Consider the following 72,089-nt stretch of genomic DNA (forward strand, 5'->3'; position numbering starts at 1 on the left):
GGCTGGCCAGATGTTGAAGCGTGATTCATCACTCCAGAGAATGTGTTTCCACTGCTCCAGTGGTAGCGAGCTTTACACCACTCCAGCCAACGCTCGGCATTGGTGATCTTAAGCTTGTGTGCGGCTGCTCGGCCACGCAAACCCATTTCATGCAGCTCCCGACCAACAGTTATTGTGCTGACGTGGCTTCCAGAGGTTGTTTGGAACTCGGTAGTGAGTGTCGCAACCCAGGACATTTTTACGAGCTTCAGCACTCGGCAGTCCCGTTCTGTGAGCTTGTCCTAACGCTTCACAGCTGAACTGTTGTTTCTCCTAGATGTTTCTACTTCACAATAACAGCACTTACATTTGACTCTAGAAGGGCAGAATTTTGATGAACTGACTTGTTAGTGAGCTCTTCAGCACCGGCCGTTCTACTGCCAATGTTTGTCTATGGAGATTGCATGACTGTGTGCTAGAATTTGTACACTTGTCAGCAACAGGTATGGCTGAAATAGCCAAATCCGCTATTTTGAAGGTGTAGTGTATATCGGTAATGATTACTACAACTTTAGATACAACTTTAGATACCTGACTAGACTAACTTAAACAATAAATAAAACATCCTAGCTGAAGTGGCTAATTGAGTGATTGCTGAATTTCGAAATTGCACCTTGGGTATTCTACTATTGTAACTCTGAACAGTGAGTTGAGACCTCGACTGAGTTGCCCCGGAAATGTAAATCATTATTTGGTCGGGGGTCTGTCATGCCAGATAATGTCCCCGTCCTAAAAGTGTCCCCCTCTGCATCACAATGGGATTCGATAAACTATCATTGTGTCCATTTCTATATCAACAGTGTGATGACATAATGATAATAAGTTTGGAGATCATTACAGCCTAAATCACAGTCTTTTCATCATCGCTATGCGAACAAGGTTGACAATTTCACTGTTTAAGTTCCCTGTGTGTAATGGTGTCTGGTTCTTAACAACACAATTCACTCTGTACCGGTACCCCCTGTATATAGCCTCCACATTGACTCTGTACCGGTACCCCCTGTATATAGCCTCCACATTGACTCTGTACTGATACCCCCTGTATATAGCCTCCACACTGACTCTGTACCGTAACACCCTGTATATAGCCACCACATTGACTCTGTACCAGTACCCCCTGTATATAGCCTCCACATTGACTCTGTACCAGTACACCCTGTATATAGCCTCCACATTGACTCTGTATCGGTACCCCCTGTATATAGCCACCACATTGACTCTGTAGCAGTACACCCTGTATATAGCCTCCACATTGACTCTGTATCGGTACCCCCTGTATATAGCCTCCACATTGACTCTGTACCAGTACCCCCTGTATATAGCCTCCACATTGACTCTGTACCCCCTGTATATAGCCTCCACATTGACTCTGTACCCCTGTATATAGCCTCCACATTGACTCTGTACCCCCTGTATATAGCCTCCACATTGACTCTGTACCGGTAACCCCTGTATATAGCCTCCACATTGACTCTGTACCGTAACACCCTGTATATAGCCAACACATTGACTCTGTACCCCCTGTATATAGCCTCCACATTGACTCTGTACCCCCTGTATATAGCCTCCACATTGACTCTGTACCGGTAAACCCTGTATATAGCCTCCACATTGACTCTGTACCGTAACACCCTGTATATAGCCTCCACATTGACTCTGTACCCCCTGTATATAGCCTCCATATTGACCCTGTACCATAACACGCTGTATATTACATTTACATTTAAGTCATTTAGCAGACGCTCTTATCCAGAGCGACTTACAAATTGGTGCATTCACCTTATGACCTCCAGTGGAACAGTAGTGCATCTAAATCTTTTCAGGGGGAGGGGGGGTGAGAGGGATTACTTTATCCTATCCTAGGTATTCCTTAAAGAGGTGGGGTTTCAGGTGTCTCCGGAAGGTGGTGATTGACTCCGCTGTCCTGGCGTCGTGAGGGAGTTTGTTCCACCATTGGGGGGCCAGAGCAGCGAACAGTTTTGACTGGGCTGAGCGGGAACTGTACTTCCTCAGTGGTAGGGAGGCGAGCAGGCCAGAGGTGGATGAACGCAGTGCCCTTGTTTGGGTGTAGGGCCTGATCAGAGCCTGGAGGTACTGAGGTGCCGTTCCCCTCACAGCTCCGTAGGCAAGCACCATGGTCTTGTAGCGGATGCGAGCTTCAACTGGAAGCCAGTGGAGGGAGCGGAGGAGCGGGGTGACGTGAGAGAACTTGGGAAGGTTGAACACCAGACGGGCTGCGGCGTTCTGGATGAGTTGTAGGGGTTTAATGGCACAGGCAGGGAGCCCAGCCAACAGCGAGTTGCAGTAATCCAGACGGGAGATGACAAGTGCCTGGATTAGGACCTGCGCCGCTTCCTGTGTGAGGCAGGGTCGTACTCTGCGGATGTTGTAGAGCATGAACCTACAGGAACGGGCCACCGCCTTGATGTTAGTTGAGAACGACAGGGTGTTGTCCAGGATCACGCCAAGGTTCTTAGCGCTCTGGGAGGAGGACACAATGGAGTTGTCAACCGTGATGGCGAGATCATGGAACGGGCAGTCCTTCCCCGGGAGGAAGAGCAGCTCCGTCTTGCCGAGGTTCAGCTTGAGGTGGTGATCCGTCATCCACACGGATATGTCTGCCAGACATGCAGAGATGCGATTCGCCACCTGGTCATCAGAAGGGGGAAAGGAGAAGATTAATTGTGTGTCGTCTGCATAGCAATGATAGGAGAGACCATGTGAGGTTATGACAGAGCCAAGTGACTTGGTGTATAGCGAGAATAGGAGAGGGCCTAGAACAGAGCCCTGGGGACACCAGTGGTGAGAGCACGTGGTGTGGAGACGGATTCTCGCCACGCCACCTGGTAGGAGCGACCTGTCAGGTAGGACGCAATCCAAGCGTGGGCCGCGCCGGAGATGCCCAACTCGGAGAGGGTGGAGAGGAGGATCTGATGGTTCACAGTATCGAAGGCAGCCGATAGGTCTAGAAGGATGAGAGCAGAGGAGAGAGAGTTAGCTTTAGCAGTGCGGAGCGCCTCCGTGATACAGAGAAGAGCAGTCTCAGTTGAATGACTAGTCTTGAAACCTGACTGATTTGGATCAAGAAGGTCATTCTGAGAGAGATAGCGGGAGAGCTGGCCAAGGACGGCACGTTCAAGAGTTTTGGAGAGAAAAGAAAGAAGGGATACTGGTCTGTAGTTGTTGACATCGGAGGGATCGAGTGTAGGTTTTTTCAGAAGGGGTGCAACTCTCGCTCTCTTGAAGACGGAAGGGACGTAGCCAGCGGTCAGGGATGAGTTGATGAGCGAGGTGAGGTAAGGGAGGAGGTCTCCGGAAATGGTCTGGAGAAGAGAGGAGGGGATAGGGTCAAGCGGGCAGGTTGTAGGGCGGCCGGCCGTCACAAGACGCGAGATTTCATCTGGAGAGAGAGGGGAGAAAGAGGTCAGAGCACAGGGTAGGGCAGTGTGAGCAGAACCAGCGGTGTCGTTTGACTTAGCAAACGAGGATCGGATGTCGTCGACCTTCTTTTCAAAATGGTTGACGAAGTCATCTGCAGAGAGGGAGGAGGGGGGGAGGGGGAGGAGGATTCAGGAGGGAGGAGAAGGTTGCAAAGAGCTTCCTAGGGTTAGAGGCAGATGCTTGGAATTTAGAGTGGTAGAAAGTGGCTTTAGCAGCAGAGAGAGAAGAGGAAAATGTAGAGAGGAGGGAGTGAAAGGATGTCAGGTCCGCAGGGAGGCGAAGTTTTCCTCCATTTCCGCTCGGCTGCCCGGAGCCCTGTTCTGTGAGCTCGCAATGAGTCGTCGAGCCACGGAGCGGGAGGGGAGGACCGAGCCGGCCTGGAGGATAGGGGACATAGAGAGTCAAAGGATGCAGAAAGGGAGGAGAGGAGGGTTGAGGAGGCAGAATCAGGAGATAGGTTGGAGAAGGTTTGAGCAGAGGGAAGAGATGATAGGATGGAAGAGGAGAGAGTAGCGGGGGAGAGAGAGCGAAGGTTGGGACGGCGCGATACCATCCGAGTAGGGGCAGTGTGGGAAGTGTTGGATGAGAGCGAGAGGGAAAAGGATACAAGGTAGTGGTCGGAGACTTGGAGGGGAGTTGCAACGAGGTTAGTGGAAGAACAGCATCTAGTAAAGATGAGGTCGAGCGTATTTCCTGCCTTGTGAGTAGGGGGAAGGTGAGAGGGTGAGGTCAAAAGAGGAGAGGAGTGGAAAGAAGGAGGCAGAGAGGAATGAGTCAAAGGTAGGCGTGGGGAGGTTAAAGTCGCCCAGAACTGTGAGAGGTGAGCCGTCCTCAGGAAAGGAGCTTATCAAGGCATCAAGCTCATTGATGAACTCTCCGAGGGAACCTGGAGGGCGATAAATGATAAGGATGTTAAGCTTGAAAGGGCTGGTAACTGTGACAGCATGGAATTCAAAGGAGGCGATAGACAGATGGGTAAGGGGAGAAAGAGAGAATGACCACTTGGGAGAGATGAGGATCCCGGTGCCACCACCCCGCTGACCAGAAGCTCTCGGGGTGTGCGAGAACACGTGGGCAGACGAAAGAGAGCAGTAGGAGTAGCAGTGTTGTCTGTGGTGATCCATGTTTCCGTCAGTGCCAAGAAGTCGAGGGACTGGAGGGAGACATAGGCGGAGATGAACTCTGCCTTGTTGGCCGCAGATCGGCAGTTCCAGAGGCTACCGGAGACCTGGAACTCCACGTGGGTCGTGCGCGCTGGGACCACCAGATTAGGGGGCCGCGGCCACGCGGTGTGGAGCGTTTGTATGGTCTGTGCAGAGAGGAGAGAACAGGGATAGACAGACACATAGTTGACAGGCTACACAAGAGGCTACGCTAATGCAAAGGAGATTGGAATGACAAGTGGACTACACGTCACGAGTGTTCAGAGAGTTAAGCTTACGTAGCAAGAATCTTATTGACTAAAATGATTAAAATGATACAGTACTGCTGAAGTAGGCTAGCTGGCAGAGGCTGCGTTGTTGACTAAGTAGGCTAGTTGGCATTGGCTGGGTTGTTGACACTACACTAATCAAGTCGTTCCGTTGAGTGTAATAGTTTCTACTGTGCTGCTATTCGGGGCTAGCTGGCTAGCTAGCAGTGTTGATTACGTTACGTTGCGTTAAAAGAACGACAATAGCTGGCTGGCTAACCTAGGAAATCGCTCTAGACTACACAATTATATTTGATACAAAGACGGCTATGTAGCTAGCTATGTAGCTAGCTACGATCAAACAAATCAAGCCGTTGTACTGTAATGAAATGAAATGAAAAATGTGATACTACCTGTGGAGCGAAGCGAAATGCGACCGGATTGTGCAGAAGTGCAGAAGTTCTGTTCGGTAGACGTTGGCTAGCTGTTGGCTAGCTAGCAGAGTCTCCTATGTTAAGGACGACATAAAACTGCGGACCGAGTGCAGATGCGACCGCTCGCTCCAACCCGGAAGTGTATATAGCCTCCACATTGACTCTGTACCGGTACCCCCTGTATATAGCCTCCACATTGACTCTGTACCCCCTGTATATAGCCTCCACATTGACTCTGTACCCCCTGTATATAGCCTCCACATTGACTCTGTACCGTAACACCCTGTATATAGCCTCCACATTGACTCTGTACCCCCTGTAAATAGCATCCACATTGACTCTGTACCGGTACCCCCTGTATGTAGCCTCCACATTGACTCTGTACCAGTACCCCCTGTATATAGCCTCCACATTGACTCTGTACCGGTACCCCCTGTATATAGCCTCCACGTTGACTCTGTACCGGTACCCCCTGTATATAGCCTCCACATTGACTCTGTACCCCCTGTATATAGCCTCCACATTGACTCTGTACCGTAACACCCTGTATATAGCCTCCACATTGACTCTGTACCCCCTGTATATAGCCTCCACATTGACTCTGTACCCCCTGTATATAGCCTCCACATTGACTCTGTACCGTAACACCCTGTATATAGCCTCCACATTGACTCTGTACCCCCTGTATATAGCCTCCACATTGACTCTGTACCCCCTGTATATAGCCTCCACATTGACTCGGTACCCCCTGTATATAGCCTCCACATTGACTCTGTACCCCCTGTATATAGCCTCCACATTGACTCTGTACCATAATACCCTGTATATAGCCTACACATTGACTCTGTACCGTAACACCCTGTATATAGCGTCCACATTGACTCTGTACCGTAACACCCTGTATATAGCCTCCACATTGACTCTGTACCGTAATACCCTGTATATAGCCTCCACATTGACTCTGTACCGTAACACCCTGTATATAGCGTCCACATTGACTCTGTACCGTAACACCCTGTATATAGCCTCCACAATGACTCTGTACTGTAACACCCTGTATATAGCCTCCACACTGACTCTGTACCGTAATACCCTGTATATAGCCTCCACATTGACTCTGTACTGTAACACCCTGTATATAGCCTCCACAATGACTCTGTACTGTAACACCCTGTATATAGCCTCCACAATGACTCTGTACTGTAACACCCTGTATATAGCCTCCACATTGACTCTGTACCGTAACACCCTGTATATAGCCTCCACATTGACTCTGTACCGTAACACCCTGTATATAGCCTCCACAATGACTCTGTACTGTAACACCCTGTATATAGCCTCCACACTGACTCTGTACCGTAATACCCTGTATATAGCCTCCACATTGACTCTGTACCGTAACACCCTGTATATAGCCTCCACAATGACTCTGTACTGTAACACCCTGTATATAGCCTCCACATTGACTCTGTACCGTAATACCCTGTATATAGCCTCCACATTGACTCTGTTCCGTAACACCCTGTATATAGCCTCCACATTGACTCTGTACTGTAACACCCTGTATATAGCCTCCACATTGACTCTGTACTGTAACACCCTGTATATAGCCTCCACAATGACTCTGTACTGTAACACCCTGTATATAGCCCCTCTATTGCTATTTACTGCTGCTCTTTAATTATATGTTATTCTTATCTCTTACCTTTTATTTGTTGTATTTTCTTAAAACTGTGTTGATGGCTAATCTAAGTAAGCATTTCATTGTAAGGTTTGGAATACCTGTTGTATTATGTGACAAATAACATTTTATTTGATTTTGAAGTATCATAGGTTGTAATCTGGCTTCCCAGTGATGTTCCACACTCACCGCTGCTGAGAGAGAGAGAGTCACGGTCGTCCTCCTCTTCATCTGAAGAGGAGAGGCGAGAAGGATCGGAGGACCAAAATACGGCGTGGTATGTGTTCATGATGAAATTTAATAAAGAAAACACTGAACACTGAAACACACTATACAAAACAATAAACGAAATAACGACCGTGAAGCTAATGAGAACTGTGATGACACTAGCAATCAACATAGACAATCACCCACAAACAAACAGTGCAACCCAGCCTACCTAAGTATGATTCAAATCCCCAAATCATAGAAAAACAAATATAGACTGCCCACCCCAACTCACGCCCTGACCATACTATAAAAATACAAAACAAAGGAAATAAAGGTCAGAACGTGACAGAGAGACCTGGAAAGTCTGCCCGGCCGGGAAATAATTCCCTATTTCTTTTACAATAAGTTAAAATTGAAAATAACTTTTTTTGTCTCCACGCCTTGTTAAATAATAACTTAAATTTGTAATTTTAATTTAGAAAATAAAGACAAATTACATGGATTTTTTTTTATTGGCACCCTGAAGCTAATTCCGCCTTTGGCCAAGCTAAGTGCAAATAAATGGTTCTTGTAGCCATCAATGAGAAGCACCTTTCTACTGGCAACTTGGGCAGCAAACTGCTGTAAATATGACATGTTTGAGGGTTGTTCTGTGCCCAACTGCTCTTTTCTGCCTCATGGTATTATTATTATTATCGGTTATGGATATGATTCACATCTGGACATTTCCCTGGCCACTCAAGGTGAGCAGCATCTCTTCTTGAACCAAGGTGCTTTTGATATGTGTTTGTGGTTGTTTGTCCTTTCAGCAGAGATAGAGACACAGATTTTGGACACTGGGTTGAACATTGTGGATCTATTTTTGTTTTCACTCTCCCGCGGCCCCGGGGGGGAGCTCTTAACATTCAGCCTTTTATCAGATGTTTTCACTCTCCCGCGGCCCCGGGAGGGAGCTCTTAACATTCAGCCTTTTATCAGATGTTTTCACTCTCCCGCGGCCCCGGGGGAGCTCTTAACATTCAGCCTTTTATCAGATGTTTTCACTCTCCCGCGGCCCCGGGAGGGAGCTCTTAACATTCAGCCTTTTATCAGATGTTTTCACTCTCCCGCGGCCCCGGGAGGGAGCTCTTAACATTCAGCCTTTTATCAGATGTTTTCACTCTCCCGCGGCCCCGGGGGAGCTCTTAACATTCAGCCTTTTATCAGATGTTTTCACTCTCCCGCGGCCCCGGGGAGCTCTTAACATTCAGCCTTTTATCAGATGTTTTCACTCTCCCGCGGCCCCTTGGGGAGCTCTTAACATTCAGCCTTTTATCAGATGTTTTCACTCTCCCGCGGCCCCGGGGGGGAGCTCTTAACATTCAGCCTTTTATCAGATGTTTTCACTCTCCCGCGGCCCCGGGAGGGCAGCTCTTAACATTCAGCCTTTTATCAGATCAGCCTTTTATCCCGCGGCCCCGGGAGGGGAGCTCTTAACATTCAGCCTTTTATCAGATGTTTTCACTCTCCCGCGGCCCCGGGGGAGCTCTTAACATTCAGCCTTTTATCAGATGTTTTCACTCTCCCGCGGCCCCGGGAGGGGAGCTCTTAACATTCAGCCTTTTATCAGATGTTTTCACTCTCCCGCGGCCCCGGGGGGAGCTCTTAACATTCAGCCTTTTATCAGATGTTTTCACTCTCCCGCGGCCCCGGGAGGGAGCTCTTAACATTCAGCCTTTTATCAGATGTTTTCACTCTCCCGCGGCCCCGGGAGGGAGCTCTTAACATTCAGCCTTTTATCAGATGTTTTTTCCCGCGGCCCCGGGAGGGGACTAACATTCAGCCTTTTATCAGATGTTTTCACTCTCCCGCGGCCCCGGGAGGGAGCTCTTAACATTCAGCCTTTTATCAGATGTTTTCACTCTAACCAGCCTTTTATCAGATGTTTTCACTCTCCCCGGCCCCGGGGGAGCTCTTAACATTCAGCCTTTTATCAGATGTTTTCACTCTCCCGCGGCCCCGGGAGGGGAGCTCTTAACATTCAGCCTTTTATCAGATGTTTTCACTCTCCCGCGGCCCCGGGAGGGAGCTCTTAACATTCAGCCTTTTATCAGATGTTTTCACTCTCCCGCGGCCCCGGAGGGAGCTCTTAACATTCAGCCTTTTATCAGATGTTTTCACTCTCCCGCGGCCCCGGGAGGGGAGATCTTAACATTCAGCCTTTTATCAGATGTTTTTTCATTCAGCCTTTTATCAGATGTTTCTTAACCCGCGGCCCCGGGAGGGGAGCTCTTAACATTCAGCCTTTTATCAGATGTTTTCACTCTCCCGCGGCCCCGGGAGGGGAGCTCTTAACATTCAGCCTTTTATCAGATGTTTTCACTCTCCCGCGGCCCCGGGGGAGCTCTTAACATTCAGCCTTTTATCAGATGTTTTCACTCTCCCACGGCCCCGGGAGGGAGCTCTTAACATTCAGCCTTTTATCAGATGTTTTCACTCTCCCACGGCCCCGGGAGGGGAGCTCTTAACATTCAGCCTTTTATCAGATGTTTTCACTCTCCCGCGGCCCCGGGAGGGGAGCTCTTAACATTCAGCCTTTTATCAGATGTTTTCAATACTATTGTGGATAATCATGCACCCTTCAAAAAATAGTTTAATTGAAAACCTGGGATACTCCAGAATGATCAGAAGCCATTCATAAAAGAGATGATGCTTGGGTCAAGGTCAGGAACACAGGCTTAGTCCCCGGACTGGCAAGCTTTTAAGCAACTGAGGAATCATTGTGTAAGACAAATGAGAAAAAGCTCAATCTGATTATTATGTAACATCTCTTTTGGATTGTAAAATGGGAACCCGGCTAAATTCTGGGAAACTGTCAAATCCCTGAAGGGTTCTACTTCCTCGTCTCTGCCACAACAAATTGATTCAGACACTGGCCTCATTACGGGGAGGGGGGGGGGGATGCCGTCATTGATGCATTTAATCACCATCTCTTTTAAATCACTTCTAAGCCTACTCACAGTGATATGAGGCTGGATGCTGATAGGTGGAAACTTAGTCAATGATCACAGAAATTATAGTCAAAACTTTTATTTTAGTATATATTGACAGAAAAAGTCCAGAATGCTTTGCTAGCAACATGAAATCCAAAAGGCGCCGACCAATTGGATCCCGGTCTGCTTAAGTCTGCGGCGCCCGTCATTGTTGGCTCAATAACAGACTTAAAAAAATAATAATTACAATTGTTATCAGGAAATATTCCAAAATGGTGGAAATCATCTCTTATGCTGCCACTTCATAAGGGACTGGGATAGTAGGGATCATAATCATAATAGCTCCATTTCAAGGCTTCTCGGTCTAGCTAAGATTCATCCTGTATCACAAGGTTGACTGGACTTCGATAAAGAATTGTAGACATCTACGTTACTCCCATTTTGTTTACAAGGGATCTACTTCATAAACTTCCGTCTCGTCTAACTTTGCTGTTGAAAGTATAGACACCTGAGTTGCCTAAACCGCTACCAGGATTGGTTAACTCTTGAGGTTCCTAGGGTCTACCCCGAGCTAGATAAATCTACTTTTAGATTGGTTAGATAGAGCAGTATGGAGGTGAGAGAGAGCAGTATGGAGGTGAGAGAGAGCAGTATGGAGGTGAGAGAGAGCAGTATGGAGGTGAGAGAGAGCAGTATGGAGGTGAGAGAGAGCAGTATGGAGGTGAGAGAGAGCAGGATAGAGCAGTATGGAGGCGGGATAGAGCCGTATGGAGGTGAGAGAGAGCAGTATGGAGGTGAGAGAGAGCAGTATGGAGAGAGAGCAGTATGGAGGTGAGAGAGAGCAGTATGGAGGCGAGAGAGAGCAGTATGGAGGTGAGAGAGAGCAGTATGGAGGTGAGAGAGAGCAGTATGGAGATAGAGCAGTATGGAGGTGGGGTAGAGCAGTATGGAGGTGGGATAGAGCCGTATGGAGGTGAGATAGAGCAGTATGGAGAGAGAGCAGTATGGAGGTGAGAAAGAGCAGTATGGAGGTGAGAGAGAGCAGTATGGAGGTGAGAGAGAGCAGTATGGAGGTGAGAGAGAGCAGGATAGAGCAGTATGGAGGCGGGATAGAGCCGTATGGAGGTGAGATAGAGCAGTATGGAGATAGAGCAGTATGGAGATAGAGCAGTATGGAGGTGGGGTAGAGCAGTATGGAGGTGGGATAGAGCCGTATGGAGGTGAGATAGAGCAGTATGGAGATAGAGCAGTATGGAGGTGGGATAGAGCAGTATGGAGATAGAGCAGTATGGAGGTGGGATAGAGCAGTATGGAGATGAGATAGAGCAGTATGGAGGTGAGATAGAGCAGTATGGAGGTGGGATAGAGCAGTATGGAGGTGGGATAGAGCAGTATGGAGGTGGGATAGAGCAGTATGGAGGTGGGATAGAGCAGTATGGAGGTGGGATAGAGCCGTATGGAGGTGAGATAGAGCAGTATGGAGGTGAGATAGAGCAGTATGGAGGTGGGATAGAGCAGTATGGAGGTGGGATAGAGCAGTATAGAGGTGAGATAGAGCAGTATGAAATGTAGTTGAGCCTCTTTTCCAGGTAGGGCAGAGCAGTATGAAGTGCAATCGAGATTGTGTTGTCCATGGATCTATTGGGGCGTTATGCAAGTTGGAGTGGATCCAGTGTATCTGGGATGATGGAGTTGATGTGGGCCATAACCAGTCTTTCCAGACACTTCAGGATGACAGATGTGAGTGCTGTCATGATGTGACTACCATTAATGTGATGACTGTTATTTTATCAAATCAATTAAGTATGTTTAGTTATTACGTGATTAAATTAATCATGTAACAATTAACTCATATGCAATCTTAGGGCACCACGGGAAAAGTTATTTAATGAGTTACTATCTCCCAATTTAATAAATTAACATCTCTTAAATCAATAAAAGTAACTGATTAATCATTACCTCATATCAGTCTCATTCTGAATGTTGTTGACTTCATAAATTTGCTCAAACTCTAGTCTAAATGACGATTCAGTGATACACAAATTGGCTTAATTATTTATTTACTAACTAACTAAATCATCTCACAGAAATGCCTTGAGCACACACAATTAGGTTGAATTGATTACTAATATAATCAATGAAAAGTCCCTAGTGCACCAACCCGATATGATGGCTTTGTACACCATGAAAAGTCCCTAGTGGACTATCCTGATATGACGGCTTGTTACACAATGAAAGGGGTGGGGAAAGAAAGAACGGGAGAAGGAGAGACAAAGAAATTCAACTGTCGTACATACAGTTGAATAATACGCTCACTGTAAATATTAATATTCAGTACCCTAACAACCTCTCTTTCGGGTTTAGAAATGCAACATATATTTACGTTTAGTTTTCCTTGTCTGTCGTCTCTCAAACCACTCAATCCGTCTGTTACGAATAATTAAAGAGAAAGTCTCTGGTTGTGTAAGTCTCTGGTTGTCCACCAGAGGTCTCAATGTTGTCCTCAGTTGTACGAGGCTTCTTTGTCTCTGAGTGTTCGTTAGACTGGATACATTAAACGTAGCACACAGTGTTGATAGGGAAAATGTTCTTCTTTACTTTTCTCATCTTCGGTTGAGTTTCCTAGACTATGTTACATGCAGAGCTGCAGGCGGTGCATGTCTTACTCTTGTCTTCTTCTTCTCTGTTGAGTTTCAGAGGATCACGCTGTCGGTCTGTATTTAACCATTTCAAAGTGTAGCCACCGCTCCACACATTTTGGTCTGGTAGATTCTGACCATTCGTGACGTCCGGCTCAACACTGTCCGCCTGCTTTGTCTAATGTAAATTTTGTTAGCAGTCCTTTTATGCACTCACCTTGGAGGGATGACGTGGGCGTGGTCACTGACTCAGCAAAAGCTAACATGAAAAACAATTCTCCTCTTGTAAGCTTGTTAGATATAATCAAATTTAATCTTCACACTAATAGTTTGATGTTTAATCATATACGTTTTAGAACATTTACATGTAAAGCTGATCACTGGGACAGATACATTTGTGGATTTACAGGAATTTAGTTATACTGTCCATAATTGAATGATATATCAAAACAATCTTTTGACAGGATTTATTGTTTGGATCCCCACCAACCATCTCCCACATTCATTATGTTAGGAAAATTGTTTCATTTTCCACTTTTGGATGTTGGAGTATTGTCGTCAGATTCTCTCTCTACACACACAGGTTTGCTTTCTTCTTCTGCATACTGCAGGTCCAGAGAGAGAGTTTACGGCAGGTCGTTAAAGTCATAAGACCGGCCTACTCCCCCCCCCTTCCTCTCTGGTGGGACGGAGGGGACTCTCTTTTATCCATGACAGTGCTACAGGACAATAATCATTTAAACTGGTTGCCTTTGATTTATTTGTAATAGGAACAATGGTGGTCAGCTTGTAACATGTTGGGATTACACCCTGGGACAAGGAGATGTTGAATATGTCTGTGAAGACCCTTGCCAGATGGTCTGCTCATGCTCTGCGGACATGACTGGGGATTCCGTCTGGTCCTGCGGCTTTGCGAGTATTAACCCCTTTTAAAAGACTTACCGGTACTCACATCAGCCATGGAGAATGAGATCCCACAGTCATCCGGAACAGCTGGTTGCCAGTATCACACGCAGCAGAGAGAGGGAGAGAGAGAGAGCGAGGGAAAGAGGGAGAGAGAGAGAGAGAGAGAGAGAGAGAGAGAGAGAGAGAGATAGCAGGATATTGTACTAAACCGCAAAAAAACTGCAAGAAGACAGTGCAAAGATTTTTGACTGGAGAAAAGTATGTATGAGTCTCTATGGATGTGTGTGGCGTAGAGTAGAGTATCTCTGTTACCATCTGGTAAGCCATCAGGTTCCGAGACGGCTTCTTCCACCAGCCCATCAGACTGCTGAACATCTAACCCTAGCTGTCTCCCTACACAGACCTGCACCTCCGAGACGGCTTCTTCCACCAGCCCATCAGACTGCTGAACATCTAACCCTAGCTGTCTCCCTACACAGACCTGCACCTCCGAGACGGCTTCTTCCACCAGCCCATCAGACTGCTGAACATCTAACCCTAGCTGTCTCCCTACACAAACCTGCACCTTAGTGACTATTTGCACACCAAGCTCTAACAGTCTGACGTCAGAATTAAAACGTTCATCCATGTTCATCGAAGTTGTGCCAAACGTGAAATTTCTAAGTGCTTTAAGGTTGAGAGGGTCACCTGACCAACGGGCGTTGTGGTCGCTAGTCACTAGAGCTCTGCAAACCCAATACCTCTTTCTCATATTGCATTACAATATTTTGATATTTTGACGCTGACTACTCTAGGAGGTAAGAAAAACGTTGCTTCTCCGACTTCTTCGTCTATAGTTAAGCGTCACGAGACAGCCCTCAGCACTTAAATAGCTGCTGGGATTTCTGAGGCATTAGCCAAGCAACAGAACTCTCTCGAAGCTATGCTACAACTGGTGTTAGCTGAGGCGGTGAAACCACTCAACAGAAAACACTGAGAGAATTTGGTGGCTGTTGAAGCTCTTACAGTCAACGTTGACAGGTGGATGAAAGTGATGGACAATCTCTCTACTAAAGTGGCAAGGTGAAAATATGGGACAGCAAACGAAAACCAACTGAAAGCAAACTAAAACCAACTGAAAGCAAACGAAAACCAACTGAAAGCAAATGGAAAACCAACTGAAAGCAAACGGAAAACCAACTGAAAGCAAATGGAAAACCAACTGAAAGCAAATGGAAAACCAACTGAAAGCAAACAGAAAACCAACTGAAAGCAAACTAAAACCAACTGAAAGCAAATGGAAAACCAACTGAAAGCCAACGGAAAACCAACTGAAAGCAAATGGAAAACCAACTGAAAGCAAATGGAAAACCAACTGAAAGCAAATGGAAAACCAACTGAAAGCAAATGGAAAACCAACTGAAAGCAAACGGAAAACCAACTGAAAGCAAATGGAAAACCAACTGAAAGCAAATAGAAAACCAACTGAAAGCAAATGGAAAACCAACTGAAAGCAAACGGAAAACCAACTGAAAGCAAATGGAAAACCAACTGAAAGCAAATAGAAAACCAACTGAAAGCAAATGGAAAACCAACTGAAAGCAAACGGAAAACCAACTGAAAGCAAACGGAAAACCAATGACTGTCGTGCGCAATTGCAGAAGACGCAGCTGAAGATGGCTGAAATGGACGACCGTTCACGTCAGTCAAATGTACGATTCATTTCTTTAAAAGAAGGAGACGATCCCCTCAAATTCCTACAGAGAATGATCCCTAAATGGATTCCATCCGTATCTCACAAGGTTGAGATAGAAAGAGCCCATCACATCTACTCAGGACCTGGGACTAGTAATGCTTCAGATAGACCCGAGAATGCTGATCTTCAAGGTCCTCCGGTACAATGACCGCCAAGCCATTCTACAAGGAGCCAGAGCAGCAGAGCTCATTCACCAAATCAAATCCAATCAAATCTAATGACCATACACATATTTAGCAGAGGTTAGTGTGGGTGTAACGAAATGCTGTGTTCCTAACTCCAACAGTCTGGTAGTATCTAAAAACGATTCACAAAAATCCACACAAATCTGAAAGAAAAAGCATGGAATTGAATTGAATTGAATTAAGAAAAAAAATATATAACATTGAGTAATGTCAGAGTGGCATTGACTAAAATACAATAGAATACATTATATACATATGAGATGAGTAAAGCAGTATGTGAACGTCATTAAACTGACTAGTGTTCCATTAATAAAGTGTCCAGTGAATCAAGTCTATGTATATAGGGCAGAGGTGCAGAGTTGAGTGAAAGCCGGGTAGTGATGGCTATTTAACTGTCTGATGGCCTTATGATAGAAGCTGTTTTCCAGTCAGTTGTGTTGTGACAAGGTAGGGGTGGTATACAGAAGATAGTCCTATTTGGTAAAAGACCAAGTCCATATTACGTCAAGAACAGCTCAAATAAGCAAAGATAAATGACAGTCCATCATTACTTTAAGACGTGAAGGTCAGCCAATGCGAAAAATGTCAAGATCTTTGAAAGTTTCTTCAAGTGCAGTCACAAAAACCATCAAGCACTATAATGGAAGTGGCTCTCATGAGGACCTCAACAGGAAAGGAAGACCCAGAGTCACCTCTGCTGCAGAGGATAAGTTCATTAGAGTTACCAGCCTCAGAAATTGCAGCCCAAATAAATGCTTCACAGAGTTCAAATAACAGACACATCTCAACATCGACTGTTCAGAGGAGACTGTGTCAATCAGGCCTTCAGGGTCGAATTGCTGCAAAGAAACCACTACTAAAGGACACCAATAAGAAGACGAGACTTACTTAGGCCAAGAAACATGAGCAATGGACATTAGACCGGTAGATATATATGTATTTTGGTCTGATGAGTCCAAATTTGAGGTTTTTGGTTCCAACCACCGTTATTTCATAGTTTGAATGTCTTCACTATTATTCTACAATGTAGAAAATAGTAAAATTAAAGAAAAACCCTTGAATGAGTAGGTGTTCTAAAATTATTGACCGATAGTGTAAATCGACAAAAAAGACAATGAACATGTACCTGGGCAAAAGAGAAGCTTTGATAGAGTAGCAGAGAAACAGAAGGTCTTATCTGATGACATGGAGTCTGAGCTTGATAACCATATCAGGAATTTCATGGGTTTACCAGTTTCATGGGTTTACCAGTTTCATGGGTTTACCAGTTTCATGGGATTAGAAGTTTTCTTGGGCTTACCAGTGTCATGGGCTTAATGGTTTCAAAGGTTTAGTAGTTTTATGGGTTTAGTAATTTCATGGGTTTAGTAATTTCATGGGTTTAGTAGTTGTATGGGTTTAGTCATTTCATGGGTTCAGTAGTTTCATGTGTTTAGTAATTTCATGGGTTTAGTAGTTTCAAGGGTTTAGTAGTTTCATGGGTTTAGTAGTTGTATTGGTTTAGTAATTTCATGGGTTTAGTAGTTGTATGGGTTTAGTAATTTCATGGGTTTAGTAGTTGTATGGGTTTAGTAATTTCATGGGTTTAGAAATTTCATGGGTTTAGTAGTTGTATGGGTTTAGTAATTTCATGGGTTTAGTAGTTGTATGGGTTTAGTAATTTCATGGGTTTAGTAGTTGTATGGGTTTATTAATTTCATGGGTTTAGTAGTTGTATGGGTTTATTAATTTCATGGGTTTAGTAGTTGTATGGGTTTATTAATTTCATGGGTTTAGTAGTTTCAAGGGTTTAGTGGTTTAATGGGTTTAGTGGTTTAATAGGCTTACGAATTACATGGGCTTAGTAGTTCCATGGGTTTAGTAGTTCCATGAGTTTAGTAGTTTCATGGGCTTAGTAGTTTCAAATGGAGAGAATTTACCTAGTGTGTGTGTGTGTGTGTGTGTGTGTGTGTGTGTGTGTGTGTGTGTGTGTGTGTGTGTGTGTGTGTGTGTGTGTGTGTGTGTGTGTGTGGAGTAGAGCGTCTCTGTGTGCAGTAGAGCGTCTCTGTGTGCAGTAGAGCGTCTCTGTGTGCAGTAGAGCGTCCTGCGTGCAGTAGAGCGTCTCTGTGTGCAGTAGAGCGTCTCTGTGTGCAGTAGAGCGTCTCTGTGTGGAGTAGAGCGTCTCTGTGTGCAGTAGAGCGTCCTGTGTGCAGTAGAGCGTCTCTGTGTGCAGTAGAGCGTCTCTGTGTGCAGTAGAGCGTCTCTGTGTGGAGTAGAGCGTCTCTGTGTGCAGTTGAGCGTCTCTGTGTGCAGTAGAGCGTCTCTGTGTGCAGTAGAGCGTCTCTGTGTGGAGTAGAGCGTCTCTGTGTGCAGTAGAGCGTCTCTGTGTGGAGTAGAGCGTCTCTGTGTGCAGTAGAGCGTCTCTGTGTGGAGTAGAGCGTCTCTGTGTGCAGTAGAGTGTCTCTGTGTGCAGTAGAGCGTCTCTCTGTGGAGTAGAGCGTCTCTGTGTGCAGTAGAGCGTCTCTGTGTGGAGTAGAGTGTGTACGTGCCGTATGCTTACCTTGGACGGAAGGTCATTTCTCAGCCAGGGGCCTGATTAACCTTCACCGCAAGTTCCCCTTTTCCTTTTCTCACACAGATACATTACCACTACACCACTACACTACGGCCCTCTGATCCTAACGTACACACATAGGAACAGGCGTGTGCACACATGCACACATGCACACATACACACACACAAACACACATGCACAGACACACACACGCACACACACAGTAATTTGAATGAGTGTAAAACCTGGAGATAGTAATTATTGATGAGAGGTCAACACATCTCTACATGCAAATGTGCTTCCCACCCGCAGTTACAGAATACAAACATTAAGGCCTGCTCTTTCTCTCTCTCTCTCTCGCTCTCTCTTTCTCTCTCTCACTCTCTCTCTCTTTCTCTCTCTCGCTGTCTCTCTCTTTCTCTCTCTCACTCTCTCTCGCTGTCTCTCTCTTTCTCTCTCTCTCTCTCTCTTTCTGTCTCTTGCTGTCTCTCTCACTCTCTCTCACTCTCTCTCGCTGTCTCTCTCTTTCTCTCTCTCAATCTCTCTTGCTCTCTCTCTCTCTCTCTCGCCCTTTCTCAATTCAATTTAAGGGGCTTTATTGGCATGGGAAATATATGTTAACATTGCCCATGTATGTGAAATAGATAATAAACTAAAGTGAAATAAACAATACAAATTAACAGTAAACATTACACTCACAAAATATCCAAAAGAATAAAGACATTTCAAATGTCATATTACGTCTATATAGGCGTAGTGTTGTAAAGCAAATAGTTCAGGGCTACAGACGCTAACTGCTGGCAGAGTTTGCTGTTTTGATTGACAAGGCAGATCATCCAATTACATCGTCCAGAATGAATATTTGAGACTCGCTCCCCAATCGGCGCTGGCATGAGGCGGTCCTTAGGCAAATGTGTTGACGAAGAGGACGCATGCATTCATTCATTTTCACTGAACGGAACGTAGAGAGCGAACGACCGAGTGAGGCAACGGGGAAACTTGCTGATTTGGAGTAGACTTCACTTGTTTCAGAGCTTTTGAGAAATAATTGTAAGAGCACCGTAAAATAATTTATTTGTCCGTAAGGTTCTGAAGAATCGAGTCTTCTACATAATTTCAAGGTAAGAAACGAGATAAACTGTCATTTTTTTTACCAATAGTGTCTAGACAACTAAATAGTAATTTCTTGTGCAACGATGTTAATAAATGTGTAATGGCATAATAGTCAAACCATGTTATAGGCGGATTATTATACCCAAGTCAAAGGAAGGACGTAGTGACACGCGCGCGCGCGCGCGCACAAACACACACACACACACAATAACAAGGACATGGGCAACATGAGCGTTTGAAGCTTTCTTTGCGCGCATAATATCTATATGGGTATCTCTCTCTCTCTCTCACACACACACACTCATTCTCTCTCTCGGGCTCAATTCAATTCAACAAATGCTTTATTGCCACCGTTGTCAAAGCAATGTATAGGACGCATCACATACATTAACTGTATTTATTTATTTGAAATGTATCAGGATGAAATCTCTTAAAATGCACCCTCTCGTTTTCAAGAATTAAAAAAAAAAGCACAAAAAAATAAATATATATCATACATGTCAAATAATTCACTCAAAAGAAAATCAACAATTGAGAAATTAAATCTACAAGGTCTCACGTATGTGACATGGTGGGATCTACTTTCTTATATTATTATAGGCCAGGACATAATCTACAGATAGATCGACCGTCTCTATGTTATCCCCTAACAAAATGCAGATTTTCTTTTCAACAGCTCTCTCTCTCTCTCTCTCTCTCTCTCTCTCTTTCAATTCAACTCTCTCTCTCTCCCTCTCTTTCAATTCAACTCTCTCTCTCTCCCTCTCTTTCAATTCAACTCTCTCTGTTTAACGGGAACGCGGTAACAGGTGCGTCTGATGGATTGCCATGGTGACAATACTTTAGCTCGCCCTTCCATGCGCACTGACTGGAACATGAGCAAACATGTCGCCACTCGTGATGTATAAGAGGTTGTTTAGATGTATGTCAGTCTGCCTCAGAGTAAGGACATAGGAGACGGACATGAGAAACAGACGGCTGAAATCCTTTTGAAATTAACCTGAGACATGCTTCTGTGCTTTGATGTCCTTCATGCTTTAATGAACATTCCGAAAATAGCCATATTTATGGGTATGTCCCAAAGGGAACCATGTTCCCTATGTAGTGCACTACTTTAGACCAGAGCTCTATGTGCCCTAGTCAAAACTAGTGCACTATAAAGGGAATAGACTGCCATTTGGGATGCATCCTATAATGTCAATCTGGAACACTACAAGCTGGTAGTAGAGGTTGTAAGGGTAAATTAAGACAGAGAGATACAATATCCTACTTGGCAGATAGTGAGAGACAAAATCCTACTTGGTAGATGGAGAGAGACAATATCCTACTTGGGAGATAGTGAGAGACAATATCCTACTTGGTAGAAAGAGAGAGACATAATCCTACTTGGTAGACAGAGAATGACAACATCCTATTTGGTAGATGGAGATATACATTATTCTACTTGGTAGATAGAAAGATACAGAATGATACTTGGTAGATAGATATAGACAATATTCTACTTGATAGATAGAGATATACAGTATATTACTTGGTAGATAGAGAGCGACACTATCCTACTTGGTAGATAGAGATAGACCATATCCTACTTGGTAGAAAGAGAGATACATTATCCTGTTTGGTAGATAGAAATATACAGCATGATACTTGGTAGATAGAGATAGACAAATCCTACTTGGTAGACAGAGAATGACAATAATCTATTTGGTAGATAGACAAATACATTATCCTACTTGGTAGATAGAGAGAGACATAATCTTTCTTGGTAGACCGAGAATGACCTATCCTACTTGGTAGATAGACATATACAATATACTACTTGGTTGATAGAGAAAGACATTATCCTACTTGGTAGACAGAGAATGACAAATCCTCATTGGTAGACAGTGAATGACCAATCCTGCTTGGTAGATAGAGACATCCAGTATCCTACTAGGTAGATAGAGAGATACAGAATGCTACTTGGTAGATAGAGACATACAGTATCCTACTCTCTATGTCCAAGCCCTCACCACCACTTAACCTCCGCTAGTGAGTCATTTCATTTTGTGGCACTACTTGAAAAAGGTGCACTTGAACATCGTGAAGCAGAGAATAGGTGTCACCAGCACCATTCAACCAGAGTAGAGGTGCTACCAGCACCATTCAACCAGAGTAGAGGTGATACCAGCACCATTCAACCAGAGTAGAGGTGATACCAGCACCATTCAACCAGAGTAGAGGTGCTACCAGCACCATTCAACCAGAGTAGAGGTGATACCAGCACCATTCAACCAGAGTAGAGGTGATACCAGCACCATTCAACCAGAGTAGAGGTGATGCCAGCATCATTCAACCAGAGTAGAGGTGCTACCAGCACCATTCAACCAGAGTAGAGGTGATACCAGCACCATTCAACCAGAGTAGAGGTGCTACCAGCACCATTCAACCAGAGTAGAGTTGATACCAGCACCATTCAACCAGAGTAGAGGTGATACCAGCACCATTCAACCAGAGTAGAGGTTATACCAGCACCATTCAACCAGAGTAGAGGTGCTACCAGGACCATTCAACCAGAGTAGAGGTGCTACCAGCACCATTCAACCAGAGTAGAGTTGATACCAGCACCATTCAACCAGAGTAGAGCTGCTACCAGCACCATTCAACCAGAGTAGAGGTGATACCAGCACCATTCAACCAGAGTAGAGGTGCTACCAGCACCATTCAACCAGAGTAGAGGTGCTACCAGCACCATTCAACCAGAGTAGAGGTGATACCAGCACCATTCAACCAGAGTAGAGGTGCTACCAGCACCATTCAACCAGAGTAGAGGTGATGCCAGCACCATTCAACCAGAGTAGAGGTGATACCAGCACCATTCAACCAGAGTAGAGGTGCTACCAGCACCATTCAACCAGAGTAGAGGTGATGCCAGCACCATTCAACCAGAGTAGAGGTGATGCCAGCACCATTCAACCAACTGAGAAAGTCAACCACTCAAATATACATGTTCTTTGTTGCTTTGAGGCAAGTCGGTAGACGGATGCAACTGAACCAATCATAAGTCCAGTAGTCTGGTGACATCACAGTACAGTAGACCTATGAGATCGATAGGTCGACTGCTATGGATCAGACAGTGTCGACGTCATTGACCGCTCTCCTGTGACAGGCCAAAGCGTATCATGGTCACGTTTATGTCGGGGAAATTGGCTGTGTGTGTTGGCATATTTCATTCACCGTATTGATAGTGCACTATTGTAGACACACGTATACGAATGTACACAATACTCAAATCAAATCAAATCAAATTTTATTTGTCACATACACATGGTTAGCAGATGTTAATGCGAGTGTAGCGAAATGCTTGTGCTTCTAGTTCCGACAATGCAGTAATAACCAACAAGTAATCTAACTAACAATTCCAAAACTACTGTCTTATACACAGTGTAAGGGGATAAAGAATATGTACATAAGGATATATGAATGAGTGATGGTACAGAGCAGCATAGGCAAGATACAGTAGATGGTATCGAGTACACTATATACATATGAGATGAGTATGTAAGCAAAGTGGCATAGTTAAAGTGGCTAGTGATACATGTATTACGTACGGATGCAGTAGATGATATAGAGTACAGTATATACGTATGCATATGAGATTAATAATGTAGGGTACTTGCTACCGGTCACTGGTTGAGTTTACATTGCAGTCTCGTGCCGGTTCTCCTTGATTGATATACACTATATACACACTATATATACACTACACTATACTATATGCACTATATATATACACTATATATATGCTATATATACACACTATATATAAACTATATACTCACTATATATAAACTATATACTCACTATATATAAACTATATACACACTATATATAAACTATATACTCACTATATATAAACTATATACTCACTATATACACTATATACTCACTATATACACTATATCTACACCCTATATACACACTATATATAAACTATATACACACTATATATACACAATATACACCCTATATATACACTATATACACACAATATACACACTATATATACACTATATACACCCTATATACACCCTATCTACACACTATATACACAATATACACACTATATATACACTATATACACACAATATACACCCTATCTACACACTATATACACACAATATACACACTATATATACACTATATACACACAATATACACCCTATCTACACACTATATACACACAATATACACACTATATATACACTATATACACACAATATACACACTATATATACACTATATACACACAATATACACACTATATATACACTATATACACACAATATACACACTATATATACACTATATACACACAATATACACCCTATCTACACACTATATACACACAATATACACACTATATATACACTATATACACACAATATACACCCTATCTACACACTATATACACACAATATACACACTATATATACACTATATACACCCTATATACACCCTATCTACACACTATATACACAATATACACACTATATATACACTATATACACACAATATACACCCTATCTACACACTATATACACACAATATACACACTATATATACACTATATACACACAATATACACCCTATCTACACACTATATACACACAATATACACACTATATATACACTATATACACACAATATACACACTATATATACACTATATACACACAATATACACACTATATATACACTATATACACACAATATACACACTATATATACACTATATACACACAATATACACACTATATATACACTATATACACACAATATACACCCTATCTATACACTATATACACACTATATATATATATACACACTATATATTCACTATATATATATATATATACTATATTTACACACACTATATATACACTATATATATATATATATATACTATATTTTACACACTATATATACACTATATATACACACTATATATTCACTATATATATATATATATATATATACTATATTTACACACACTATATATACACTATATATACACACTATATATTCACTATATATATATATATATATATATATACTATATTTACACACACTATATACACACTATATATTCACTATATATATATATATACTATATATATACACTATATATATATATATATACTGTATATACAGTCGTGGCCAAAAGTTTTGAGAATGACACAAATATTAATTTCCATAAAGTTTGCTGCTTCAGTGTCTAGATATTTTTGTCAGATGTTACTATCGAATACTGAAGTATAATTACAAGCATTTCGTAAGTGTCAAAGGCTGTTATTGACAATTACATGAAGTTGATGCAAAGAGTCCATATTTGCAGTGTTGACCCTTCTTTTTCAAGACCTCTGCGATCCGCCCTGGCATGCTGTCAATTAACTTCTGGGCCACATCCTGACTGATGGCGGCCCATTCTTGCATAATCAATGCTTGGAGTTTGTCAGAATTTGTGGGTTTTTGTTTGTCCACCCACTTCTTGAGGATTGACCACAAGTTCTCAATGGGATTAAGGTCTGGAGAGTTTCCTGGCCATGGACCCAAAATATTGCTGTTTTGTTCCCGAGCCACTTAGTTATCACTTTGCCTTATGGCAAGGTGCTCCATCATGCTGGAAAAGGCATTGTTCGTCACCAAACTGTTCCTGGATGGTTGGCAGAAGTTGCTCTCGGAGGATGTGTTGGTACCATTATTTATTCATGGCTGTGTTCTTAGACAAAATTGTGAGTGATCCCACTCCCTTGGCTGAGAAGCCACCCCACACATGAATGGTCTCAGGATGCTTTACTGTTGGCATGACACAGGACTGATGGTAGCGCTCACCTTGTCTTCTCTGGACAAGGTTTTTACCAGATGCCCCAAACAATCGGAAAGGGATTTCATCAGAGAAAATTACTTTACCCCAGTCCTCTGCAGTCCAATCCCTGTACCTTTTGCAGAATGTCAGTCTGTCCCTGATGTTTTTCCTGGAGAGAATGGCTTCTTTGCTGCCCTTCTTGACACCAGGCCATCCTCCTCCAAAAGCCTTCGCCTCACTGAGCGTGCAGATGCACTCACACCTGCCTGCTGCCATTCCTGAGGAAGCTCTGTACTGGTGGTGCCCCGATCCCGCAGCTGAATCAACTTTAGGAGACGGTCCTGGCCCTTGCTGGACTTTCTTGGGCGCCCTGAAGCCTTCTTCACAACAAATCAACCTCTCTCCTTGAAGTTCTTGATGATCCGATAAATGGTTGATTTAGGTGCAATCTTCTGGGTGTCTGTCTGTCTTCTGGGTGTCTGTCTGTCTTCTGGGTGTCTGTCTGTCTTCTGGGTGTCTGTCTGTCTTCTGGGTGTCTGTCTGTCTTCTGGGTGTCTGTCTGTCTTCTGGGTGTCTGTCTGTCTTCTGGGTGTCTGTCTGTCTTCTGGGTGTCTGTCTGTCTTCTGGGTGTCTGTCTGTCTTCTGGGTGTCTGTCTGTCTTCTGGGTGTCTGTCTGTCTTCTGGGTGTCTGTCTGCCTGCCTGTCTGTCTGTCTGTCTGTCTGTCTGTCTGTCTGTCTTCTGGGTGTCTGTCTGTCTTCTGGGTGTCTGTCTGTCTTCTGGGTGTCTGTCTGTCTTCTGGGTGTCTGTCTGTCTTCTGGGTGTCTGTCTGTCTTCTGGGTGTCTGTCTGCCTGCCTGTCCGTCCGTCTGTCTGTCTGTCTGTCTGTCTGTCTGTCTGTCTGTCTGTCTGTCTGTCTGTCTGCCTGTCGTCTGTCTGTCTGTCTGTCTGTCTGTCTGTCTGTCTGTCTGTCTGTCTGTCTGTCTGCTTGTCTGCCTGTCCGTCTGTCCGTCCGTCCGTCCGTCCTTCTGTCTGTCCGTCCGTCTTTCTCTGTCTGTCTGTCTGTCTGTCTGTCTGTCTGTCTGTCTGTCTGTCTGTCTGACCTTGTGCATGTGTCTGCATGTCTTTGTATATATCTGTGGGTGTGTGTGTGTTTAGTTGTCCGTGCCCATGCTAAGTGTGTGTGTGTCTTTCCATGCCCATGCTATCTGTGTGTGTGTCTTTCCGTGCCCATGCTATGTGTGTGTGTCTTTCCGTGCCCATGCTATGTGTGTGTGTCTTTCCGTGCCCATGCTATCTGTGTGTGTGTCTTTCCGTGCCCATGCTATGTGTGTGTGTCTTTCCGTGCCCATGCTATCTGTGTGTGTGTCTTTCCGTGCCCATGCTATGTGTGTGTGTGTCTTTCTGTGCCCATGCTTTGTGTGGGTTTGTGTCCGTGCGTGCCAATGCGTGCCCATGCTATGTGTGCGTGTGTGTGTGAAGGTGTATGTGTGTCCGTGCATGCCCATGCTATGTGTGATTGTGTGCTGTGTCTATGAGTGTTGAAGTAATAGAGTTCAGTGTCATCATGGGAGCACTTGTTATGTGTGTGTTTATTTGTGAGGTGTGTGTTTAGTTGTGAGGTGCGTGTTTAGTTGTGAGGTGTGTGTTTAGTTGTCAGGTGTGTGTATATTTGTCAGGTGTGTGATGCTGGCAGGTGTGTGTTTAGTTGTCAGGTGTGTTTAGTTGTCAGGTGTGTTTAGTTGACAAGTGTGTGATGCTGGCTGGTGTGTGTTTAGTTGTCAGGTGTGTAATGCTGGCTGGTTGTGTTTAGTTTTCAGGTGTTTGTTTAGTTGCCAGTTGTGTGTTTAGTTTTCAGGTGTGTGTGTTGTTGTCAGGTGTGTTTAGTTTTCAGGTGTGTGTGTTGTTGTCAGGTGTGTTTAGTTGTCAGGTGTGTTTAGTTGTCAGGTGTGTTTAGTTGTCAGGTGTGTGTTTAGTTTTCAGGTGTGTGTGTTGTTGTCAGGTGTGTTTAGTTTTCAGGTGTGTGTGTTGTTGTCAGGTGTGTTTAGTTGTCAGGTGTGTTTAGTTGTCAGGTGTGTTTAGTTGTCAGGTGTTTGTATAGTTGTCTGGTGTTTGTTTAGTTGTCAGGTGTGTTTAGTTGTCAGGTGTGTGTTTAGTTGTCAGGTGTGTGTTTAGTTGTCAGGTGTGTGTTTTGTTGTCTGGTGTGTTTAGTTGTCAGGTGTGTGTATAGTTGTCGGGTTTGTGTTTAGTTGTCAGGTGTGTGTTTAGTTGTCAGGTGTGTGATGCTGGCTGGTGTGTGTTTAGTTGTCAAGTGTGTTTAGTTGTCAAGTGTGTTTAGTTGTCTGGTGTGTGTTTCGTTGTCTGGTGTGTATAGTTGTCAGGTGTGTTTAGTTGTCAGGTGTGTGTTTAGTTGACAGGTGTGTGTTTAGTTGTCTGGTGTGTGTTTAGTTGCCTGGTGTGTTTAGTTGTCAGGTGTGTGTTTAGTTGTCAGGTATGTGATGCTGGCTGGTGTGTGTTTAGTTGTCAAGTGTGTTTAGTTGTCTGGTGTGTGTTTCGTTGTCTGGTGTGTATAGTTGTCAGGTGTGTTTAGTTGTCAGGTGTGTGTTTAGTTGACAGGTGTGTTTTTAGTCATGTGGTGTGTGTTTAGTTGCCTGGTGTGTGTTTAGTTGCCTGGTGTGTGTATAGTTGTCAGGTGTGTTTAGTTGTCAGGTGTGTGTTTAGTTGACAGGTGTGTTTTTAGTCATGTGGTGCGTGTTTAGTTTTCAGGTATGTGATGCTGGCTGGTGTGTGTTTAGTTGTCAGGTGTGTGATGCTGGCTGGTGTGTGTTTAGTTGTCAGGTGTGTGGTGCTGGCTGGTGTGTGTATAGTTGTCAGGTTTGTGTTGCTGGCTGGTGTGTGTTTAGTTGTCAGGTGTGTGGTGCTGGCTGGTGTGTGTTTAGTTATCAGGTGTGTGATGCTGGCTGGTGTGTGTTTAGTTATCAGGTGTGTGGTGCTGGCTGGTGTGTGTATAGTTGTCAGGTGTGTGATGCTGGCTGGTGTGTGTTTATTTATCAGGTGTGTGGTGCTGGCTGGTGTGTTTAGTTGTCAGGTGTGTGATGCTGGCTGGTGTGTGTTTATTTATCAGGTGTGTGATGCTGGCTGGTGTGTGTTTATTTATCAGGTGTGTGGTGCTGGCTGGTGTGTTTAGTTGTCAGGTGTGTGATGCTGTCAGGTGTGTTTAGTTTGCAGGTGTATTTATTTGTCAGGTGTTTGTATAGTTGTCAGGTGTGTTTAGTTGTCAAGTGTGTTTAGTTGTCTGGTGTGTGTTTAGTTGTCAGGTGTGTTTAGTTGTCAGGTGTGTTTAGTTGTCAGGTGTGTTTAGTTGTCAAGTGTGTTTAGTTGTCTGGTGTGTGTTTAGTTGTCAGGTGTGTTTAGTTGTCAGGTGTGTTTAGTTGTCAGGTGTGTTTAGTTGTCAGGTGTGTTTAGTTGTCAGGTGTGTTTAGTTGTCAGGTGTGTATAGTTGTCAGGTGTGTTTAGTTGTCAGGTGTGTTTAGTTGTCAGGTGTGTTTAGTTGTCAGGTGTGTATAGTTGTCAGGTGTGTTTAGTTGTCAGGTGTGTTTAGTTGTCAGGTACGTGATGCTGGCTGGTGTGTGTTTATTTGTCAGGTGGTGATGCTGACAGGTGTGTGTTTAGTTGACAGATGTGTTTCATTGTCAGGTGTTTTTTGTTGTCAGGTGTGTGATGCTGGTTGGTGTGTATTTAGATGTCAGGTGTGTGATGCTGGCTGGAGTGTGTTTAGTTGTCAGGTGTGTGATGCTGACTGGTGTTCGTTTAGTTGTCAGGTGTGTGATGCTGGCTGGTGTGTGTTTATTTGTCATGTGTGAGATGCTGGCTGGTGTGTGTTTAGTTGTCAGGTGTGTGATGCTGTCTGTGGTGCCATTTGACAAAAGAGGCATAGTTCCAAATGTTAACCCTGGCCCTTGACCTTTTCCTTGTGTAGTTTCGTTACAGCCTTATTCTAAAATTAATGAAGTTAATAGAATCTACACACACTGCTCCATAATGACATCACAATACCCCATCATTACATCATAATACCCCATAATGACAACACAAAATCATAATGACATCACAATACCCCATAATGACAAAGCAAGGTTTTTTAAATGTTTTTATTTAATGAAAATGTATTACAATTAATATAGGAAACAGAAATATAATATTTACCTAAGTATTCAGACCCTTTGCTATGAGACTCCAATTTTAGCTCAGGTGCATCCTGTTTCCATTGATCATCTTTGAGTTGTTTCTACAACTTGATTGGAGTCCACCTGTGGTAAATTCAAGTGATTGGACATAATTTGGAAAGTCACACAGCTATTAACTGGGGGGAACTGATGTTTTTAAGACAGTGATATAGTGGGGGGTGCTTTTCGGGCAAGTGTCGATCTCTGATAACGAGTTGTTAGCATGAGTGTTTTACTTTATTTGTGAGTGTTTTACTATAATTATGAGTATTTTACTAAAATTATGAGTATTTTACTATAATTATGAGTGTTTTACTATAATGGCTATAATTACAGGGCATCTCTGAAACACTCTCCGGCGAATTAGAGGACACAAGGCCTGTTCTGTGTCCTAAATGGGACCCTCATCCATATATACTGCACTACTACACATAGGGCTCTGGTCATAAGTAGTGCACTATACAGGGAATTGGGTTCCATTTGGTACATAAACAAAATAAGTAATAATTAAAATCATAAATAATATGAAACAATTGTATGGACAGATAAAATGTTGGCAGATGTTAGCCATGCTTAGCTACCGTAGAGAGACCTGGGGAGACATATCTCAGACAGAGAGACACACCCTCTCCCTGCGCTGTCCATCCCCTGTGTGAGTCTCCAGGCTCTACATGTAGGGTGATCTTAAATTAGATTGTTTGAACCATCGCTGAGGTGGGCTCTGTTTCTATAGCGATGCATCCTTCCTCCTCTCTGTCTGTCTGTATCTCTCTCTCTCTCTCTCTCTCTCTCTCCCTCTCACTCCTTCTCTCTCTCTCTGTCTGTCTTTCTCTCTCTCGCTCTCTCTCTCCCTGTGTCTCTCTCTCGCTCTCTCTCTCTCTCTCTCTCTGTTGTTAGAACAGGTCTCCCTCTCTGTTCTTAGAACAAGTCTCTCTCTCTGTTGTTAGAACAGGTCTCTCTCTCTGTTGTTAGAACAGGTCTCTCTCTCTTCCCCTCTCTCTCTCTCTCTCTCTCTCTCTGTTGTTAGAACAGGTCTCTCTCTCTGTTGTTAGAACAGGTCCCTCTCTCTGTTGTTAGAAGAGGTCTCTCTCTCTCTCTGTTGTTAGAACAGGTCTCTCTCTCTGTTGTTAGAACAGGTCTCTCTCTCTGTTGTTAGAACAGGTCTCTCTCTCTGTTGTTAGATCAGGTCTCTCTCTCTCTCTGTTGTTAGAACAGGTCTCTCTCTCTGTTGTTAGAACAGGTCTCTCTCTCTGTTGTTAGATCAGGTCTCTCTCTCTCTCTCTGTTGTTAGAACAGGTCTCTCTCTCTGTTGTTAGAACAGGTCTCTCTCTCTGTTGTTAGAACAGGCATCTCTCTCTCTGTCTCTGTTGTTAGAACAGGTCTCCCTCTCTGTTCTTAGAACAGGTCTCTCTCTCTGTTGTTAGAACAGGTCTCTCTCTCTCTGTTGTTAGAACAGTTGTTAGAACAGGTCTCTCTCTCTGTTAGATCAGGTCTCTCTCTCTCTCTCTGTTGTTAGAACAGGTCTCTCTCTCTGTTGTTAGAACAGGTCTCTCTCTCTGTTGTTAGAACAGGCATCTCTCTCTCTGTCTCTGTTGTTAGAACAGGGTTCTTAGAACTCTCTCTCTGTTGTTAGAACAGGTCTCTCTCTCTCTGTTGTTAGAACAGGTCTCTCTCTCTGTTGTTAGAACAGGTCTCTCTCTCTCTGTTGTTAGATCAGGTCTCTCTCTCTCTCTGTTGTTAGAACAGGTCTCTCTCTCTGTTGTTAGAACAGGTCTCTCTCTCTGTTGTTAGAACAGGTCTCTCTCTCTCTCAGTTGTTAGAACAGGTCTCCCTCTCTGTTCTTAGAACAGGTCTCTCTCTCTGTTGTTAGAACAGGTCTCTCTCTCTGTTGTTAGAACAGGTCTCTCTCTCTGTTGTTAGAACATGTATCTCTCTCTGTTGTTAGATCAGGTCTCTCTCTCTCTCTCTGTTGTTAGAACAGGTCTCTCTCTCTGTTGTTAGAACAGGTCTCTCTCTCTGTTGTTAGAACAGGTCTCTCTCTCTGTTGTTAGAACAGGTCTCTCTCTCTGTTGTTAGAACAGGTCTATCTCTGTTGTTAGAACAGGTATCTCTCTCTCTGTCTCTGTTGTTAGAACAGGTCTCCCTCTCTGTTCTCAGAACAGGTCTCTCTCTCTGTTGTTAGAACAGGTATCTCTCTCTGTTGTTAGAACAGGTCTCTCTCTCTGTTGTTAGATCAGGTCTCTCTCTCTCTCTCTCTCTGTTGTTAGAACAGGTCTCTCTCTCTGTTGTTAGAACAGGTCTCTCTCTCTGTTGTTAGAACAGGTCTCTCTCTCTCTGTTGTTAGAACAGGTCTCCCTCTCTGTTCTTAGAACAGGTCTCTCTCTCTGTTGTTAGAACAGGTCTCTCTCTCTGTTGTTAGAACAGGTCTCTCTCTCTGTTGTTAGAACAGGTCTCTCTCTCTGTTGTTAGATCAGGTCTCTCTCTCTCTCTCTGTTGTTAGAACAGGTCTCTCTCTCTGTTGTTAGAACAGGTCTCTCTCTCTGTTGTTAGAACAGGTCTCTCTCTCTGTTGTTAGAACAGGTATCTCTCTCTCTCTCTGTTGTTAGAACAGGTCTCCCTCTCTGTTCTTAGAACAGGTCTCTCTCTCTGTTGTTAGAACAGGTCTCTCTCTCTGTTGTTAGAACAGGTCTCTCTCTCTCTCTCTCTCTCTGTGTTGTTAGAACAGGTCTCTCTCTCTGTTGTTAGAACAGGTCTCTCTCTCTGTTGTTAGAACAGGTCTCTCTCTCTGTTGTTAGAACAGGTCTCTCTCTCTGTTGTTAGATCAGGTCGCTCTCTCTCTCTCTCTGTTGTTAGAACAGGTCTCTCTCTCTGTTGTTAGAACAGGTCTCTCTCTCTGTTGTTAGAACAGGTCTCTCTCTCTCTCTGTTGTTAGAACAGGTCTCCCTCTCTGTTCTTAGAACAGGTCTCTCTCTGTTGTTAGAACAGGTCTCTCTCTCTGTTGTTAGAACAGGTCTCTCTCTCTGTTGTTAGAACAGGTCTCTCTCTCTGTTGTTAGAACAGGTCTCCCTCTCTGTTGTTAGAACAGGTCTCTCTCTCTGTTGTTAGAACAGGTATCTCTCTCTCTGTCTATGTTGTTAGAACAGGTCTCCCTCTCTGTTCTTAGAACAGGTCTCTCTCTGTTGTTAGAACAGGTCTCTCTCTCTGTTGTTAGAACAGGTCTCTCTCTCTCTGTTGTTAGAACAGGTCTCTCTCTCTCTGTTGTTAGATCAGGTCTCTCTCTCTCTCTCTGTTGTTAGAACATGTCTCTCTCTCTGTTGTTAGAACAGGTCTCTCTCTCTGTTGTTAGAACAGGTCTCTCTCTCTCTCTGTTGTTAGAACAGGTCTCCCTCTCTGTTCTTAGAACAGGTCTCTCTCTCTGTTGTTAGAACAGGTCTCTCTCTCTGTTGTTAGAACAGGTCTCTCTCTCTGTTGTTAGAACAGGTCTCTCTCTCTGTTGTTAGATCAGGTCTCTCTCTCTCTCTCTCTGTTGTTAGAACATGTCTCTCTCTCTGTTGTTAGAACAGGTCTCTCTCTCTGTTGTTAGAACAGGTCTCTCTCTCTGTTGTTAGAACAGGTATCTCTCTCTCTCTCTCTGTTGTTAGAACAGGTCTCCCACTCTGTTCTTAGAACAGGTCTCTCTCTCTGTTGTTAGAACAGGTCTCTCTCTCTGTTGTTAGAACAGGTCTCTCTCTCTCTCTCTCTCTCTGTTGTTAGAACAGGTCTCTCTCTCTGTTGTTAGAACAGGTCTCTCTCTCTGTTGTTAGAACAGGTATCTCTCTCTCTGTCTCTGTTGTTAGAACAGGTCTCCCTCTCTGTTCTCAGAACAGGTCTCTCTCTCTGTTGTTAGAACAGGTCTCTCTCTCTGTTGTTAGAACAGGTCTCTCTCTCTGTTGTTAGATCAGGTCTCTCTCTCTCTCTCTCTCTGTTGTTAGAACAGGTCTCTCTCTCTGTTGTTAGAACAGGTCTCTCTCTCTGTTGTTAGAACAGGTCTCTCTCTCTCTGTTGTTAGAACAGGTCTCCCTCTCTGTTCTTAGAACAGGTCTCTCTCTCTGTTGTTAGAACAGGTCTCTCTCTCTGTTGTTAGAACAGGTCTCTCTCTCTGTTGTTAGATCAGGTCTCTCTCTCTCTCTCTGTTGTTAGAACAGGTCTCTCTCTCTGTTGTTAGAACAGGTCTCTCTCTCTGTTGTTAGAACAGGTCTCTCTCTCTGTTGTTAGAACAGGTATCTCTCTCTCTCTCTCTCTGTTGTTAGAACAGGTCTCTCTCTCTGTTGTTAGAACAGGTCTCTCTCTCTGTTGTTAGAACAGGTCTCTCTCTCTCTCTCTCTCTGTGTTGTTAGAACAGGTCTCTCTCTCTGTTGTTAGAACAGGTCTCTCTCTCTGTTGTTAGAACAGGTATCTCTCTCTGTTGTTAGAACAGGTCTCTCTCTCTGTTGTTAGATCAGGTCTCTCTCTCTCTCTCTCTGTTGTTAGAACAGGTCTCTCTCTCTGTTGTTAGAACAGGTCTCTCTCTCTGTTGTTAGAACAGGTCTCTCTCTCTGTTGTTAGAACAGGTCTCTCTCTCTCTCTGTTGTTAGAACAGGTCTCCCTCTCTGTTCTTAGAACAGGTCTCTCTCTGTTGTTAGAACAGGTCTCTCTGTTGTTAGAACAGGTCTCTCTCTGTTGTTAGAACAGGTCTCTCTCTCTGTTGTTAGAACAGGTCTCCCTCTCTGTTGTTAGAACAGGTCTCTCTCTCTGTTGTTAGAACAGGTATCTCTCTCTCTGTCTATGTTGTTAGAACAGGTCTCCCTCTCTGTTCTTAGAACAGGTCTCTCTCTCTGTTGTTAGAACAGGTCTCTCTCTCTGTTGTTAGAACAGGTCTCTCTCTCTCTGTTGTTAGAACAGGTCTCTCTCTCTCTGTTGTTAGATCAGGTCTCTCTCTCTCTCTCTGTTGTTAGAACATGTCTCTCTCTCTGTTGTTAGAACATGTCTCTCTCTCTGTTGTTAGAACAGGTCTCTCTCTCTCTCTGTTGTTAGAACAGGTCTCCCTCTCTGTTCTTAGAACAGGTCTCTCTCTCTGTTGTTAGAACAGGTCTCTCTCTCTGTTGTTAGAACAGGTCTCTCTCTCTGTTGTTAGATCAGGTCTCTCTCTCTCTCTCTCTGTTGTTAGAACAGGTCTCTCTCTCTGTTGTTAGAACAGGTCTCTCTCTCTGTTGTTAGAACAGGTCTCTCTCTCTGTTGTTAGAACAGGTATCTCTCTCTCTCTCTCTGTTGTTAGAACAGGTCTCCCACTCTGTTCTTAGAACAGGTCTCTCTCTCTGTTGTTAGAACAGGTCTCTCTCTCTGTTGTTAGAACAGGTCTCTCTCTCTCTCTCTCTCTCTCTCTCTGTTGTTAGAACAGGTCTCTCTCTCTGTTGTTAGAACAGGTCTCTCTCTCTGTTGTTAGAACAGGTCTCTCTCTCTGTTGTTAGAACAGGACTCTCTCTCTGTTGTTAGATCAGGTCTCTCTCTCTCTCTCTCTGTTGTTAGAACAGGTCTCTCTCTCTGTTGTTAGAACAGGTCTCTCTCTCTGTTGTTAGAACAGGTCTCTCTCTCTCTCTGTTGTTAGAACAGGTCTCCCTCTCTGTTCTTAGAACAGGTCTCTCTCTCTGTTGTTAGAACAGGTCTCTCTCTCTGTTGTTAGAACAGGTCTCTCTCTCTGTTCTTAGAACAGGTCTCTCTCTCTGTTGTTAGAACAGGTCTCTCTCTCTCTCTCTGTTGTCAGAACAGGTCTCTCTCTCTCTGTTGTTAGAACAGGTCTCTCTCTCTGTTGTTAGAACAGGTCTCTCTCTCTGTTGTTAGAATAGGTCTCCCTCTCTGTTCTTAGAACAGGTCTCTCTCTCTCTGTTGTTAGAACAGGTCTCTCTCTCTGTTGTTAGAACAGGTCTCTCGCTCTGTTGTTAGAACAGGTCTCTCTCTCTGTTCTTAGAACAGGTCTCTCTCTCTGTTGTTAGAACAGGTCTCTCTCTCTCTCTCTGTTGTTAGAACAGGTCTCTCTCTCTGTTCTTAGAACAGGTCTCTCTCTCTGTTCTTAGAACAGGTCTCTCGCTCTGTTGTTAGAACAGAGAGGATCTGCAGAGAAGAATGGGAGAAACTCCCCAAATACAGGTATGACAAGCTTGTAGCGTCATACCCATGAAGAATCGATGCTGTAATCGCTGCCAAAGGTGCTTCAGCAAAGTACTGAGTAAAGGGTCTGAATTCTTACGTAAATGTTTTTTGCTTTGTCATTTTAGGGAATTGTGTGTAGATTGATGAGAGAAAAAACTATTTAATCAGTTTTAGAATAAGGCTGTAATGTAATAAAATGTGTAAAAAGTCAAGGGGTCTGAATACTTTCCCATTGCACTGTATAAATATATTATGGATAGCCAGGGGCACACTCCAACACTCAGATATCATTTACCAACCACGCATTTGTGTTTAGTGAGTCTGCCAGATCAGAGGCAGTATGATGACCATGGATGTTCTCTTGATAAGTGTGTGAATTAGACAATTTTCCTGTCCAGCTAAGAATTCCAAATGTAATGAGTACTTTCGGGTGTTGGGGAAAATGTATGGAGTAAACAGTACATGAGTTAATTTAAGAATGTAGTGGAGTACAATTTAAATATGTAAGGTAATGATAACTCAAAATAATGAAGTAGTGCTTTAAAGTATTTACTTTACTTACTTAAAGATGCACTCTCAAGTGTTTGTATAATTTCAGACAGTAGTTTTGAAAGTGGTGCTCCTGAGCCAAAAGTGGCCCTCGTTTTTGGTGTACTATGTCATCAAATTGTGTACTACATCATTCATGTCATATGATATGTCACATCTTGCAACAAATAAAAATGGTACAAATCTAATTCGTACTATATGTTACAAAAAGGGGTACTTAGTTTACACCTCAATATACGGTACCTAGTTTACACCTCAATATACGGTACCTAGTTTACACCTCAATATACGGTACCTAGTTTACACCTCAATATACGGTACCTAGTTTACACCTCAATATACGGTACCTAGTTTACACCTCAATATACGATACCTAGTTTACACCTCAATATACGGTACCTAGTTTACACCTCAATATACGATACCTAGTATACACCTCAATATACGGTACCTAGTTTACACCTCAATATACGGTACCTAGTTTACACCTCAATATACGGTACCTAGTTTACACCTCAATATACGGTACCTAGTTTACACCTCAATATACGGTACCTAGTTTACACCTCAATATATGGTACCTAGTTTACACCTCAATATACGGTACCTAGTTTACACCTCAATATACGATACCTAGTTTACACCTCAATATACGATACCTAGTTTACACCTCAATATACGGTACCTAGTTTACACCTCAATATACGGTACCTAGTTTACACCTCATTATACAGTACTTAGTTTACACCTCAATATATGGTACTTAGTTTACACCTCAATATATGGTACTTAGTTTACACCTCAATATACGGTACCTAGTTTACACCTCATTATACAGTACTTAGTTTACACCTCAATATATGGTACTTAGTTTACACCTCAATATACGGTACCTAGTTTACACCTCATTATACAGTACTTAGTTTACACCTCAATATATGGTACTTAGTTTACACCTCAATATACAGTACCTAGTTTACACCTCAATATACAGTACTTAGTTTACACCTCAATATATGGTACTTAGTTTACACCTCAATATACAGTACTTAGTTTACACCTCAATATACGGTACCTAGTTTACACCTCAATATACGGTACCTAGTTTACACCTCAATATACGGTACTTAGTTTACACCTCAATATACGGTACCTAGTTTACACCTCAATATACGGTACCTAGTTTACACCTCAATATATGGTACCTAGTTTACACCTCAATATATGGTACCTAGTTTACACCTCAATATACGGTACCTAGTTTACACCTCAATATACGGTACCTAGTTTACACCTCAATATACGGTACCTAGTTTACACCTCAATATGCGGTACCTAGTTTACACCTCAATATACGGTACCTAGTTTACACCTCAATATACGGTACCTAGTTTACACCTCAATATACGGTACCTAGTTTACACCTCAATATACGGTACTTAGTTTACACCGCTGCCGATAGCATCCAAACACAACATATTTCAGCATGCACAAACCCTGTGATGTGTCTTAGCCAACTGAGAACCGATCTACTCAATTGACACAACTCTGCTTAGATCGCCAGGTAGTAAATTAATTTTGTTTGTTTTGTTTATTAGTTCAGGGAGCCGGCTAACGCTGGTGCTGCTGCTGGCAACTACTGGGCTAGCCTAGCTAGATAGCTAGTTGGCTGTTAATATTAAGTATTCATACCTTCGTAATCGGTTAAATAGAACGACTCGTAGAATTGACAGCCCTTCTCCAATTTGCTTTTCAGCACTGACGTTGTGGCAATTCGGTGGACATCGCTTATGGGGAACATTGGCATCTAGCTACACTACATGACCATAAGTATGTGGACACCTGCTCGTTGAACATCTCATTCCAAAATCATGGGCATGACTGTGTTCTCAATTTTATACTTCTGTCAGCAACTGGTTTGGCTGAAATAGCCAAATCCACTAATTTGAAGGGGTGTCCACGTACACTTGTATATACAGTATAGTGTAGTTGGAAAATTTTAGCTGGCACCTTTGTTAGTCCTACCAACTAGGGTAGCTAGCTAGCTAACTAGTTAACTACTTACCATAGCATGTTCTATAGACTTTCCATGCAATCTTTTGAGTTTTGTTTGTAGTAGCTTGCAACCTAGTTAGTTCGTTTTCTCACCTTGACTAGCTAGCTAAGTTACCTAAACTAAAGCTGGCAAATAGCTATGCTATGGTTTCTACTCATTAACTAACTAGCTAGCTTCCTGGGATCACCTTTGTGTGAAGCTAGCCACAATAACAATTAGCCACAACAGTGTAATTTACAGTTCACCTTCATAATAAAAGTCCCTCATTGCAGGTGATGCAAATGGAGCACACAGCATGTTAACGTTAACTAGCTACATGTGTCAACACAAACTATGAGGCCTTTTCAATCGAGCTAAACACTAACTAACTTATTATTGTTAGCGCAGATAGGCCCAGATATTTCCATTGAAGTGTAAATGAGAAGCAGCTGGTTGGAGTTTCCGCCAAATATGGTAGGGAGAGGAAGGACGGTGTATATGGAGGGGAGAGGAAGGTCAGTGTATATGGTGGGGAGAGGAAGGTCAGTGTATATTTTGAGGAGAGGAAGGTCAGTGTATATGGTGAGGAGAGGAAGGTCAGTGTATATGGTGTTGAGAGGAAGGTCAGTGTATATGGTGTTGAGAGGAAGGTCAGTGTATATGGTGGGGAGAGGAAGGTCAGTGTATATGGTGTTGAGAGGAAGGTCAGTGTATATGGAGAGGAAGGTCAGTGTATATGGTGGGGAGAGGAAGGTCAGTGTATATGGTGGGGAGAGGAAGGTCAGTGTATATGGAGAGGAAGGTCAGTGTATATGGTGGGGAGAGGAAGGTCAGTGTATATGGTGAGGAGAGGAAGGTCAGTTTATATGGTGAGGAGAGGAAGGTCAGTGTATATGGTGAGAAAAGGAAGGTCAGTGTATATGGTGAGAAAAGGAAGGTCAGTGTATATGGTGGGGAGAGGAAGGTCAGTGTATATGGTGGGGAGAGGAAGGTCAGTGTATATGGTGGGGAGAGGAATGTGTATGGTGGGAGAGGAAGGTCAGTGTATAGGAGAGGAAGGTCAGTGTATATGGTGGAGAGGAAGGTCAGTGTATATGGTGAGGAGAGGAAGGTCAGTGTATATGGTGAGAGAGGAAGGTCAGTGTATATGGTGAGAGGAAGGTCAGTGTATATGGGAGAGGAAGGTCAGTGTATATGGAGAGGAAGGTCAGTGTATATGGAGAGGAAGGTCAGTGTATATGGAGAGGGTAGGAAGGTCAGTGTATGGTGGGGAGAGGAATGGTGGTGGGAGAGGAAGGTCAGTGTATATGGAGAGGAAGGAGAGGAAGGAAGGTCAGTGTATATGGTGAGGAGAGGGAAGGTCAGTGTATATGGTGAGGAGAGGAAGGTCAGTGTGTATGGTGGGGAGAGGAAGGTCAGTGTATATGGTGGGGAGAGGAAGATCAGTGTATATGGAGAGGAAGGTCAGTGTATATGGTGGGGAAGATCAGTGTATATGGTGAGGAAGGCCAGTGTATATGGTGGGGAGAGGAAGGTCAGTGTATATGGTGAGGAGAGGAAGGTCAGTGTATATGGTGGGGAGAGGAAGGTCAGTGTATATGGTGAGGAGAGGAAGGTCAGTGTATATGGTGGGGAGAGGAAGGTCAGTGTATATGGAGAGGAAGGTCAGTGTATATGGTGGGGAGAGGAAGGTCAGTGTATATGGGGAGAGGAAGGTCAGTGTATATGGTGGGGAGAGGAAGGTCAGTGTATATGGTGGGGAGAGGAAGGAGGAGAGGAAGGTCAGTGTATATGGTGAGGAGAGGAAGAGGTCAGTGTATGGGGAGAGGAAGGTGGTGAGGTATAGAGGAAGGTCAGTGTATATGGTGGGGAGAGGAAGGTCAGTGTATGGGGAGAGGAATGGTGGGGAGAGGAAGGTCAGTGTATATGGTGGGGAGAGGAAGGTCAGTGTATATGGTATGGGGGAGAGGAAGGTCAGTGTATATGGTGGGGAGAGGAAGGTCAGTGTATGGAGAGGAGAGGAATGTGTATATGGGGGAGAGGAAGGTCAGTGTATATGGTGAGGAGAGGAAGGTCAGTGTATATGGTGGGGAAGATCAGTGTATATGGTGAGGAAGGTCAGTGTATATGGTGGGGAGAGGAAGGTCAGTGTATATGGTGGGGAGAGGAAGGTCAGTGTATTTATTTTTTTATTTTTATTATTTCACCTTTATTTAATCAGGTAGGTCAGTGTATAGTTGAGGAATGTCAGTGTAAGTGAGAGGAAGGTCTCATTTGAAGGTCAGTGTATATGGTGTTGAGAGGAAGGTCTGAGAAAGGAAGGTCAGTGTATATGGTGGGGAGAGGAAGGTCCTGGTCAGTGTATATGGTGGGGAGAGGAAGGTCAGTGTATATGGTGGGGAGAGGAAAGATAAAGGCAGTGTATATGGTGGGGAGAGGGAAGGCAGTGGTGAACAGAACAAGGTCAGTGTATATGGTGAGAAAGGAACAGTGTATATGGTGGGAGAGGAAGGAGTGTTGGGGAGAGGAAGGTCAGTGTATATGGTGGGGAGAGGAAGGTCATGGGGAGAGGAAGGAGTGTATATGGAGAGAGGAAGGTCATATGGTGGGGAGAGGAAGGTCAGTGTATATGGTGAGGAGAGGAAGTCAATGGAGAGGAAGGTCAGTGTATATGGAGAGGAACAGTGTATATAGAAAAAAAATGAAGGCAGTGTATATGGTGAGGAGAGGAAGTCTATATATGGTGAGGAGAGGAAATGTATATGGTGCAAAAGGCATGAGGTAGGCAGTGTATATGGTGAGGAAATAATGGTGGGGAGAGGAAGGTCAGTGTATATGGTGAGGAGAGGAAGGTCAGTGTATATGGTGGGGAGAGGAAGGTCAGTGTATATGGTGGGGAGAGGAAGGTCAGTGTATATGGTATGGAGAGGAAGGTCAGTGTATATGGAGATGGTGGGGAGAGGAAGGTCAGTGTATATGGTGGGGAGAGGAAGGTCAGTGTATATGGAGAGGAAGGTCAGTGTATATGGTGGGGAGAGGAAGAGTGTATAGGTGAGGAAGGTGTATATGGTGGGGAGAGGAAGGTCAGTGTATATGGTGGGGAGAGGAAGGTCAGTGTATATGGTTTATTTTTTATTATTTCAGAGGAAGGTCAGTGTATATGGAGAGGAAGGTCAGTGAGTTATATGGAGAGGAAGGTCAGTGTATATGGTGGAGAGGAAGGTCGGTGTATATGGTGGGGAGAGGAAGGTCAGTGATGGTGAGGAGAGGAAGGTCAGTGTGTATAGTGTATATGGTGGGGAGAGGAAGGTCAGTGTATATGGAGAGGAAGGTCAGTGTATATGGAGGAGAGGAAGAGTGTATATGGTGGGGAGAGGAAGGTCAGTGTATATGGAGAGGAAGAGGAAGAAGGTCAGTGTATATGGAGAGGAAGGTCAGTGTATATGGTGGGGAGAGGAAGGTCAGTGTATATGGAGAGGAAGGTCAGTGTATATGGTGGGGAGAGGAAGGTCAGTGTATATGGTGGGGAGAGGAAGGTCAGTGTATATGGTGAGGAAGGAGTGGAAGGTCAGTGTATATGGAGAGGAAGGTGGGGAGAGGAAGGTCAGTGTATATGGTGAGGAGAGGAAGGTCAGTGTATATGGTGGGGAGAGGAAGGTCAGTGTATATGGAGAGGAAGGTCAGTGTATATGGTGGGAGAGGAAGGTCAGTGTATATGGTGGGGAGAGGAAGGTCAGTGTATATGGTGGGGAGAGGAAGGTCAGTGTATATGGTGAGGAGAGGAAGGTCAGTGTATATGGTGGGGAGAGGAAGGTCAGTGTATATGGTGAGGAGAGGAAGGTCAGTGTATATGGTGGGGAGAGGAAGGTCAGTGTATATGGAGAGGAAGGTCAGTGTATATGGTGGGGAGAGGAATGGTGGGGAGAGGAAGGTCAGTGTGGTGAGGAGAGGAAGGTATATGGTATATGGGGGAGAGGAAGTGTATATATGGTGAGGAGAGGAAGGTGAGTGTATATGGTGGGGAGAGGAAGGTCAGTGTATATGGAGGGGAGAGGAAGGTCAGTGTATATGGTGAGGAGAGGAAGGTCAGTGTATATGGTGGGGAGAGGAAGGTCAGTGTATATGGAGAGGAAGGTCAGTGTATATGGTGGGGAGAGGAAGGTCAGTGTCTGGCAGTGGGATGCTATGGAGCGAGATGGAACTGGGCTGACTTTCTGATGATTTTCTCATTGATTAAACATTTGATCTCAATACAGATTTCTGTTCCCAAATTATTTTACAAACAGCACTTTATTAGCTATCTGGATAACACAAGAACTAACTAGGTAGCTAGCTAGACCTAGCAAGCTATAGGCCTAACCTATAGAAAGCAACATGATGATGACAACCAGTATAGGGTAACTTAATGTCTAAATTGTCATACATTCTTTTCTACCACAAGGTCTCAGACTCCAACATGGAAGAAAGAAACATGTGAAGACAGAGAAACTATAGAACTGTAGAACTGTAGAACTGTAGAACTATAGAACTGTAGAACTGTAGAACTGTAGAACTATAGAACTGTAGAACTGTAGAACTGTAGAACTGTAGAACTGTAGAACTGTAGAACTATAGAACTGTAGAACTGTAGAACTGTAGAACTGTAGAACTGTAGAACTGTAGAACTGTAAAACTGTAAAACTGTAGAACTGTAGAACTGTAGAACTATAGACAGAGACAGAGTTGTTGATTTCTATTGTTACTTGAAATAGACAATACCGTTTTTCTAAATTAGCTACCTATGCTACTCACTAGTCTCTACTATCTAGGCTACTCACTAGTCTATACTATCTAGGCTACTCACTAGTCTATACTGTCTAGGCTACTCACTAGTCTCTACGATCTAGGCTACTCACCATACTATAGACTACAGATTTGAGTCACCAGGAGAATACTTATCTTTATTTTAATAAACTTGACTTAAGTCGAAGCTCATCTATTGTTTGTAGGTATTGTCACTTGTTAATGAGCAATAGGTCTAAGTAATTAAATAGAAGTTGACTAAAGTCGAAGCTCATCTATTGTTTGTAGGTATTGTCACTTGTTAATGAGCAATAGGTCTAAGTAATTAAATAGAAGTTGACTTAAGTCGAAGCTCATCTATTGTTTGTAGGTATTGTCACTTGTTAATGAGCAATAGGTCTAAGTAATTAAATAGAAGTTGACTAAAGTCGAAGCTCATCTATTGTTTGTAGGTATTGTCACTTGTTAATGAGCAATAGGTCTAAGTAATTAAATAGATGTTGCTCTATCCTGTGTCACAGCTAGTAATAACATTTTATTTCTGCAGATATTACATGTCCTCTGTGGTGTATGTACTCCTGCCTTCATGTATGGGGCGGCAGGGTAGCCTAGTGGTTAGAGCGTTGGACTAGTAACCGGAAGGTTGCAAGTTCAAATCCCCGAGCTGACAAGGTACAAATCTGTCGTTCTGCCCCTGAACAGGCAGTTAACACACTGTTCCTAGGCCGTCATTGAAAATAAGAATTTGTTCTTAACTGACTTGCCTAGTTAAATAAAATAAAAAAAATAAATGTATCACTTGCTAGCCACATTTCACTGTCAATATAGGACACAACTCAAAAAACAAACAAATGATTCTTCTTCTCTGGTATTATGGCGGTTCAGCAAAACAAACGTTAAAGATGCGTGCCGCCACCTACTGTACGGGTAACTACATTGTATTTAGGGAAACATAAAGCATGGTGCTTTTAGAAGCTGTGCTATGCTTTGAAATAGTTTATTTCTCGTATTAGATCCGTTTTCGTAAAGCTCAACCAAGTTAACTCAGACGGATCGCTTTATTTTTGGGGTGGGGCAAGTGCTAGCAACAACGTCAACCTGAGATATATTTTGAACAGTGCCCATTCATGGTTGAGTAATTAGAGTCTATTGGGCATAATCTCTCAGACACCCAGCGCATCCACGAGGGACCCCAACCTTTGTCACAGTTGTTAAATGAATCGGATGCAGCTGGGAAGAAGCGAAAACAATAAGCGGGTGAATTTAGTGGAAACCTGTCCATTTGTATTTATGCATTCGTTGGTAAACTTCTGTAATTACAGACCGTATCTACTACCAAATACATTGGTTTTATTGCACTGTGAATGGTTACAGTTTAACTCCAATACTTGTTAAGTTTTGTTGTTGAAGGAATTGAACAATTCCTATATGTGTTCATTAACCAATTCAATTAAAATCACTCTGTCTGTTTCTAAGAATTTGTAAGATCCTTATTTGCATCAAATAGACAGAGACCAGTCTACCAAAATTAGCCTTTATTCTCGAGAGCGCTGCTCATAATACCATGTACATTAAGTTTATATACCTCACATTTTGACATAAATGTCTCTCCTCCTCTCAGATACAATGGCAGTATAGTTCACAAGCCTTCTCACATTGTCTGCCACCTGTTAAACAATCTACTACTAGCCCAAGGTCTCTCCCCTTCCTGGGTAGAGACAGAATGTCCTGTAAGGAACACAGCATTCCAGCCGGTCTGTTAAACAATCTACTACAAGCCCAAGGTCTCTCCCCTCCCTGGGTAGAGACAGAATGTCCTGTAAGGAACACAGCATTCCATCTACTACAAGCCCAAGGTCTCTCCCCTCCCTGGGTAGAGGAACACAGTATTCCATCTACTACTAGCCCCAGGTCTCTCCCCTCCCTGGGTGGGGACAGAATGTCCTGTAAGGAACACAGCATTCCATCTACTACAATCCCCAGGTCTCTCCCCTCCCTGGGTAGAGACAGGATGTCCTGTAAGGAACACAGTATTCCATCTACTACTAGCCCCAGGTCTCTCCCCTCCCTGGGTAGGGACAGAATGTCCTGTAAGGAACACAGCATTCCATCTACTACAAGCCCAAGGTCTCTCCCCTCCCTGGGTAGAGACAGAATGTCCTGTAAGGAACACAGCATTCCATCTACTACAAGCCCAAGGTCTCTCCCCTCCCTGGGTAGAGACAGAATGTCCTGTAAGGAACACAGCATTCCATCTACTACTAGCCCAAGGTCTCTCCCCTCCCTGGGTAGAGACAGAATGTCCTGTAAGGAACACAGTATTCCATCTACTACTAGCCCAAGGTCTCTCCCCTTCCTGGGTAGAGACAGAATGTCCTGTAAGGAACACAGCATTCCATCTACTACTAGCCCAAGGTCTCTCCCCTCCCTGGGTAGGGACAGAATGTCCTGTAAGGAACACAGCATTCCAGCCGGTCTGTTAAACAATCTACTACAAGCCCAAGGTCTCTCCCCTTCCTGGGTAGAGACAGAATGTCCTGTAAGGAACACAGCATTCCATCTACTACAAGCCCCAGGTCTCTCCCCTCCCTGGGTAGGGACAGAATGTCCTGTAAGGAACACAGCATTCCAGCCGGTCTGTTAAACAATCTACTACAAGCCCAAGGTCTCTCCCCTTCCTGGGTAGAGACAGAATGTCCTGTAAGGAACACAGCATTCCATCTACTACAAGCCCCAGGTATCTCCCCTCCCTGGGTAGAGACAGAATGTCCAGTAAGGAACACAGTATTCCATCTACTACTAGCCCCAGGTCTCTCCCCTCCCTGGGTAGGGACAAAATGTCCTGTAAGGAACACAGCATTCCATCTACTACAAGCCCCAGGTCTCTCCCCTCCCTGGGTAGGGACAAAATGTCCTGTAAGGAACACAGCATTCCATCTACTACAAGCCCAAGGTCTCGCCCCTCCCTGGGTGGGGACAGAATGTCCTGTAAGGAACACAGTATTCCATCTACTACAAGCCCAAGGTCTCTCCCCTCCCTGGGTAGAGACAGAATGTCCTGTAAGGAACACAGTATTCCATCTACTACAAGCCCCAGGTCTCTCCCCTCCCTGGGTAGGGACAGAATGTCCTGTAAGGAACACAGTATTCCATCTACTACAAGCCCCAGGTCTCTCCCCTCCCTGGGTAGGGACAGAATGTCCTGTAAGGAACACAGCATTCCAGCCAGTCTGACGATACCTCCTTTCGTTTCTAACATGGAACAGAAAGTCCTTGTTCTAATTCTTGACTAAAACTACTATATTCAGTATTATGATTATAATAAGATTCATACATCCATACAGTAACATAGTAGTATTCTGTTTAGTTATAGTTCTAAGTTAAATGTATACATCATTTAGTCATTATTCATAAAAATCCCATAACAGTAATGACATACGCAATAAAGATCCTCTAAAAGGAAGCGTTAACATTGATTGTTTAAATCATTGCTTGATTCGTTGTGTCTCTTGTTTATTTCTCCAGAGAGGAGACTTTGTGATGGGGAAAGGAAACAGTAAGCTGGCACCAGAGGTTCTGGATGACCTCACCAAGAGTACTGAGTTCAACGAGGCTGAGCTCAAGCAGTGGTACAAAGGCTTCCTCAAAGACTGTCCCACTGGTATACTGAACCTAGAGGAGTTCCAACAACTATATGTGAAGGTGAGGGAGGGAGGGACTTAAAGACTGTCCCACTGGTATACTGAACCTAGAGGAGTTCCAACAGCTATATGTGAAGGTGAGGGAGGGAGGGACTTAAAGACTGTCCCACTGGTATACTGAACCTGGAGGAGTTCCAACAGCTCTATGTGAAGGTGAGGGAGGGAGGGAGGGACTTAAAGACTGTCCCACTGGTATACTGAACCTAGAGGAGTTCCAACAACTATATGTGAAGGTGAGGGAGGGAGGGACTTAAAGACTGTCCCACTGGTATACTGAACCTAGAGGAGTTCCAACAGTCCTATACTGTGAAGGTGAGGGAGGGAGGGACTTAAAGACTGTCCCACTGGTATACTGAACCTAGAGGAGTTCCAACAGCTATATGTGAAGGTGAGGGAGGGAGGGACTTAAAGACTGTCCCACTGGTATACTGAACCTAGAGGAGTTCCAACAGCTATATGTGAAGGTGAGGGAGGGAGGGACTTAAAGACTGTCCCACTGGTATACTGAACCTAGAGGAGTTCCAACAACTATATGGTATACTAAACCTAGAGGAGTTCCAACAACTATATGTGAAGGGGAGGGAGGGAGGGACTTAAAGACTGTCCCACTGGTATACTGAACCTAGAGGAGTTCCAACAGCTATATGTGAAGGTGAGGGAGGGACATAAAGACTGTCCCACTGGTATACTGAACCTAGAGGAGTTCCAACAGCTATATGTGAAGGTGAGGGAGGGACTTAAAGACTGTCCCACTGGTATACTGAACCTAGAGGAGTTCCAACAACTATATGTGAAGGTGAGGGAGGGAGGGACTTAAAGACTGTCCCACTGGTATACTGAACCTAGAGGAGTTCCAACAGCTATATGTGAAGGTGAGGGAGGGAGGGACTTAAAGACTGTCCCACTGGTATACTGAACCTAGAGGAGTTCCAACAGACTTAAAGACTGTCCCACTGGTATATGTGAAGGTGAGGGAGGGAGGGACTTAAAGACTGTCCCACTGGTATACTGAACCTAGAGGAGTTCCAACAACTATATGTGAAGGTGAGGGGGAGGGACTTAAAGACTGGTCCCACTGGTAGGTACTGAACCTAGAGGAGTTCCAACAACTATATGTGAAGGTGAGGGAGGGAGGGACTTAAAGACTGTCCCACTGGTATACTGAACCTAGAGGAGTTCCAACAGCTATATGTGAAGGTGAGGGAGGGAGGGACTTAAAGACTGTCCCACTGGTATACTGAACCTAGAGGAGTTCCAACAACTATATGTGAAGGTGAGGGAGGGAGGGAGGGAGGAACTTAAAGACTGTCCCACTGGTATACTGAACCTAGAGGAGTTCCAACAACTATATGTGAAGGTGAGGGAGGGAGGGACTTAAAGACTGTCCCACTGGTATACTGAACCTAGAGGAGTTCCAACAGCTATATGTGAAGGTGAGGGAGGGAGGGAGGGACTTAAAGACTCTCCCACTGGTATACTGAACCTAGAGGAGTTCCAACAACTCTATGTGAAGGTGAGGGAGGGAGGGACTTAAAGACTGTCCCACTGGTATACTGAACCTAGAGGAGTTCCAACAGCTATATGTGAAGGTGAGGGAGGGAGGGACTTAAAGACTGTCCCACTGGTATACTGAACCTAGAGGAGTTCCAACAGCTATATGTGAAGGAGAGGGAGGGAGGGCCTTAAAGACTGTCCCACTGGTATACTGAACCTAGACGAGTTCCAACAGCTATATGGTGAACCTAGAGGAGTTCCAACAACTATATGTGAGGGAGGGAGGGACTTAAAGACTGTCCCACTGGTATACTGAACCTAGAGGAGTTCCAACAGCTATATGTGAAGGTGACTGGGAGGGAGGGACTATGTAAAGACTTAAAGACTGTCCCACTGGTATACTGAACCTAGAGGAGTTCCAACAACTATATGTGAAGGTGAGGGAGGGAGGGAGGGACTTAAAGACTGTCCCACTGGTATACTGAACCTAGAGGAGTTCCAACAGCTATATGTAAAGGTGAGGGAGGGAGGGACTTAAAGACTGTCCCACTGGTATACTGAACCTAGAGGAGTTCCAACAGCTATATGTGAAGGTGAGGGAGGGAGGGACTTAAAGACTGTCCCACTGGTATACTGAACCTAGAGGAGTTCCAACAGCTATATGTGAAGGTGAGGGAGGGAGGGACTTAAAGACTGTCTGTCCCACTGGTATACTGAACCTAGAGGAGTTCCAACAACTATATGTGAAGGTGAGGGAGGGAGGGAGGGACTTAAAGACTGTCCCACTGGTATACTGAACCTAGAGGAGTTCCAACAGCTATATGTGAAGGTGAGGGAGGGAGGGACTTAAAGACTGTCCCACTGGTATACTGAACCTAGAGGAGTTCCAACAGCTATATGTGAAGGTGAGGGAGGGAGGGACTTAAAGACTGTCTGTCCCACTGGTATACTGAACCTAGAGGAGTTCCAACAACTATATGTGAAGGTGAGGGAGGGAGGGACTTAAAGACTGTCCCACTGGTATACTGAACCTAGAGGAGTTCCAACAGCTATATGTGAAGGTGAGGGAGGGAGGGACTTAAAGACTGTCCCACTGGTATACTGAACCTGGAGGAGTTCCAACAGCTCTATGTGAAGGTGAGGGAGGGAGGGACTTAAAGATTTTCCCACTGGCATTCTGAATCTAGAGTTCCAACCACTATATATCAAGGTGAGGGAGAGAGGGAGGAGAGGATAGGGAGGGATGAGGAAGGACACAGATGGTGATTATTCGTAGGGAGAGAGGGGGACAAGTGGGTTGAAGAGGAAATAGCAGTGAATTGGTGGGGGGGGGGGGGACAAGAGAAACGAAGGAGGACAGTGGTAGATGGCCTTCCTAAAGCGTTCCCGCTGTCATACTCAAAGCAAACTATCTAAAGGAAGAAAGTCATTTGGAGTAGAGGGATTTTTTGGGGTTGGTTTAAAATGTGCAACATCATCCATTCATATCTGCGTTCCAAATGGACCTCTATTACCTGTGTAGGACATTATCTTCGCCCACGGCCCATAGGGTGCCATTTGGGACTAAGTCTATTTGAATAGCCTTCCAGTGACCAACAGTGTGTCACATTTATTTTTGTATTTTTCTCTCATGCAGTTCTTTCCGTACGGCGACGCGTCTAAGTTCGCCCAGCACGCCTTCCGGACCTTCGATAAGAACGGGGACGGGACCATCGACTTCCGGGAGTTTATCTGTGCTCTGTCAATCACCTCGAGGTACACGGATGCGCACACACTCACACACTCACACACACACTCAGTCACACACTCACTCACACACTCAGTCACACACTCACACACTCACTCACACACTCAGTCACACACTCAGTCACAGACACACTCACACACTCAGTCACTCACTCACACACTCACTCACACACTCACTCACACACTCAGTCACTCACTCACACACTCACTCACACACTCACACACTCACTCACACACTCAGTCACACACACACACTCACTCACTCACACACTCAATCACACACACACACACACACACACACACACACACACACACACACACACACACACACACACACACACACACACACACACACACACACACACACCTGTGTATTTCTATTTGCCAGTTCTTTCCATCACCTCTAGGGGGACCTTTGAGCAGAAACTCAACTGGGCCTTCAACATGTACGACTTAGACGGAGACGGCAAGATCACACGCATGGAGATGCTGGAGATCATAGAGGTCTGTGTGTTTCTGTGTGTTTCTGTGTGTCTTTGAGTGTGCTTGTCTCCATACTTGTGTGTTTGCATGTGTGCGTCCATTTGTGTGTGTGTGTGAGTGCATTTACTGTGTGTGTGTGTGTCTATGACAACTTACTTTGTGTGCATATTGCTCCAGCGAATGCCCCATTCCATCTTTACTGACCTCCTCTCTCTCTCTCTCTCTCTCTCTCTCTCTCTCTCTCTCTCTCTCTCTCTCTCTCTCTCTCTCTCTCTCTCTCTCTCGCAGGCAATCTACAAGATGGTTGGCACTGTGATAATGATGCGTATGAACGAGGACGGGCTGACTCCCCAGCAGCGCGTGGATAAGATCTTCTCCAAGATGGATAAAGATCACAACGATGAGATCACGCTGGAGGAGTTCAAAGAGGCAGCCAAGAGTGATCCCTCCATCGTCCTACTGCTACAGTGTGACATGCAGAAATAGAGGAGGGAGGTGGTGAGGGAGGGAGGAGGTGAGGGAGGGAGGAGGAGGTGAGGGAGGGAGGAGGAGGTGAGGGAGGGAGGAGGAGGTAGGGAGGAGGGAGGAAGGGAGGGAAGAGAGGGAGGGAGGAGGAGGGAGGAGAGGGAGGGAGGGAGGAGGGAGGTAGGAGGTGAGGGAGGGAGGAGTGATGAGGGAGGAGGGAGGAGGGAGGAGGAGGGAGGTAGGAGGTGAGTGAGGGGGTGAGGGAGTGAGGGGGAGGTGGCAAGTTTGTCCTCTCATTGTACTATTTTTGCCAATTGATATTGGGGGGGGTCTCTATTTCTGCTATAGGATCTGCAGATGTATGGATGGAGAGACTGGTAGGGTGAGAGAGTAGAGATGGAGGAGAGCAGGGTAGTGAGGGATGGAGAGACTGGCAGAGTGAGGGAGTAGGGAGGGATGGCGAGACTGGTAGAGTGAGGGAGTAGAGATGGAGGAGAGCAGGGTAGGGGGGATGGAGAGACTGGTAGAGTGAGGGAGTAGAGATGGAGGAGAGCAGGGTAGGGAGGGATGGAGAGACTAGTAGAGTGAGGGAGTAGAGATGGAGGAGAGCAGGGTAGGGAGGGATGGAGAAACTGGTAGAGTGAGGGAGTAGGGAGAGATGGAGAGACTAGTAGGGTGAGGGAGTAGGGAGAGATGGCGAGGGGTAGGTTGTGGGACCAGACATTGTGACATAGGAGACACTCTTGCAGGGGGAGAATGAGAGAGGGAGAGGAGAGAGAGAGAGAGAGAGAGAGAGAGAGAGAGGAGAGAGAGAGGGAGAGAGAGAGAGAGAGAGAGAGAGAGAGAGAGAGAGAGAGAGGGGAGAGAGAGAGGGGAGAGAGAGACAGAGAGAGAGAGAGAGAGAGAGAGAGAGGAGAGAGAGAGAGGGGAGAGAGAGACAGAGAGAGGAGAGAGAGAGAGAGGGGAGAGAGAGACAGAGAGAGAGAGAGAGAGAGAGAGAGAGAGAGAGAGAGAGATCAAATCGAATCAAACGGTATATGTCACATGCGCCGAATACAACAGGTGCAGAACTTACCGTTATATTCTTACTTACAAGCACTTAAATCAAGAAATATATTTAATAAAATATTTACTAAATCAAATCAAGTTAAAACAAACGAATGAATCAAATGGTAACACAATAAATGTACATTGTAAATAGTCAGAGTGGCCATTCGATTAGCTTAGTTGTTCAGCAGTCTTATAGCTTTGGGGGTAGAAGCTGTTGAGGAGCCTCTTGGACCTAGACTTGGTGCTCCGGTACTGCTTGCCGTGCGGTAGCAGAGAGAACAGTCTGTGACTAGGGTGACTGGAGTCTTGGTTTTTGGGGCCTTCCTCTGACACCGCCTGGTATATAGGTCCAGGATGTTAGGAAGCTAGGCCCCAGTGATGTACTGGGCCGTTCGCACTACCCTCTGTACCAGGCGGTAATGCAACCGGTCAGAATGCTCTCGATGGTGTTGTCGTGCCCTCTTTACAACTGTCGTGGTGTGTTTGGACCATGATAGTTTGTTGGTGATGTGGACACACCACCTGGGGGAGGTGCGTCATGAAAGTACAGGATCCAGTTGCAGAGGGAGGTGTTTAGTCCCAGGGTCCTTAGCGTAATGATGAGCTTCGTGGGCACTATGGTGTTGAACGCTGAGCTGTAGTCAATGACCAGCATTCTCACATAGGTGTTCCTTTTGTCCAGGTGGGAAAGGGCAGTGTGGAGTGTGATTGAGATTGCGTCATCTGTGGATCTGTTGATGCGGTATGTGAATTGGAGTGTGTTTAGGGTTTCTGGCATGATGGTGTTGATGTGAGGCATGACAAGCCTTTCAAAGCACTTCATGGCTACATATGTGAGTGCTACGGGGCGGTAATCATTTAGGCAGGTTACCTTCACTATCTTGGGCACAGGGACTATGGTGGTCTGTTTGAAACATGTAGGTATTACAGACTCGGCCAAGGAGAGGTTGAAATGTCAGTGAAGACATGCATTGAGTACTCGTCCTGGTAATCCGTCTGGCCCCGCAGCTTTGTGAATGTTGACCTGTTTAAAGGTCTTGCTCACATCGACTATGGAGAGCGGGATCACACAGTCGTCCCGAACAGCATTTAGCTCTTCTGGTAGGTTCGCTGGGCAGCTCCCGGCTGGTTTTCCCATGTAATCCGTAGTAGTTTTAAAGCCCGGCCACATCTGACGAACGTCAGAAACCGGTGTAGTAGGATTTAATCTTAATCCTGTGTTTACGCTTTGCCTGTTTGATGGTTTATCTGAGGCCATAGCGGGATTTCTTATAAGTGTCCGGATTAGTTTCCTTGAAAGTCGAAGCTCTAGCCTTTACCTCGGGGTGGATGTTGCCTGCAATCCATGGCTTCTGGTTGGGGAATGTACGTATGGTCACTGTGGGGAAGAGGTCGTCGATGCACTTATTGATGAAGCCGGTGACTGATGTGGTATACTCCTCAACGCCATCGGAAGAATCCCGGAACATATTCCAGTCTATGCTAGCAAAAGGGTCCTGTAGCGCAGCATTCGCGTCATCTGACCACTTCCGTATTGAGCGAGTCACTGGTACTTCCTGCTTTAGTTTTTGCTTGTAAGCAGGAATCAGGAGGATTGAATTATGGTCAGATGTGCCAAATGGAGGTTGAGGGAGAGCTTCGTATGCGTCTCTGTGTGTGGAGTAAAGGTGGTCTACAGTTTTTTAATTTTCTGGTTACACATGTGACATGCTGGTAGAAATGAGGTAAAACTGATTTAAGTTTGCCTGCATTATTGTCCCCGGCCACTAGGGGCGCCACTTCTGGATGAGCATTTTCTTGTTTGCTTATGGCCTTATACAGCTGGTTGAGTGTGGTCTTAGTGCCAGCATCGGACTGTGGTGGTATGTAGACAGCTACGAAAAATACAGATGAAAACTCTCTGGGTAGATAGTGTGGTCTACAACTTATCATGAGATACTCTACCTCAGGCAAGAAAAACCTCTAGACTTCCTTAGATATTGTGCACCAGCTGTTGTTTACAAACATACAAAGGCCACAACCCCGTGTCTTACCAGAGGTTGCTGTTCTGTCCTGCTGATGTAGTGTATAACCCACCGCCAGCTGTATGTTCTTAAGGTCGATGTTACAGTTTTTAATGTCCCGTCAGTCGCATAGTCTTTCTCGTAGATTGTCCAGTTTTTTATCCAATGATTGAACGTTGTCAAATGATATGGAGGGTAGTGGTGGTTTACTCACTTGCCAAACAGTTCTCACAAGGCACCCAGACCTCGGCCCAGAGAGAGAGAGGGAGAGAGAGAGAGAGAGAGAGAGAGAGAGAGAGAGAGAGAGAGAGAGAGAGAGAGAGAGAGAGAGAGAGAAACACAGAGAGAGATATATACCTTTATCCCCCCAGCTGTCAGGGAGTTAATAGAGCGTTCACCGGGTCAGATACGACATACTGATCAAATCAGAGTGTGTGGGCTTGCTTGCGTCCGTCCGTGTGTGTGCTCAAAGTCTAAACAAAAAATGACAGTTGCCACTCGTTTACCAAAACTGTCCACAAAACAGACAGCTGTGGTACAGAATGAACCTTCTGAGAATATATTAGGCTTTTAAGTCCCCCTTTATCTTCACGTTCTGCTTTCTAAACCCCTCTCTTAGACATTCTGACATTATAATGGTGCTGATAGTAATGGTGATGAGAGGGGAGGATAGTAATGGTCTCTTATAGGGGAGGATAGTAATGGTCTCTAATGGGGGAGGATAGTAATGGTCTCTAATGGGGGAGGATAGTAATGGTCTCTTATAGGGATGATAGTAATGGTCTATTATAGGGGAGGATTTAATGGTCTCTTATGGGGAGGTTAGTAATGGTCTCTTATAGGGGAGGATAGTAATGGTCTCTTATGGGGAGGTTAGTAATGGTCTCTTATAGCGGAGGATAGTAATGGTGATGATGTAATTGTCTCTTATGGGGGAGGATAGTAATGGTCTCTTATAGGGGAGGATAGTAATGGTCTCTTATAGGGGAGGATAGTAATGGTCTCTTATGGGGAGGATAGTAATGGTCTCTTATAGGGGAGGATAGTAATGGTCTCTTATAGGGGAGGATAGTAATGGTCTCTTATGGGGGAGGATAGTAATGTCTCTTATGGGAAGGATAGTAATGGTCTCTTATAGGGGAGGATAGTAATGTCTCTTATGGGGGAGGATAGTAATGGTCTCTTATAGGAGAGGGTAGTAATGGTCTCTTATAGGGGAGGATAGTAATGGTCTCTTATGGGGAGGATAGTAATGGTCTCTTATGGGGGAGGATAGTAATGTCTCTTATGGGGAGGATCGTAATGGTCTCTTATAGGGGAGGATAGTAATGGTCTCTTATAGGGAGGTTAGTAATGGTCTCTTATAGGGGAGGATAGTAATGGTCTCTTATGGGGGAGGATAGTAATGGTCTCTTATGGGGGAGGATAGTAATGGTCTCTTATAGGGGAGGATAGTAATGGTCTCTTATATGGGAGGATAGTAATGGTCTCTTATGGAGGAGGATAGTAATGGTCTCTTATGGGGGAGGATAGTAATGGTGATGATAGGGGAGGATAGTAATGGTCTCTTATAGGGGAGGAAGGTAATGGTCTCTTATAGGGGAGGAAAGTAATGGTCTCTTATAGGGGAGGAAGGTAATGGTCTCTTATGGGGAGGATAGTAATGGTCTCTTATAGGGGCGGATAGTAATGGTCTCTTATAGGGGAGGATAGTAATGGTCTCTTATGGGGGAGGATAGTAATGGTCTCTTATGGGGGAGGATAGTAATGGTCTCTTATATAGGAGGATAGTAATGGTCTCTTATGGAGGAGGATAGTAATGGTCTCTTATGGGGGAGGATAGTAATGGTCTCTTATATGGGAGGATAGTAATGGTCTCTTATAGGGAAGGATAGTAATGGTCTCTGATGGAGGAGGATAGTAATGGTCTCTTATGGAGGAGGTTAGTAATGGTCTCTTATAGGGGAGGATAGTAATGGTCTCTTATAGGGGAGGATAGTAATGGTCTCTAATGGGGGAGGATAGTAATGGTCTCTAATGGGGGAGGATAGTAATGGTCTCTAATGGGGGAGGATAGTAATGGTCTCTAATGGGGGAGGATAGTAATGGTCTCTTATGGGGGAGGATAGTAATGGTCTCTTATAGGGATGATAGTAATGGTCTCTTATAGGGGAGGATTTAATGGTCTCTTATGGGGAGGTTAGTAATGGTCTCTTATAGGGGAGGATAGTAATGGTCTCTTATGGGGAGGTTAGTAATGGTCTCTTATAGGGGAGGATAGTAATGGTCTCTTATAAGGGAGGATAGTAATGGTCTCTTATAGGGGAGGATAGTAATGGTCTCTTATGGGGGAGGATAGTAATGGTCTCTTATAGGGGAGGATAGTAATGGTCTCTTATAAGGGAGGATAGTAATGGTCTCTTATAGGGGAGGATAGTAATGGTCTCTTATAGGGGAGGATAGTAATGGTCTCTTATAGGGGAGGATAGTAATGGTCTCTTATAGGGGAGGATAGTAATGGTCTCTTATGGAGGAGGATAGTAATGGTCTCTTATAGGGGAGGATAGTAATGTCTCTTATAGGGAAGGATAGTAATGGTCTCTTATAGGGGAGGATAGTAATGGTCTCTTATAGGGGACTGTAGTAATGGTATCTTATGGGGGAGGATAGTAATGGTCTCTTATGGGGGAGGATAGTAATGTCTCTTATGGGGAGGATAGTAATGGTCTCTTATGGGGAGGATAGTAATGGTCTCTTATAGGGGAGGATAGTAATGGTCTCTTATGGGGGAGGATAGTAATGTCTCTTATGGGGAGGATAGTAATGGTCTCTTATAGGGGAGGATAGTAATGTCTCTTATGGGGGAGGATAGTAATGGTCTCTTATAGGGGAGGATAGTAATGGTCTCTTATAGGGGAGGATAGTAATGGTCTCTTATAGGGGAGGATAGTAATGGTCTCTTATAGGGGAGGATAGTAATGGTCTCTTCTAGGGGAGGATAGTAATGGTAGGATAGTAATGGTCTCTTATAGGGGAGGATAGTAATGTCTCTTATGGGGGAGGATAGTAATGGTCTCTTATAGGGGAGGATAGTAATGGTCTCTTATATTGGAGGATAGTAATGGTCTCTTATAGGGGAGGATAGTAATGGTCTCCTATGGGGGAGGATAGTAATGGTCTCTTATAGGAGAGGATAGTAATGGTCTCTTATAGGGGAGGATAGTAATGGTCTCTTATAGGGGAGGATAGTAATGGTAATGATGTAATGGTCTCTTATAGGGGAGGATAGTAATGGTCTCTTATAGGGGAGGATAGTAATGGTCTCTTATGGGGGAGGATAGTAATGGTGATGATAGGGGAGGATAGTAATGGTCTCTTATAGGGGAGGATAGTAATGGTCTCTTATAGGGGAGGATAGTAATGGTCTCTTATAGGGGAGGATAGTAATGGTCTCTTATAGGGGAGGATAGTAATGGTCTCTGATGGGGGAGGATAGTAATGGTCTCTTATAGGGGAGGATAGTAATGGTCTCTTGTAGGGGAGGATAGTAATGGTCTCCTATGGGGGAGGATAGTAATGGTGATGATAGTAATGGTCTCTTCACCTTTTAAAGATTATCCCTGTCCATTTGTCTCTGTCTTTAAATGCCACCATAAAGGTTAAATGAACAGGGGAACGAAACAAACATTTGGCCATCAGCTGACTTCAGTTTATGTTATGGTTGTTATTCATGGCACAAGTTGCAGGTAGCTACGATACTCATCCACCAACATGACTGTGAAGGTTTGAGTCGCAGGAAGAAACCTTTAATCAAAACGTTTAAAAATCGACAGACTTTAAAATGAAGTCTATGTTGTGATTGGTGGTAAGTTGTATAGTTAAAATCGTCTCAAAAGGATTTAATGCTTTAAGGCTGTTTAGTCTTGCTTTACACCAAACATTCAGTACTTGAAACATCTGATGGTCAGTCAGAACAATAGAGCCAATAATAGAGCCAGTATGGTGCCATAGTTTCTTGTAGCTCAATGATAATTACCGGCTGTTTGAAGAAACTGAAATCTGGTGGATCCGCTAAGGGTCAAAGCCTCAATATTTCTCTTATTTACCCCGAAAAAGCCTGAAAAAGCCATCCTCCCTCTTTCCTCTCATCCTCCTCTTCCTTCCTCATCCTCCTCTTCCTCCTGCTCTTCAAATGTCAGGCAGACAGAGGGATGTGACAGGTGGTTGAGGAGAGGGAGATTGTTGAACTCCTCTCTGATCAAAAATCAATCGAGAAAAGAGCAAGAGGTGTGTGTGTGTGTGTTTGTGTGCGTGTGTGTGTGTTTATGTGTGAGTGTGTTCGTGTGTGTGTGTGTGTGTTTGTGCCTGTGTGCTATGTTTCCAGTCCAATAGCTAGACACCAGAGATATGAATGTCCTGTAGATAGAGGAGACGAAGAGATGGAACCCTCCCCAGCCAATTACATTTTTTCCCTCACCTTTAGCCAATCCGAATGTTCCCTCCCTCAAAGAGAGACAAGCACTGACCTGTTTTGTCAAATGTAATAATGAGATGAAATGTACATGACATTAACCGTGTGTATGGATATAAACAGTTGTAATAATGTACATGTAACACTAACCTAGACTTCTTTAATGGCAACACAGCTACAGTGGTTTGTGAATAACCTGTGTGTGTGTGTGTGTGTGTGTGTGTGTGTGTGTGTGTGTGTGTGTGTGTGTGTGTGTGTGTGTGTGTGTGTGTGTGTGTGTGTGTGAGTGTGTGTGAGTGTGTGTGTGTGTGTGTGTGTGTGTGTGTTGTGTGAGTGTGTGTGTAACAGAGATGCCTCAGCAGTCCAATTTCTACATTCCATGTGTCAACCAGGGTTTGCCAACAGCCAGTCTAAGGGACGAATTTGGCTCCCCAAGTTTTCGGAGCAACATTTCTTTGGGGGGGGGGGCTGTAAAAACACCAGGAAATCAGGTCCAATTGATTTGAATTGATCTCTTCCCAAGTATACCCACGCATAGAGAGAGAGAGACATGTGATTCTATACAAATGTAAGCAAGGTTTGAAATGACTATGTTTGAGTCAAACATTATAACTGTTTTGGATTCTTACTGTCAATTTGCAGTCTACAAATGATTTGTTATTATGGTCCGGGCCCCCCGACCATCTGCTCCAGATTAAAACCGGACCGCGGCTGAATCTAGTTGATGATCCTTGGTGTGGACCCTCCGTCTCACCTCAGTTACAGTTGGGTTTATAATTTAAATTACAGTTGGGTTTATAATTTAAATTACAGTTGGGTTGGTATGTCATTTAAATTACAGTTGGGTTTATAATTTAAATTACAGTTGGGTTGGTATGTCATTTAAATTACAGTTGGGTTTATAATTCAAATTACAGTTGAGTTGGTATGTCATTTAAATTACAGTTGGGTTTATCATTTAAATTACAGTTGGGTTGGTATATCATTTAAATTACAGTTGGGTTGGTATATCATTTAAATTACAGTTGGGTTGGTATGTCATCTAATTACAGTTGGATTGGTATATCATTTAAATTACAGTTGGGTTGGTATGTCATCTAATTACAGTTGGATTGGTATATCATTTAAATTACAGTTGGGTTGGTATATCATTTAAATTACAGTTGGGTTGGTATATCATTTAAATTACAGTTGGATTGGTATATCATTTAAATTACAGTTGGGTTGTATGTATAATTCATTTAAATTACAGTTGGGTTGGTATGTCATCTAATTACAGTTGGATTGGTATATCATTTAAAAAGTTGGGTTGGTATGTCATCTAATTACAGTTGGATTGGTATATCATTTAAATTACAGTTGGGTTGGTATATCATTTAAATTACAGTTGGGTTGGTATATCATTTAAATGACAGTTGGGTTGGTATATCATTTAAATGACATAGCAGGGAAAGATGTGAGAATTATATCTGACTTCCTGTTGTTTCTTGTTTGCAGCTATCTGTTGAATGTGACTGTGGTAAGATTTGATTTTAATTTGTATTGATACCCCAGGGGAAATCTAAAATAGGGGTTTAGGATTTGTTATGCTTGCTTCCTTTGAGATAGTTAGTTGACCTAGTTGGCTCCTGGGAAACAAATGTCATTCCAACGTCATTAATAGGTTATTCACTTAAATCAATGAATATATTATATTTGATAAAGATATGTTTGACTCTGGTTTAATATGGTTGACTGACACTGTTAAAAATATACACCACAATGGAATGTAGATTAGATAGAGGACCAACCTATTCAGAAATATCACATGCTGATACAGAAATATAAAATATAGAAAGAAACCAGCCCCTAATTTTACTACGGATCTATATAATTCTATTTATTCTACTCTGTGACAGGGGAACCACTTGTGCTCTGTTGTGTAATATACAACAATTCTGCTGTTGACTTCAACATGTCTGTGCTGTTGATGTGAATTTATGTGTGTTTCGTTGATTAATTATGTTCCGTTTTTTGTTTTTTTCAATATTGTACGGCTCTTAGAACAAAGAACAATGTAATTATTTTTGTTACATGGAATGAAAACACTTATTGATGTTGAAATGATCTGGGTTGGTGTATTTTGTTTGTCCGTCTTGTAGGTGCATCGCAGCGAATCGGAAGGACACTACCACACACACACACAAACACACACACACACACACACACACGCACGCACACACACACACACACACACACACGCGCGCACGTACACACACACACACACACGCACGCACACACACACACACACACACACAAACGCACACACACACACACACACACACACACACGCACGCACACACACACACGCACACAACAACACAACCCAAAGAGTATGAGTCACTGTCTGGTGATGTCAGAGTGACGCAGTAATGTCATCCTCCATGGCGTTCTCATGGTAACCAGGCTGTGGCCAGAATGCGGGTAGACTTATGGACACACACATACATCCGTAGTCTAATGACTAAGGAAATTAATTTTGTCCCTCCTATTTGAAAGCTGTCATTTGGTTAACTGGCCAGTAATAGATAAATCATTGAAAATAATGAAATGAGACAAGGAGAGGAGAAGGTCAATCCGTTTTTCTTGTTCCTCCTCCCTGTCCAGGATTGTCAGATAGGTCACACCAGATCCACTGAAGTATTAGACGTTTATCCAGGTCCCCCAGGACGTCAGGAGATGCCTTCAATGTGTTTCACTAAGGGCAACGTGAGCGTCCCGGCTTGCTAGGGCGTCGTGGACGAGGATAGAAGAAGGGCTTGAATCGCGAGCTACGGCTCCTAGTATCATGGTTTCTATCCCAAGCATTAACCCTGACCTTAACCAGTCAGAATGAATGCCTAAACTTAACCCTGACCTTAACCAGTCCGAATTAATGCCCTAAACTTAACCCTGATCTTAACCAGTCCGAATTAATGCCCTAAACTTAACCCTGACCTTAACCAGTCCGAATTAATGCCCTAAACTTAACCCTGACCTTAACCAGTCAGAATTAATGCCCTAAACTTAACCCTGACCTTAACCAGTCTGAATGAATGCCCTAAACTTAACCCTGACCTTAACCAGTCATGCCCTAAATGCCCTAAACTTAGGGCATTAATTTAGGGCATTCATTCTGACTGGTTAAGGTCAGGGTTAAGTTTAGGGCATTCATTCAGACTGGTTAAGGTCAGGGTTAAGTTTAGGCATTCATTCTGACTGGTTAAGGTCAGGGTTAAGTTTAGGCATTAATTCTGACTGGTTAAACCCTGACCTTAACCAGTCAGAATTAAAAACGAAACTTTACAATCAAGTTGTTTCTGTTTGAGCCATATGTCAAGCCTTACCTTAAGTCTTACCAGTTGTTTGGAAAACAACATTGATTATTATATTATATTCGGAAGGCTCATACGACATAAGAGTCATTTCACTCTTTAAAAAAAAATGTAATAGGCTACTGCAGAGAAAATTGCCAGCCAATTTACCACAGAGAAATGTTTTATATTTGTAGGGTATTATTCTTGGCCTCCTCAGCAGTTTGAGTGAGGGAGAAAAAGAGACTTAAGATTGAGAAGAGAAAGGGAGAGAGGGAGAGCGAGATAGAGAGAGAGAGAAAAGGGGTTGGATGGGAGATTAGAATGGATTGAAAGAGAGAGGACGGGAGATTAGAATGGAGAGAAATAGAGGATAGGAGATTAGAATGGAGAGTAATAGGGGATAGGAGATTAGTATGGAGGGAGAAAGAGAGAGGATAGGAGATTAGAATGGAGAGAAAGAGCATAGGAGATTAGAATGGAGAGAAATAGAGGATAGGTGATTAGAATGGAGAGAGGATAGGTGATTAGAATGGAGAGAAAGAGCATAGGAGATTAGAATGGAGAGAATTAGAGGATAGGTGATTAGAATGGAGAGAGGATAGGTGATTAGAATCAAATCAAATTTATTTATATAGCCCTTCGTACATCAGCTGATATCTCAAAGTGCTGTACAGAAACCCAGCCTAAAACCCCAAACAGCAAACATTGCAGGTGTAAAAGCACGGTGGCTAGGAAAAACTCCCTAGAAAGGCCAAAACCTAGGAAGAAACCTAGAGAGGAACCAGGCTATGTGGGGTGGCCAGTCCTCTTCTGGCTGTGCCGGGTAGAGATTATAACAGAACATGACCAAGATGTTCAAATGTTCATAAATGACCAGCATGGTCGAATAATAATAAGGCAGAACAGTTGAAACTGGAGCAGCAGCACAGTCAGGTGGACTGGGGACAGCAAGGAGTCATCATGTCAGGTAGTCCTGGGGCACGGTCCTAGGGCCCAGGCCAGTTGAAACTGGAGCAGCAGCATGGCCAGGTGGACTGGGGACAGCAAGGAGTCATCATGTCAGGTAGTCCTGGGACATGGTCCTAGGGCCCAGGCCAGTTGAAACTGGAGCAGCAGCATGGCCAGGTGGACTGGGGACAGCAAGGAGTCATCATGTCAGGTAGTCCTGGGGCATGGTCCTAGGGCTCAGGTCCTCCGAGAGAGAGAAACAAAGAGAGAAGGAGAGAATTAGAGAACGCACACTTAGATTCACACAGGACACCGAATAGGACAGGAGAAGTACTCCAGATATAACAAACTGACCCTAGCCCCCCGACACATAAACTACTGCAGCATAAATACTGGAGGCTGAGAAAGGAGGGGTCAGGAGACACTGTGGCCCCATCCGAGGACACCCCCGGACAGGGCCAAACAGGAAGGATATAACCCCACCCACTTTGCCAAAGCACAGCCCCCACACCACTAGAGGGATATCTTCAACCACCAACTTACCATCCTGAGACAAGGCCGAGTATGGCCCACAAAGATCTCCGCCACGGCACAACCCAAGGGGGGGGGCGCCAACCCAGACAGGCTGACCACAACAGTGAATCAACCCACCCAGGTGACGCACCCCCCAGGGACAGCATGAGAGAGCCCCAGTAAGCCAGTGACTCAGCCCCGTAACAGGGTTAGAGGCAGAGAATCCCAGTGGAAAGAGGGCAACCGGCCAGGCAGAGACAGCAAGGGCGGTTCGTTGCTCCAGAGCCTTTCCGTTCACCTTCCCACTCCTGGGCCAGACTACACTCAATCATATGACCCACTGAAGAGATGAGTCTTCAGTAAAGACTTAAAGGTTGAGACCGAGTTTGCGTCTCTGACATGGGTAGGCAGACCGTTCCATAAAAATGGAGCTCTATAGGAGAAAGCCCTGCCTCCAGCTGTTTGCTTAGAAATTCTAGGGACAATTAGGAGGCCTGCGTCTTGTGACCGTAGCGTACGTGTAGGTATGTACGGCAGGATCAAATCAGAGAGATAGGTAGGAGCAAGCCCATGTAATGCTTTGAAAGGTTAGCAGTAAAACCTTGAAATCAGCCCTTGCTTTGACAGGAAGCCAGTGTAGAGAGGCTAGCACTGGAGTAATATGATAAATTTTTTTGGTTCTAGTCAGGATTCTAGCAGCCGTATTTAGCACTAACTGAATTGCAGTAGTCTAACCTAGAAGTGACAAAAGCATGGATTAATTTTTCTGCATCATTTTTGGACAGAAAGTTTCTGATTTTTGCAATGTTACGTAGATGGAAAAAAGCTGTCCTCGAAATGGTCTTGATATGTTCTTCAAAAGAGAGATCAGGGTCCAGAATAACGCCGAGGTCCTTCACAGTTTTATTTGAGACGTCTGTACAACCATTAAGATTAATTGTCAGATTCAACAGAAGATCTCTTTGTTTCTTGGGACCTAGAACAAGCATCTCTGTTTTGTCCGAGTTTAATAGTAGAAAGTTTGCAGCCATCCACTTCCTTATGTCTGAAACACATGCTTCTAGCGAGGGCAATTTTGGGGCTTCACCATGTTTCATTGAAATGTACAGCTGTGTGTCATCCGCATAGCAGTGAAAGTTTACATTATGTTTTCGAATAACATCCCCAAGAGGTAAAATATATAGTGAAAACAATAGTGGTCCTAAAACAGAACCTTGAGGAACACCGAAATTTACAGTTGATTTGTCAGAGGACAAACCATTCACAGAGACAAACTGATATCTTTCCGACAGATAAGATCTAAACCAGGCCAGAACATGTCCGTGTAGACCAATTTGGGTTTCCAATCTCTCCAAAAGAATGTGGTGATCGATGGTATCAAAAGCAGCACTAAGGTCTAGGAGCACGAGGACAGATGCAGAGCCTCGGTCCGATGCCATTAAAATGTAATTTACCACCTTCACAGGTGCCGTCTCAGTGCTATGATGGGGTCTAAAACCAGACTGAAGCATTTCGTATACATTGTTTGTCTTCAGGAAGGCAGTGAGTTGCTGCGCAACAGCCTTCTCTAAAATTTTTGAGAGGAATGGAAGATTCGATATAGACCGATAGTTTTTTATATTTTCTGGGTCAAGGTTTGGCTTTTTCAAGAGAGGCTTTATTACTGCCACTTTTAGTGAGTTTGGTACACATCCAGTGGATAGAGAGCCGTTTATTATGTTCAACATAGGAGGGCCAAGCACAGGAAGCAGCTCTTTCAGTAGTTTAGTTGGAATAGGGTCCAGTATGCAGCTTGAAGGTTTAGAGGCAATGATTATTTTCATCATTGTGTCAAGAGATATAGTACTAAAAGACTTGAGCGTCTCTCTTGATCCTAGGTCCTGGCAGAGTTGTGCAGACTCAGGACAACTGAGGTTTGGAGGAATACGCAGGTTTAAAGAGGAGTCCGTAATTTGCTTTCTAATAATCATAATCTTTTCCTCAAAGAAGTTCATGAATTTATCACTGCTAAAGTGAAAGTCATCCTCTCTTGGGGAATGCTGCTTTTTAGTTAGTTTTGCGACAGTATCAAAAAGGAATTTCGGATTGTTCTTATTTTCCTCAATTAAGTTAGAAAAATAGGATGATCGAGCAGCAGTAAGGGCTCTTCGGTACTGCACGGTACCGTCCTTCCAAGCTAGTCGGAAGACTTCCAGTTTGGTATGGCGCCATTTCCGTTCCAATTTTCTGGAAGCTTGCTTCAGAGCTCGGGTATTTTCTGTGTACCAGGGAGCTAGTTTCTTATGAGACATTTTTTTAGTTTTTAGGGGTGCAACTGCATCTAGGGTATTGCACAAGGTTAAATTGAGATCCTCAGTTAGGTGGTTAACGGATTTTTGTCCTCTGGCGTCCTTGGGTAGAGGGAGTCTGGAAGGGCATCAAGGAATCTTTGTGTTGTCTGTGAATTTATAGCACGACTTTTGATGTTCCTTGGTTGGGGTCTGAGCAGATTATTTGTTGCAATTGCAAACGTAATAAAATGGTGGTCCGATAGTCCAGGATTATGAGGAAAAACATTAAGATCCACAACATTTATTCCATGGGACAAAACTAGGTCCAGCGTATGACTGTGACAGTGAGTGGGTCCAGAGACATGTTGGACAAAACCCACTGAGTCGATGATGGCTCCGAAAGCCTTTTGGAGTGGGTCTGTGGACTTTTCCATGTGAATATTAAAGTCACCAAATATTAGAATATTATCTGCAATGACTACAAGGTTCGATAGGAATTCAGGGAACTCAGTGAGAAACGCTGTATATGGCCCAGGAGGCCTGTAAACAGTAGCTATAAAAAGTGATTGAGTAGGCTGCATAGATTTCATGACTAGAAGCTCAAAAGACGAAAAACGTCATTTTTTTTTTTTTTGTAAATTGAAATTTGCTATCGTAAATGTTAGCAACACCTCCGCCTTTGCGGGATGCACGGGGGATATGGTCACTAGTGTAGCCAGGAGGTGAGGCCTCATTTAACACAGTAAATTCATCAGGCTTAAGCCATGTTTCAGTCAGGCCAATCACATCAAGATTATGATCAGTGATTAGTTCATTGACTATAATTGCCTTTGAAGTAAGGGATCTAACATTAAGTAGCCCTATTTTGAGATGTGAGGTATCATGATCTCTTTCAGTAATGACAGGAATGGAGGTGGTCTTTATCCTAGTGAGATTGCTAAGGCGAACACCGCCATGTTTAGTTTTGCCCAACCTAGGTCGAGGCACAGACACGGTCTCAATGGTGATAGCTGAGCTGACTACACTGACTATGCTAGTGGCAGACTCCACTATGCTGGCAGGCTGGCTAATAGCCTGCTGCCTGGCCTGCACCCTATTTCATTGTGGAGCTAGAGGAGTTAGAGCCCTGTCTATGTTGGTAGATAAGATGAGAGCACCCTCCAGCTAGGATGGAGTCCGTCACTCCTCAGCAGGTCAGGCTTGGTCCTGTTTGTGGGTGAGTCCCAGAAAGAGGGCCAATTATCTACAAATTCTATCTTTTGGGAGGGGCAGAAAACAGTTTTCAACCAGCGATTGAGTTGTGAGACTCTGCTGTAGAGCTCATCACTCCCCCTAACTGGGAGGGGGCCAGAGACAATTACTCAATGCCGACACATCTTTCTAGCTGATATGCACGCAGAAGCTATGTTGCGCTTGGTGATCTCTGACTGTTTCATCCTAACATCGTTGGTGCCGACGTGGATAACAATATCTCTATACTCTCTACACTCGCCAGTTTTAGCTTTAGCCAGCACCATCTTCAGATTAGCCTTAACGTCGGTAGCCCTGCCCCCTGGTAAACAGTGTATGATCGCTGGATGATTCGCTTTAAGTCTAATACTGCGGGTAATGGAGTCTCCAATGACTAGAGTTTTCAATTTGTCAGAGCTAATGGTGGGAAGCTTCGGCGTCTCAGACCCCGTAACGGGAGGAGTAGAGACCAGAGAAGACTCGGCCTCTGACACCGACCCGCTGCTTAATGGGGAAAACCGGTTGAAAGTTTCTGTCGGCTGAATGAGCGACACCGGTTGAGCGTTCCTACAGCATTTCCTTCCAGAAACCGTGAGAAAGTTGTCCGGCTGCGGGGACTGTGCCAGGGGATTTATACTCAACTCTGTACTTACTGGTGGCACAGACGCTGTTTCATCCTTTCCTACACTGAAATTACCCTTGCCTAACGATTGCGTCTGAAGCTGGGCTTGCAGTACAGCTATCCTCGCCGTAAGGCGAGCACAGCGGCTGCAATTAGAAGGCATCATGTTAATGTTACTACTTAGCTTCGGCTGTTGGAGGTCCTGACGAATCGTGTCCAGATAAAGCGTCCGGAGTGAAAAAGTTGAGGAAAAAATAAATAAATATATGAACGGTAATTAAAAAGTGAAAACCGTAAAGTTGTCAGGTAGCAAAATAGGTTGGCAACAAAACGCACAGCAACTCGAAAACAAGCCTGGAGAGAGAAAGAGAGAGGATAGGTGATTAGAATGGAGAGAGAGAGAGAGAGAGGATAGGTGATTAAAATGGAGAGAAAGAGCATAGAAGATTAGAATGGAGAGAAATAGAGGATAGGTGATTAGAATGGAGAGAGAAAGAGAGAGGATAGGAGATTAGAATGGAGAGAGAGAGAGAGGATAGGTGATTAGAATGTGATTAGAATGGAGAGATAGAGAATGGAAAGAGAGAGAGGATAGGTGATTAGAATGGAAAGAGAAGAGAGAGGATAGGTGAATAGAATGGAGAGAAAGAGAGAGAGGATAGGTGATTAGAATGGAGAGAAATAGAGGATAGGTGATTAGAATGGAGAGAAAGAAGGAGAGGATAGGTGATTAGAATGGAGAGAAAGAGAGAGGATAGGTGATTAGAATGGAAAGAGAAGGAGAGAGAGGATAGGTGATTAGAATGGAAGAGAGGATAGGTGATTAGAATGGAAAGAGAAGGAGAGAGGATAGGTGATTAGAATGGAGAGAGAGAGAGAGGATAGGTGATTAGAATGGAGAGAAAGAGAGAGAGGATAGGTGATTAGAATGGAAAGAGAAGGAGAGAGGATAGGTGATTAGAATGGAGAGAAAGAGAGAGAGGATAGGTGATTAGAATGGAAAGAGAGAGAGAGGATAGGTGAATAGAATGGAGAGAAAGAGAGAGAGGAAGATTAGAAGAGAGATAGGTGATTAGAATGGAGAGAAAGAAGAGAGGATAGGTGATTAGAATGGAAAGAGAAAGAGAGAGAGAGGATAGGTGATTAGAATGGAGAGAGGAGAATGGAAAGAGAGAGAGGATAGGTGATTAGAATGGAGAAAGAGAGAGAGGATAGGTGATTAGAATGGAGAGAAAGAAGAGAGAGGATAGGTGATTAGAATGGAAAGAGAAGGAGAGAGGATAGGTGATTAGAATGGAGAGAAAGAGAGAGAGGATAGGTGATTAGAATGGAAAGAGAAGGAGAGAGGATAGGTGATTAGAATGGAAAGAGAGAGAGAGGATAGGTGATTAGAATGGAGAGAAAGAGGGAGAGGATAGGTGATTAGAATGGAGAGAAATAGAGGATATGTGATTAGAATGGAGAGAAAGAAGGAGAGGATAGGTGATTAGAATGGAGAGAAAGAGAGAGAAATGGGAGACTAGAACGGAGGGATAGAGAGAAAAAGAAAGGATGGGAGATTAGAATGGAGAGAGAGAGGATAGGTGATTAGAATGGAGAGAGAGAGAGAGGATAGGTGATTAGAATGGAAAGAGAAAGAGAGGATAGGTGATTAGAATGGAGAGAAAGAGAGAGAGGATAGGTGATTAGAATGGAGAGAAAGAGAGAGAGGATGGGTGATTAGAATGGAGAGAAATAGAGGATAGGTGATTAGAATGGAGAGAAAGAAGGAGAGGATAGGTGATTAGAATGGAGAGAAAGAGAGAGAGGATAGGTGATTAGAATGGAAAGAGAAGGAGAGAATGGGAGACTAGAACGGAGGGACAGAGAGAAAAAGAAAGGATGGGAGATTAGAATGGAGAGAAAAAGAGAGGATAGGAGATTAGAATCGATGGATAGAGAGAAAGAGAGAGGATGGGAGACTAGAACGGAGGGATATAGAGAAAAAGACAGAATGGGAGATTAGAATGGATGGATAGAGAGAAAGAGAGAGGATAGGAGATTAGAATGGATGGATAGAGAGAAAAAGAGAGGATAGGAGATTAGAATGGATGGATAGAGAGAAAGAGAGAGGACAGGAAAGTAGAATGGAGAGAAACAGAGAGGGTTGGAGATAAGAATGGATGGATAGAGAGAAAGAGAGAGAGGACAGGAAATTAGAATGGAGAGAAACAGAGAGGATAGGAGATTAGAATGGAGAGAAACAGAGAGGACAGGAAATTAGAATGGAGAGAAACAGAGAGGACAGGAAATTAGAATGGAGAGAAACAGAGAGGACAGGAAATTAGAATGGAGAGAAACAGAGAGGACAGGAAATTAGAATGGAGAGAAACAGAGAGGACAGGAAATTAGAATGGAGAGAAACAGAGAGGGTTGGAGATTAGAATGGAGAGAAACAGAGAGGGTTGGAGATTAGAATGGAGAGAAACAGAGAGGACAGGAAATTAGAATGGAGAGAAACAGAGAGGACAGGAAATTAGAATGGAGAGAAACAGAGAGGACAGGAAATTAGAATGGAGAGAAACAGAGAGGGTTGGAGATTAGAATGGAGAGAAACAGAGAGGGTTGGAGATTAGAATGGAGAGAAACAGAGAGGGTTGGAGATTAGAATGGAGAGAAACAGAGAGGGTTGGAGATTAGAATGGAGAGAAACAGAGTGTTAGAGCCGATTTGGACATATTTGTATAAAAGACCGAACATATGGAGCTCCATGTATATTTGTGTAAATATATTAAATATGAATGTAAATGATGAAATATTAGGTACGTACCTTTATGATTTATATTTACCTGATTGAGATATATTCATTTGTTGTTAGTGTAAGTTAGTTTTTGGCCCCCCCTCTTGCCTATTCATTTTATTGTGGTAAGTGTGTTAGGATAAAGGCAGGAAGTTGGGCCTTCGGGAGGAAGAGTCCTTGCTAGATGCGGGAGCGGTATAGTTTTTTGACCATACAGACAGACATACAGACAGGTCATAATATGTATTTTCCATATCAAGTATTGAACTGCTTTAAGTTGATTGGAGATTCATTTATTTGTTAGATATAAGAAGAATAAACATTTTTGTTGCACCATATCCCTGGATGTCATTGAATGTTTGGCCGTTCGGAAACCTTGAGTGTGGACTGTATGCGTACCAAACAACCCCGCTTCAGGCTTGGGCAGTGGCTATGGTAAAGACGACAAGGAAGCCACTACATTCAAGTCAAAAAACTCCGTGAAGGATTACTATCGGAAGGAAATCTCCGGTTCGGACACCCGCTGGATATTGTTATATTTGTAATTGCATTCGGATCGTAAGGACAGCTCCCTTGGAAGGACTTGAACTCCTAGAATTCGCCAGCCGTGAGTAACCACTGCGAATGAATGAGCTGCCCTGTTCAATGCGATCATTTGATCATGCATATTATGGAAGCGCAAATGTGCTTTTAATTGGAATGTTTGATAAACTTGGGAATGGAATTCAAAAGACCGCGCTGTGAAAACAATTAAGAAGTTTAAGTTTGGGAAACACTGAGATCCTACGCACAATGTAGCCTAATCTTATGTCTAATATTTGACCTAACGTGGAAATGCAATGCATCAACTCAACGAATGCAATCTAAGTATCTAAAGATATGACGTTTAAACACGCAGTTAAAGGGACAACTTATAATGGGATGAAATGTTTAAAACGCATCTAAAATGCCGAACTTGCACATGTTCAATTCAAAATGGATCAAATATGCTGAAATGGAGGACTGCGTTTTAAAGCATTAAAGGAGGTCTAAAGGGGCATTACGTTTAACAATCAAAAACCAACAACTGTGTCATTGTAAATTGAGTGAACTAAAAGTGAATGATGGAGGATGAAATCCCAAATAAGACTCCACTGGAGAGGGCAGAGGAGCATCTAAATTCACTCTATGCAGCCCGGAGAGGCAAACTTGGAGTGTGTACACGCAAAATGAATGAATTAAAAGCCCTTCTTGTTGATGGAGGAAACATTGAAACTGTGGATGAGAGTCTTGAAGCATTTCATGCTGTTCTCTGACTTTAAGAATGCTCATGATTCTGTGCTAGAGCTGGTCACAGAGGAGGAACACGAACAGGAGAGCATTAACTATTATCAACCAAGAATGAGAACTTATGAACATTTCCTGAAAGAGGTGGAAATATGGAAAAAAGCTGAAATTGAGTCACAGACGCTCATTGAACCACACGACAGCATTTCCAATGTGTCAAAAACATCAAGTAAAACAAAGTCTTCTAAAACTGCTTCCTCGGTGTCCTCTGCACGCTTAAAAGCTGAGGCAGAATGAGCAGCTCTACTAGCTCGCCAAGCATCATTACAGGACAAGCATGCATTGGAACTGGAGAAAGCTCAACTGGAACAACAGAAAGCTCAACTGGAACAACAGAAAGCTCAACTGAATGTTAGGATGGAAAAAATGGCACTGGAAACGGACATAGCAGCATATAATGCCAAACTGAAGGTTCTGGAGAGTGTTGAGTCAACTTCTCAATCCCATTCTGTGGCAGCCCATTTTCTAAGCCAAGAAGATGGAATGAACTCTTATTATGAGAACCAGGAACCCGAGGTCTATAAGGAACCTGAACCATCACCTGTTGAGTTTGCTGCATTAGGTGCAGTTCCAAAGACCCCACTACAAAGAGTTTTACAACAACCGACCACAAAGCCATCAAAACCTATTCAGAAAAAGTCATAAACCACACCCTTCAGCAGCCAACATCAAGGTCTAGCAATCAACACAGAATCAACACTGCGGGTATCAGCCATAATACCAGCCATGATAACCTCTCTACTGTCATGCA

General features: G+C 44.0%; 1 protein-coding gene across 1 annotated transcript; it reads left to right on the forward strand.

The window, feature by feature from the left end:
• The first annotated feature begins 19,151 nt into the window (after positions 1-19,151).
• Positions 19,152-50,816, forward strand: LOC115119350 (hippocalcin-like protein 4). The gene is made up of 5 exons (XM_029648127.2): positions 19,152-19,308; positions 46,428-46,604; positions 49,734-49,852; positions 50,251-50,347; positions 50,615-50,816. Exons 2-5 carry the CDS (start codon positions 46,443-46,445, stop codon positions 50,810-50,812), a joined length of 576 nt encoding a protein of 191 aa, XP_029503987.2. The 5' UTR covers positions 19,152-19,308; positions 46,428-46,442; the 3' UTR covers positions 50,813-50,816.
• The last annotated feature ends 21,273 nt before the right edge of the window (positions 50,817-72,089 follow it).

Source organism: Oncorhynchus nerka, linkage group LG7 (assembly GCF_034236695.1).
Source record: "Oncorhynchus nerka isolate Pitt River linkage group LG7, Oner_Uvic_2.0, whole genome shotgun sequence".
NCBI classification, from domain to species: Eukaryota; Metazoa; Chordata; class Actinopteri; order Salmoniformes; family Salmonidae; genus Oncorhynchus; species Oncorhynchus nerka.

Excerpts from the sequence above, each read along its gene's own strand:
- LOC115119350 (XM_029648127.2), top strand. The coding sequence starts at position 46,443 with ATGGGGAAAGGAAACAGTAAGCTGGCACCAGAGGTTCTGGATGACCTC. Across the intron at positions 46,605-49,733 it reads TCCAACAACTATATGTGAAG|TTCTTTCCGTACGGCGACGC; the intron begins GTGAGGGAGGGA and ends TCTCTCATGCAG. Across the intron at positions 50,348-50,614 it reads AGATGCTGGAGATCATAGAG|GCAATCTACAAGATGGTTGG; the intron begins GTCTGTGTGTTT and ends TCTCTCTCGCAG.